Genomic DNA, 72,089 nt, shown 5'->3' with positions numbered 1-72,089 from the left:
TTGAAAATCAAAATCTTGAAACTGTAAGACCAAAAGAACAAAATGATGGAACCATAATATTGAGCTACCAGGTTTGCTACCTACAGGACATATGTTAGCACTCATCCCTGGGGTTGTAATGGTAGGGAGTTTTGATATTTAATTTTTTTATTATAACCTTGAGATTTTTGGTCTTTTTGATAATATGGTCTCATGATTATGACATTCAATACTTTGTATAAATATAACATTTATTTTATTTTATTTTATTTATCCTTTGTTGACCTGGGTTAATCCCACTAGAACAGTGGCCTCTTTTCAGTGGAGACCCAAGGTGGAATTTATGCTACCAAGGAAAATTTGGCAAGGGGGCAAAGGCACTGGGGGAACGTCTACACTTTGGAGATGGTAGATGGTTCCAGAAGACCCCTACAGCAACAAGAAAGAGGCTTAAGGGAAGCAGCAGAATAGAGGAGGAGGAGAAAAAAATTATATAAAATGTGGAGGTGGAAAGTAAGAGTTTGGGGAAAAAAATTGTCTGATGCGGAGCTTCAGAATATAAACAAAGATTCCTGTGTAGTATATGTTATAAATGAGCAGCATTTAGCTGTCTCCATGCAGAAGCTATTCTAATGAAGTGGTACATATAATAGAATTGGCCTCAACAGAGGTTGCAGATGATGTTCTGTTAAAAATAATCAGGCAAGATGATCCAGGAGACAGTTTTACTGTTTCATGAGGTGTGATAGCAGATAACTTTTTCTGAGGATGGTAACATGGAAAAGGAGCCAGATGATGTGGTAGCAGAAAATAAAGCAGTTAAAACTTATGCAGCACTGACAGAAAGCAGAAGAGGGAAGTAGCAACAAATTGATAGGCAGTCTGGTTTTGAAGCAGCAGTAATAAAAACATATGCAGCAGTGATAGCAGACAAAAAAGGAGAGCAGCTAACTGCAAGTAAAACTGTTTTTAAAAAGAAGAGAAGACCAACTGTGAGAATACTAAGAAACATAAAATTGTAATAGACGGGTATTATGTATGGGCCAGTCTGGTAACTGTTTTAGGATGTAAAGGTTAAGAAATTTGGTCTTTTATATATATATATATATATATATATATATATATATATATATTGGGGACATGAGACTTTACATAAGATCATAGAACCATAGGATGTTACTAGGCTATTGGCCTAGAGGCCCTTACAAGCCTAGCCAAGAATTAGCCCATGTTCTGAGAAGTCAGCACCCGATGCCCCTGTCCAGCAGGGACACAGCTGGAATCCCAGGGGTGTCTTTTCTGTTCCCCATTCAGTTACCCAGTATGCACTTAAAAAGAGTTAATGATGTACTCTGCTTGATGTGGAGAGGGAGTCTATTCCACAGAAGTGGGAGTGTCTGGGACACAAATCTGTCCCACCAACAAATCCTATTAATGTCACAGACCAGGTTGAGATCACATGTGTGGGTCACTCAAGTGGATACTTAACTTGTGGATACACAGCAGTTAGATCAAGGCGGGGTCTGAGATTGCTTTGTATGCCAGACAGAGATCACCTTTGAGGATTCTCTATTAGACTGAGGAGAGGGATAGGACTTTTAGCCTATCTGTATAGGATAGATATTTGAGGCCCTGGATTCTCCTGGTAAGGAACCTCTGTGGCATCTCCAGCTGCTGCATGTGCTTTGTGATGTACATGCCAAAAGGAGTGCTATACTCAATAATGGATCTTATAAGGGAAGAATACAGGGATGCTATGACCTCCTTGTCCCCGGATGAGATAACCTTCTTAATAATGTGGGCCATGCAGAAAGCTTTCTATACATTGGAGGCAATATGGTGGTCAAAAGTCTGTTTACTATCAACCTGGGTGCCCAAATCCATCACAAATAAATGCATGCTTAGGACCTTGTTATTAATGTGATAATTTGGTGGGACATCACTCTCCCCAAAGGGGATGATGATGCACTTTTTGGCATTCAGTTTGAGGCCATGTTTCTGGCACCAGTCATTTGTTTGGGTGAGACCCTCTTGGAGGATATCCACATCACTAGGGGAATTAATGACAGCACTCAGCTTATAGTCATCTGCAAACTTGGTCAGCCTTAACATTTGAAACTGACAGACTGATGATAACATTTCTAAAATTGTGCAATAAAAAGAAGGACATTTGTCCATGGAATAATTATTTGTTTTCTGGTAGTAAATTAAATGTTAAAAAATGTTATTTTGCAGTTTAGAACTGATGAGCAGGGAGAAGAAGCTGTTAAAAATGCATGCAATATCTGTATGAAACTGTTGATAATATTGTGAATGCTAGAGATGAGAGAAACTGATAGAATGGCAGGATGGAGGTTATAAGTTGTTTTGAAATGTGAAAACAATACGGTGAAACACTTGCCAAGTGTTATTTTTGTGGCTGGTCATAGAGGGACATTAAGATATGTTGGTATGGATGGGAAGGTTAACTGTTGTGAATGTGAGGTGGTGAGAACATGTTTACCATTTGTTTTTGTGGGGACTTTTCTCATTTAATGAATTATTTTGACAAAGTACAATGTAAAAAATGTGGAAAGAAAGGACATACAGCAAGACAGTGTGTGCCTAAATGCAGAATGTGTAAAAAGGGACACTTTTAAATGGATTTTCAAGAGCAAGCAATAAATAATAAAAAAGAAGGGGAAGGGATGAAAACATACATGAGAAAGGACAACAAGAGGTTGGGGAAAAGGGTGAACTAGGTGAACAAGATAAAAACTGGTGAATAAGAAAAAAATATGGAGGGGAAAATGAAGAGAGTACATGCAGGAAGAGAGGTTGAAATTGGGTCTATATTAGTTCTGTGAAAGATGTATTCATTGAATACATCTTCAGTGAACACCAGGCACTGAAATTCACTAGAGAACCATGGAGTTTTTCCCATGGTTCACTAACACTTGGCCATTACCTAAACTTTGCCTTTTTCCCCTCTGTAGGATGATCTCCGAGTTGGCATATATAGTTGGAGGGGGTGTGAGGGGCAGAGCCTCCCATGTTGGAGGGTGTGACGGCAAAGCTCCCCACTTGGGTGGATTTGATTTAGAGGGTTGTGTGTTCCAAATGTTTGGTGGGCCAAGTGTTTGCGAACCATGGGAAAAATTCCACGGTTCGCTGAAGTGAATTTTGGCAGCTGGTGTTCACTGAATGAATACGTCTTTCGTGGAATTACTATAGACCCTTGAAATTCTATTCAGTGAAATTTCTGATTCTAAGGCTCAAGGATTATTTGTATATAAATCCAGGAAAAATATTAAATTGGGGAAATAATAAAAAATAGGAAAATTTAAATATATTTCCCCAAACTTAAAAAGAAGGGAAAACAACAATTTTAGTGTGCTTTCAGTAAATGTGAAAAGTATTATTAGCACTGTAAAAAGGACAGGGATACTGGAATTGTGTACTTAATGTGAAAATGATGTTATTCTGATGGAGGATATAAGATTCCTAACAAGTTAAAAAAGACTGCAAACAGAAAAACTGTGGGGTGGAAACATGGGACTTAGAAAGTGAAAGCTATTCTGGAGTGACTCTTACATGAAAAAACAGAGAAAATACTAGATTTAACATTGGTAAGGATGGGAAGGTTAACTGTTGTGGATATGAGGTGGAGAGAACATGTTTGCAGAATTATAGCATTATATGGCTCTATAACTAGATAGGAAATAAACAATCTGTTTAATGAAATTTTAATTGTGATTTAACAGGGAAATGTAAAAAAATACCAGAAGTGATAAAATGTGGTAAATTAGCAGTGTGGAACAAAAGTCAATGGATTTATAGAAGGGGCCACGTAGATCTGAACTTTATTATTTTGTATTATCAGAAGGCTTGGGGGTAGCAAGTGGTGATACATTTGTGACAAGTTTTTTTCAGAAAATTTAGCATTATGCATGGAGGTGACTGGAGAAAGGGAGTATATTAAAATATAATAGGGAATAAAAAGAATAAACATGAAATTATGGGATGAAATTGGAGAGTGGGAAGTACTGCAGTTATGGAAGGATCCATGAAGGGTGTCGATCTGATTGGTGGACTGAATTTAAAAGATGCATAAAACCTATTTCTCAGCTGCAGGATAGTATAAGAAAGGAAGAGAAAGTGAAGTATGGGAAATGTATAGAAATGTATTAGAGACGTTAAAGAATAATATGAGAGTATTATAATATGGAAAAAGAAATATATCAAAAATCAAGAAAAATTACGGCATTAGTGTTCAGGCAGGGCATTATTCACAAGGGAGAAGAAGGAGGTATATGCATACTTGAGTAAAATAGTAAAGGACAATATTAGTATAATGAGGGAAATGGAAAATATAGTAGAGGAGGTTAAAAAACACTGTAGCAAATTATGAGTTTTGTAGTACAACATGTGGAAAATATGTATGAGTAAAAAATGAAAATAAGAGGGAATGGAGAGTAAAATAATTACAGAATGAGTGAAGGAAGAATTTGAAAAAGAAATTACAATTAGTGAATTTGATGAAGTACTTATAAAAGTAAATGTTGATTCTCAGTCTCAGATGGCATAGGGTATACATTTTACATGGAAGAATGATTAGAAGAATGAAACAAAAAATTGGCGATCCATTGCAATAAATAACAGAGACTGAAAAAATATTTTATGAGGATAACACAGAAAAGAATGGATGAAGGATGAGTGATATTATGGAAGAAAGTGTATACAGTATAAAAGAGAAGGAATGTCAAGAATTTGTATTGGTTGTGAGAGAAATGGTGGATAGTATAAGTGAAAGGTAGGATGTGAAACTTATGACATGTAATATCAGCAAGCCATTTAATACAGTAGGACATGATACTTTGTGGGATGTTATGGAGAAGTATGGAATAGATAATATAATTAGGAGAATGTGTATGTCAGCATATCAAAATAACACACTGAGAGTTTTAGTGAATGGGTGGCTAAGTAAAGAAATACACAGGAAGTATTGTATAAGACAAGATTGTTGAATAAGTGGAATATTGTTTGCAGTGGTAATGAATGTGATAGTGACTAAAGTGGCTTATTAAATGTAAGATGCTAAATATGTGATGTAAAAGGATGTGGTGATTCTAGTCATTTTGACATATGTAGACAATATAATTATAGTTGCTAAAAACAAAGTATGGATCATAGAAGTGTTGGTTTGTCTGAATGGATGTTTGAAGGAAATGGGAAGGACCTTGAGTAAAGATAGAAATAAAGGTTTGGGTGATGTAGAGAAAACTTGTGGTATGTATTTTGCAATTAATGAAGTGTCTTTGATAGGGATAACATTTGGGAAAATGATGTAGCTATTATACAATGGGATGGTTTGATAAAAGAAATGGAAGAAATATATATTTTGTAGATAGCATATAGATTAACATTCAGGAAAAGGGTTATCTAGTGAATTTATTTTTATTTTTATTTATTTTTATTTTACATTTGTTGACTGGGGTAGTCCAACTTGATACATGTCCATTTTCAGTGGAGGCCCGGGGAGAAAAGCTCCAAGGGTAAGCATATACAGTATTACATAATACCAGCATTACATATTACAAGCTGACTATTTACAGTGATTACACAAGTAAGCAAGTTAAACAAGTTCCACAGGTTAGAGTTAATCCCGAGCGTAAGTCAGGATTAAATTAAATCACACAGTAAGCTGGTTAACAGATTTTTACACATTCTAGGGAGAGTTAGCCAGGGTTGATACATTGACATAGCCAGTGAATTATGTGTTAATGGGAAAAATAGTATATATGTCTAATGTTTATATGATCCCAGACAAATATGAAAAGGAAATTGTACAACTGGTATTTTCTTTCATATGGAGTTCAAGATTAAACCCAGTGAAAAAGATGTGTACTGTATATGAGTGAATATGAAGGGGGATTAGGCTTACAAATTCAGTTGTTTACTCTACTTCTTTAAACTTTACAGAGTATTAAAATGGGTAAAGGAAGAGAATGGGAAATTAATAGCAAGAATGTTTAAATATAAGTGCAAAATGTTTTGTGAGATGATAAGTATAAGAAAAGGGAGAATAAGAATATGTAAATGAACAAATTAAAAATTATGAAGAAAAATGCTAACATGAAAAATAAAAATTGATGATATAAAGCTAGAAGGATGTGGCAAAATAGTGTGATGAAACAACATTATTACATAAATCCATGTAAAAATTTACCAGAAGAAGGTAATAAAGCCACTTAACTAAGGAAAAAGTGGTGTACCATGATAGTGGTGTATCATGATTTCCTATGGATGTATTATCATTAAAGGGAAATATGTCACATAAGCAGAGAGCTGAAATAGCATGGTTATTTCCTGGGGAAAAAAAATACAAAACAACATATGTTTTTAAAATTTGAAAGACTGGTGAAACTAGAAAACGCTGTGTGAAGAAACAATTGTTGTGTGAAGTTGTGAGAAGATTTTTTTTAAATATTAATAACAATATATCTATAAATATGATTATGTATGGATATTATAAGAACAAGAAGAAACAATATGTGAGAAGAGTAGATAAGAATTTATTTTGTGTAATATGGGTTAGATGTAATGAAAGACTGAATGAAATTTTATTTAATGGGAAATAGATTTTGGCAGAAATATTCAAACAAATTGGATTATTCAAACAGATTGGATTATGTTTATGGAAGAAGGAGTGGAGGACAATTATGGAAGAATGAGAATAAGGATATAATAAAAGTAATAAATATTAAAAATTATAAATATGTATTTACATGCCAGTAAATATGTAAATAATGTCTTTTCTGTTGTCTTACATAAAATGTAAAAAAAAAAGAAAAATGTATTTCCTTGGTATTGTTTTATATTTTAAGGAAATAAATCTTTATTGAAAAAGGCATTCCATTCAAAATTTAGATCTGATGCAATGGATGAAAATGTTGTTAAAATGCATATGTTGAATTTATGTGAAAAAGTGAATAGTATAAAACAAAGAGATGAAAGAAATGTATGGAATGGGGTTGTGAAGTGTGGTGATTTTGAAAACTGAAAATGATTCTGGTATTCGTGTATCTAGTATGATTTATGTTAATAATTTGAGGGGAAGTTTGAAGTATGCAGGTCAACCAAAGTGCTAACATAACATGTAATAAATGTGGGGAAAAGGGCCATACCATGAATAAGTGCAAAGCTAAAGATAGGATTTGTAAAAAGGGATGGACATTTTTTGGTTTGATTGTGATGAAAATGTTGAAAATGCAAAGGAAAGGCATAGCTGACCCAACCAGCACCCTGTACCAGTCTCACAAACTAGTGGCCCACCCCCTCATCTCTTTAATTGAAGAACAAAAAAAACTAATCCACACATACACAAGCATGTGCATACACACACACACACACACACACACACACACACACACACACACACACATACACACACACACACACACATACACACAGAAACAGCTCTTAAACTGAAGAGAAAAAAAAAACAAAAGTACTCAGTAAGGTACCTGGGCCTCCTGAAATGCAAGAGTCAATAATGTCCCCATTCTGCTCCCTATCCCTAACCCTTCTTCCATACATTTTAGTTAAAAAAAGAAAACATTTTTTTAAACTGTAGCAAAATGATTGCTACAAATGCATATGCTACCTCATAAGAAGCACTAGAGCACTCAGGTTTTACCTTTATTTATTTATTTTACTTGAAATTGTAGCAAGTTGATTGCTGCAGTGTGGCAAAGCATTTTTTTTTTCATTTTAGACTACACACAGGGCCTTACAGCACTCTGATTTTACAAACAAAAAAAGAAAGATACAGAAGATAAAAAAATGGGAAGAAATACAATCTTCAAATGAAGAGAGGTAGAACAAGAAAAAATTGAAATGCCTTAATGGATAAACATAAGATGGGTTTAAATCAAGTAGGGAATATAGATGTAGTTAATAAATATGCATTATTAAATTGTGAACAAATTGAAGAAGATGGTATTTTGGATGCTAATAAAAATATTTTGACTAGTCAGAGAATGAGATTCAAGAAAAGTACATTTAAAAATAGACCTTCTAAGGAATATTTAGTTTCTCTGAATGTAAATAGCTTTGTGAATAGAGTAATAAAGTTGAGTATTTTGAAATGGACCGTGAGGCTAAAGCCAGATGTAGTATATCTTCAGAATGTCAGATGTATTAATGATTTTCATAGATTGCAAGTGGAAGATATTTGGCATGGTACAATTGAGTACAATTTAAGTCAAGAAATGTGTTCAAGGGTAATATTTTTTATTTAATGACAAGATAAAGGTTTTGATATAACAGTGATAAAATATAGGAGAGTGTTAGATTAGATGTGCAATTGGATAACCACAAGTATAGATTAGTAGGAAGTATTGTGATGGGGATTATCACTATAATTTTAGGAAGGAAAAGAAAAAAGAATAGATGTAAAAACTGGAGAGAGTGTTGAAACATGTAGGTTTAAAGATATGGGCTCAGGTGTATTGAACATATAAAAGAGGATGTTTAAGAAAAGCAATTGATTACCGTATTTTATTTATTTATTTATTTATTTTTGGCAATACATGTGAAAGAAATTGATGGTGGTGTTTTGATTACTGGTTTTTGAGATCATGTTGAAATATGGATAGAAGTTAAGGACAAAAGTCTAGTTGTGATCTTGGACTTGTGAAGTTTAGCATTTATTTGTTACAGAAAAAGACCTTCCTTAGATTGGGCCCATGTATTATTCTAGTCCCAGAAATCCCACACATCCATGTTCTAGATGAACCGTTCTATAAAAGTTGCCTTCCAGAACAGTGTTTGGTATGGCACATACATTCCAAATAATGGATGACGTTAACTCCCTTATCTAAATAGCTACCTGACAACATATTAAGACCATTGTGCTGTCTTAATTATATATGCTTCACCTCAGTGTTTTTAAAGGTCTCTTGTAGCATTGTTAAAATGAGTCAATTTCAGAGCATATTCAGGTCCAGAAGAATGCCTAATTTTCTTTCAATTTGAAATACATCTCCACTCAGATGAGATCCAACTCACCAAGACGTCACAACCTCCAGCTGCACTTTGATAACTGAGCTAGGTGAATCTGGGGTCAGAAATGTTCTGTGCATTTAGTGAAACAGCAGTCATCCAACAATGTAGCCCTTTTACCACTGACATAATCAAGGGGAGTTCTTAATCCCATGGCACCACCATTGCACCCTATAGAATCCTGAGATGCTATTTTTTGCAATAACAAGCCTGACATTTTGCAGCTTAATCTTGCTAGCTGACATGACTCACTGCAGAAAGAGATTAATGTGGCCTGCACCATTTTCTTAATCAGCAGCATAGACTTCAGAGAAAAGTCACATTTTTTTAAGCTAGAAGGTGATCTAATTTCTTTATGGTTGAGAGTTAACCCTAGAACATCTTGAAATGGAATTATCTCTCAGATGAAAGCCAGATTTGTTTACAAGATGATCTCTGATTCAGCTAATCATCCAACTGCATTCTTTGATGTGGTCAGTAGGCTGTGTAGCCCCATGTGCCTTATGATCTAAAAGATTGACTGTGCACCCTAGTATATCTAATGCTCTAGAAGGCTGACAGCATAGCCTAGTCTGCCTAATGTCCTAGAAAGCTGACTGGTTGTGCAGTCCATCCTGCCTAATATCCTTGAAGATTGACTGTGCCACCCTGCCTGCCTCATGTCCTAGAAAATTGACTGTATATCCCAACCTGTCTAATGTCCTAGAAGTCTGACTGCAGCCTAGCCTGCCTATTTTCTAGAAGGTTGACTACAAAGCCCAGGCTGAAGAGCATGATGACATTATAGATTGTTTTGCAGAAATACTGCCAAGATAAAGAGCTGTCCCCCAGCAATCTTTCACTACTGTTTACTGTTTGTTTATACTGGGAGTCAGTTGGAATTTATTTCTTGAGTTTGTCATCTGGGCATTCTTTGAGAATATATATACTTACGGATCATGTGCCAGCTTGTTATCATGAATTCGTACTTCCATCTGTATAGTATTACTCAGGTCAGCAACTACATACTATCTTCAGACATTAATATGATGATTAATGGTTTATTGTTGCCCTTTCTTGAGTACTGCAAAGCTTTATACTGGTATTTTAGATGGTGATCTGGCCTACCTATAATATGTGCAAAATTCCACTGCCAGGATGTTGACTGGTACACTTAGGACTTGCCATATCATGATTACTCTACAAGACTTGTGCTGGTTGCCAGTTGAAGATAGATGTGTATTTATGATCCTCACCATTATCTTCCAATGCCTATATGACCTGGGTGCTATTTCTTTAAAATAGCTGTTAAGGCCCAGTGGATTTGTGAGGAAGCTTAGGTCATCAGGTGCAGAGAAGCTAACTGTTCCAAAGTCTCAGTTAGAAATATATTGCAAGATTTCTTCTTCCTTATCGTGACAGAGACCTTTGGAGACAGCAACCAGGCATTAGCCAGGCATGTGAGATAGAATCTTCCTTTAGGAGTCCCTTGGGTTTCTCCTTTTATGAGCCCAACACAGGTATCTACAATAATTTCAGAATAGTGAATTTCTGAATGACTTAGCTGACTTACATTGGCATACTTCAAATGTATTATGTACTTTAAAATATCTTATTTGCTTTTAATACATAGTAGTAGTTCATATTTTTGCATGCTTAGGTTTAAGCATTTCACCCTAATAAAATTTAAATAAAAATTAAATCTCATTCAGACTGCCCATTAGCTCTTTGTTAGATTGAACTTGACTCAAGCATTAATCTACATATGTAAAGATGTGAATCCTTTAATTCCTGCAATATTCAAAACTAAGCACATGAAAAAGCATATATGATATTGTCATAAGGGTAAATGGCAGTGCAAAAAAAACAAAAACAATTAAAAATAAAAACATTGTCCCCAGCTCAAATATCAAAAATCGTTTTAAAGACCTGGTGATGAGAATATGCCATTAAGTGTTCTGAATATCTAAGCTGGTTATCCAGATAGCCTTGAAAAATAGGAGCAGAATAGTTGGAAGACTCACTGTTGCAATTTTTTTTAACCTTGAGGTACATATTCTCAAGAAAGACCAAGCCAGTCATACCAGGAATTTATGAATGACATTTCAGTTGTCCAGCTCCTTTATAAAGGCATACACTGTGTTATTGCTTAATTTGGAAAGGAAATTTGTTCCAGAAAAAAAGGGCAGGCATTGTGTGACAGACAAATCTATTCCTCCTCACTGTCTGTAGTTTCAGATCTCTAGCCTAGTGTTAGCTGTACACTTTGATTTATTGAGGTATAAGAGTTTTTTGGACTATTGCACTCATTATAGCCCTGTAAGCAAGGCACAGATTACCCCCAAGGAATTTATATGAGCTGAGTATAAGGACAAATCATTCAGTCTTCTTGGTAGATCAGGTCTTTTAAACCTTTGAGATTATTAGTTATAATCCTTAGGGGTATTTTCAATTGCTTGACATGTTTAATAAGGTACATTCCAAAGGGGGTGTTGTACTTGTTGATGGGTCAAATCAGTGTGGAGCAGAAGGAGTGGATGAGTTTTTTTGATGTGGCTGAAATAGATTTAACTATGAGCTGTGTACAGTAAAACGATTTTCTACTGTTGCAACATGATGGACACATGTAAGGGAGCTGTCCACCCAAGAACCCAAGTCTCTCACAACATACCCTTGACAAAGCCAAACTGCTGGGGTAAAGTGTAATAAGATTTTTGGTATCATAGTTAATTAGATTAGTTATGATATGTTACACCGCTTTGCATATAAGACTTGTTAGGCTGATGGGTCTGTAAACCCTGAGGTCTAAGATGTGGCTACCCTTGTGGAGTAACATCATAACAGCTGTGTGCCACTCACATTGGACAATGCCAGTTGCTAGGATCAGGCCAAAGAGGTTGATGATTGAGTCCACCAGTGCTAGCTTAGTGGTATTAATTAAACTACTGGGTATGTCAGGCTCCATGGGTGAAGTATTCTTTATTATGGACACTACCTTCAGTAAATGCTCTACTTTTGGAAATATTAAATCTATCTGAACACAATGCTTGAATAATGTTATTAATTTCTTTCCAAAGAGGGGAGATGACCTCACATCTATATACCATATGTATCGGATCTATATTAAATCAGCGAACACTTAAAAAAGCGAAAGCTGATTTATCGACCCCATGTAAGTGAAAACTTACAATCCTGAACACCTGGAACAGTGGTTTTTTTCCCAGGGAAAAAAATCGCTGTTCCATAAAAAAAAAATAAATAAAAAAATAAAAACTTCAAAACATTACATAAAGTGAGGGGCTTCACTCCCACCCCCCAATGTGAGGGGCTGTGCCCCCCATACACCCCTACTTAAATATACCAACTCCAAGATTGCAGTACAGTGAGGAAAATGGTATAGTAACAGAGGGAAAGAAATCGCTTATATACCGTTTCACTATTTTGCTGTTTCGTGCTTTCAAGTTCGATCAAGACGCATTCGAAGGATTGTATCTTCAATTATATAATAGGAACCTTATGTAGCCAATCAGCTGTTACTTCAGAATCACATCTCCAGCATTTGATTCTACTTGATTTATACATAATTGTAACCTTGTTAGGTGTAACAAATGCTTTTTGCAAGAATTTCCAGGTGAAAACGTTGCAATATAAAGAATATGTAGTTTTTTTCTATTGACTTTAATACTATTTTTATATCTTCATTAATACAATTTCCATTATTAATTTTTCTGGAATAATTCCAAAAAAGCATTGTCTAAGTTTAACAAGTCTAATCTAAGAATTTTATAACTCTATAATAAGTAAGACTTATTTTCCTTTGCTTTATTATTAATATTAATTAGGAGTTCCAAAATTTGGGGGGAAATATTTCTTATCCATGTTAAATATCACTATCTTATCTTTGAGTTTACAAAAGTGTTAACCAATTATTAGAATTCTGATTGTATATAGACATTAAGTTTTCAACAGAATGTATTTCAGTTTTATTTAAAAAATCGATGGCAATAAATTAAGTTGTTTTGTTCTTGCAGATCTACCATTCTACTGAAATTGTGAGTTTCTAAGCATTCATGTCTATATGCTATTGTAAAAATTGAAAAGATTAGGTATTTAATACAACAATTGGAATATGTGAATTTCTGGGAGGAACAATGAATATTGTTTATACAAAAAATTTGATTAGAAGAAAATTTTCAGTTTTAACAATAATCTTTTAATAGCCAGACAAAACTGTTAGGAACTATTTGCTTATGACAATTAGTAATATGTTTGTTATGTATAGATAATAATACATGATGCATTCATTTCCATTTTGATTCATATGATGGATTTATCTAAATGCAATATTTTTTACAATAGTTAAATAGCATACAATTAAATATCAGATAATTATATTCCACCTTTATCCCAACCTTTTGTGTGCCAATTAAAAGAAACCCTTGGTTTATTTGGAAGCCAAAGAAACTTAAGTAGGATGTCATTCATTTTTTCATTAGTTTATTTGGTGTTAATGATTGTATAACAAATAATATTTCAGGGAAAGTTACAAACTTAACATTAAACATTCTTCCATAGTAAAGAGAAATTGATTTCAGCGTGTGAATAGACATAATTTTACCAATAACCTGTTTAAAAGCCGCTTGCATCTTTTCCTTACTAATAGATGTAATATGATTCCAACATATTTAATTTGAGAGCTAATTCAATTGAAATCAGAATATTTTATATAACATTTTTAATTTCTTATTGATTAATAATGTCCTTATTTTATTTTGATTAAATTTGACATTTGAAATAGTTTCAAATTTCCTCATAGAACTAATTATATGATCTAGTGATTTTTCTATATTTACTATTGTAGGTAGAATGGCATCTGCAAAGAGTTGAATCTTTAGTTCCAAATAATCTTCATTTTTTATACCATAAATATGTTTGTTTTATCTAATAAAGTTATCAAAAGGTCCTATTACTGGTGCAAAAAGCAGAGGAAATAATGAGCAACCTTGTTTAATACTGTTTTATAGTTTAAAGGAATTAGAAAGAAAGGAACCTATTTTGATGTAAGCACAAGAATTAATGTAAAACTGAAAATAATGTTATTAACTCACCTGAGAAATGATATTCTTTAAGTGCTTTAAAAAAATAAGACCAATTGATTCAATCCAAAGCTTTGTCTAAATCAGGACTAATGATAGAAGTTATTTTTTATTTTTATTTGCATAGTCTATTAGTGTGTGTATCCGTATTATATTACCTTGTATCTGTCCAATCAAATAAAACCTGTTTGATCATTATTAATTAATTTTGGTATTATTAGATTAATTCTATTTGTTAAAATAGACATGAACATCTTATAGTCAACTTTTAGGATTGAAATGGGTCTATAAGAATAACATTTTATAGGATCTTTGTCTTGCTTTAGAATAGATTAAATGAGAGAATATGTCCATGATTGGGGGACCTCTGAAGTAGTTTTCATTTCCCTGAAAGCTTTTTCTAGTATAAAGGCTTCATTACCTGGCAATAGTTTATATAGCTCAGGTATAAGACCATCTAAGAACCAAAAAATAAGAAAAATGGGAAAACTCTGCTAGTACTTCCCTCTGTGAACCAAAGTTTAATAAATAAAACAGTAGTGTTAAGCGCTTTCATCCCAAATGGGACTTCTTCAGAGCTACGATTTTGTGAATTCAATCAGTTAATATACAATTCAAATATCACATGCTTCTACTAAAGTGGTTAATTGATGATGGTACGTTAATTTAAAATCGTAACATTCACTACAAACCCAATAAATGTTAAATGCAACTACTAAAGAGATAAAAGAGCATCTAAAAACATACAATACAAATTAATTAATATTTTAATTTGAAAAATTAAACATACAAACATTTATGTTTAAGTAATGGAGCAATCAAACAAGCCTCATTCAAACCAGGGGTCACTGTGTTATCCAGTACTAGCTGCATTTTTCCATTTTTTTTGTTATTTTTTTTGTTTCTTAGTTTGTCTTTGTTTTTATCCAGTATTTGTTTGGTATAAGACCATCTAAACCAGGTGTCTTATTAGGGTCTATATTATAATCGCAAAAGTTTAATACTTCGAATGCATAAACATCGAACTGTATGCATCAAACTATTAAACGATCAAACGCCTATAAAAATATTTTAGGACCAAAAAAAAAAAACTAACAAGTGTAGGCAGGGGGGCAAGCTCTCCTGCACCCCTCACACCCCCTGCTACTTAAATATACCAACTCCAAGATCACGCTACAGTGTAGGAAAGGGAAATCTTCCCTTTGCACACCATACTCTGTTAAAGTGTAATCTCGAAGTTGGTATATTTAAACACCCTTTACTTGTTTTTTTTTTACAGGATCTACTAGAATTTCAGTGGTTTAATGTTTCAATCACTAAAGTTCAATATTTAGTGATTTGAAGCATTAAACCTTCGAGATTCTAATATATTATTTTTTAACTTTTTTAATTTGATCTTTTATTTCTTTTAAATTAAAAGGTCTATCAATTTTTATTTAATCGTTCATTTGATAAAATATTTTTTTTTATATTTTCTTTTAAGAAAGTGTCTACTATCTCATCATTTACTAAGCTATTTGAATTTTTATTTGCATTTTCATAAAATATTCTAAAGCACTGAAGAATACCTTTAATATCTGTTTTCTTTCTTTATTTATTTGCAATGTAATTTATTTAATGTGATTTAGTCTATTCATTCTCTTTGATCTAATAGCAAGTTTATGTGAGCTTGATGAGGTCACTGAATATCTTTGAAGTTTTAATTTTTCCAGGTATATTGACACCTTATTGACTTTGTGATTTAGAATTTCAACATATTTTTTTTAGTTCATATTAATAATAGTGTTATTTAGTTTTAGGTCTAACTTTATTTTATCTAGCTTTATTTTATCTATTTTGCTTTGCAACGTATTTAATTCTTTATCCAATTTTTTTCTTTTATTCCTATATCAGCATGTGAACTCAACAGAGGCACTGAGAACTAAGGTCGGGTAGCACTATGCCAGGGAAATCGTATGGCTAGACTTGTAAAGGCCCCAGGGCCATTAGCCTAGTACACACCTATGAAAACACCTATGAACCTATGTAATTCTACCATTTAAGTAAACCTTTAGTGAGTCCCAAATGATGACATATTTTACTTCACTTCACCATTTGTATTTATTTCTATAAAGTTCTTACTCTCATTTGCATGCTATTCTTTAAATCCTTTTATTTTAACAATGTATGCTGGTAGTATTTTATGATGAACTAAGCCATTATTTTTTTTAAAATAGCATTATGATCTGATAATGAACATGCCATTATGGAACTATCTCTTATATTTGAAATTAAATTGCCTGTAACAAAAACTTTGTCGATATGTCTCTGAGTGCCATATCTATAAGAATAGTGGGTGTTCCTTTTTTTTAGATCATGTATGCCCTTTAAGTTCATAAGGTTTACAAAATTTGATAAGTGTTTAGCTGAAGACATGATTGATAAAATTATAAGTCTAATCACAAGCTGAAATAATAAAATTGTCTTTATTATGGAAGAACATTTAATGTTAATAAAGATGGTAACTCTCCCTAAACTATTATTTGTTACGTAATCATTAACATTGTATCCATTAGTTTAAGCATAAATGGGGATTTCTTCCACAGAATGAAAGTGCCTTTTCTTTTAAATCTAAAATCAGAGCCTGCCAAAATGAAATAATTATTTAATGATAATTTATTATTTATTTTTTATTTTATTTTACATTTGTTAACCGGGATAATCCAACTGGACTGGGTCCATTTTCAGTGGAGACCCGGGGAGAAAAGCTCCACAAGAAACAACAGTAAAACAGTGCTATAATAATACAAAAGTATAAAAACATAAACACATTTTCAAGGTAGTAATAAACAATTGAAATGCTGAACAGCAGCTTTGTTGAGAGAAAATATAAAAAACTACAGAGAAGGTTAAGAGAGAAAAATAGAGGAGATGCATGGAATAGAGAGATGAGATTACCTGTCTAGCAGGTTAGCCATATAGAGGTCAAGACCTATATTGTGTATTAGCTTAATAGTAGGTGGAAGAGAAAAGAGAAACAGGGTGAGGTCAGTAATGAGGTGTTAGTCATGTTATACATGGGCAGATCCAGGTTTTCATGAAATGTGATTTGAGTAATTTTTTGAATTGTGTGATATTTGTGGTGGAGGTTATGGAGGGGGGGATATTCCACATTTTAGCTACAGTATGAGAGTATAGAGATTTACCTGCAATATTATTTGCTATGGTGGTACAAAGGAGAGATTTAGTAGTTGAACGGAGGGGACAACTAGTAGAGTAGTGGGTGAGAAGTTGTTTTAGGGATGGTGTTTTTTCTGGGTAGTTCAGGATATTAAAGGCACTGGTTAGCTGTTCATAGGTGAGTAATTGGGGAAATTCAAGCAATTGAATATTTCTTAGTACTTGGCAATGATGGGTTTTGAAGGTAGAATTATTGTCAAATTTAACAATTTTGTTGTAGCATGAAACAATTTTGTCAAGATCAGTTTTTCTAATATGGGTGAATATTGGTGCTGCATTCATAAGTGTGGAAAGAAGGTGAGTTTTGGCCAGAGTGATTCTTGCTTTATCCGTGAGAAAATTCTTGTGTCCATAAAGTGTACCCATTTTTTGTGTACCTTTTGGATAATTTGGGCTATGTGGACATCAAATAAGAGATTTTTGCCCATTTCTAGCCCAAGGAGTTTAGTATGGGTTGAAGGAGTGATTAGAGTGCCATTTTTGGATAAGATAGATAAAGTTAGGAGAGTGGATTTAGATTTATTTGGGGTAAACAAGAGCAATTTAGTTTTGTTCGGGTTAAAAATGAGCTGGATGTCAGTGATCCAGTTTTCAACAGTGGAAAAGGATTCTTGGGCCAACTGATGTAGAATAGTTAGAGATGGGGCTGCGCAGATGAGTGTCAAGTCATCTGTGTACTGTACGAGTGTGGCTTGTTGCGTGGAGGTATGCAGGTTGTTTGTGAAGATAGAGAAAAGAAGTGGGCCCAGTATTGAACCTTGAGACATGCCAATGGAATTGGGAAGTATTAATATCCCTATTGTTTAAATGTGTTTCTTGTAAAAATACTATTTGAGCTTTATGGAACTTCAGTTATTTAAGGAGGTTTCCCTCTTTACTGGATTATTTAAATCAGTATTAATAGATAAACATGTAAAATCAGACATTTGTAAAAGAACATATTACTAAAAAATACCTTTATGTAAAGAACTACTATATAGTCCAGAGATAATAATAGAGAACATTCAGCTATGGACAAAACATTTAAAACAATTACAATACAACCTTAAAACATTCTTCCATGGAATAACATATTCCTTGTTTGTTGATAAAATAAGACAAACTACATCTCAGTCTCCCCATTAGACTAACTACACTCAGCTAATGCTTCTGCTTTGTGCATGTATATTCCCTATCTTGAGATGAATCATTTTAATTAAGACTTTTGATATGTTATTAAGAAAGAGAGAAAAGGTTACTTAGGTCCCATTTCACTTTAAGTAAGCCAGGGTAGTTATCACTGTTCCCATCTTCTTTTATAACCTATTCTTGGTCCTCAGACTACAATAAGAAGGTTATCAGATGTCAGTTTCACATTTGTTATTATAAAGGTCAAGAAGTTGCATATTATTATTTATTTTATTTATGGTGTATAAAATTATTTATACAACAATCTATTAGCTATGTACATGTCTGTTTGTCCCTGTCTCCTTCTGTTCCTGCTTATACTATCTGTGATGACCATGCCCTGGCCCAGCAATCAAGGAGCCTCAATCATCACCACTAACACCAGGGAGGTCGTCTCCTAGGAGAGGAAAGGATAACTAATGCACACAGTAAAGTACAATTTCCCTTAAGTGCACACAGAGATCACAGTCAGTCTGGGGCTGGCTGCTCCCTTGCTCACCAGGTCCCCAATAAGACTTCCCACTGGCACAGCTATAGGGTCCAGGTCACAGCCTAACTGGGCAAGCTAGAACCTCCAGTACCCTCTCTGTCCAACCAGTGCTTCATGTCCCTGCCCAAGTAGTTGACACAACTCACACAAACAATTTGAGATAAGTATTTATACAACTTCACAGACACTCCTGGGAAAGGCTGACACAGATTCTCCAGCTGTGCCCCTTTACACAGACTATACAGTAGTAATTACTGCCACCACCCAGTTAATAATATCAGCTACTAAAAGGCCCATAAAAGGGTGTCCAATTATTACTGTGCAATATTAATATCCAATGGTAATGAGACTATACAGTCTAAGGCTTATTGAAAGGGCTTAGACAGTAAACTCTATAAATATATAATGCACTCTAAAGCATACTTCGTCTCTACACAAACCAGCCACAGGTAGAAGGTTTTAACAATATTTAATAATAAATAATTAAAACACAAGACAAATATACTACAACACAGAGATATCTAAGAGTTCGCAGATCACACAGAAACTTAAAATAATACAGCAGGACAGGTCTGGTTTCAAAGAAAAATACCTAATTAATCTTTACTAGCTTTAACTATTCCTACAAGATATCACAGTGCTAAAAACTTACATGTGAGCATAAGCAGAGTGCTGATAAGTTAGATGTCCAGATCAAAATGCTCCAGGTCTCTTGTGAGAAATAGAATTTAAACATTACTAACAAACATGTTTGCTGGGTCCCTCCCCAAATTACATCATTTTTGACACTTAGGTTTTCCTGGTATTCATATTGCATCATCTTAACACCTGGTCTGAGTTCTCAGGCCACAAACTGCATTATTTAGCAATCTAACACCTGCACAGAAACTTACAACAATAGAAGACATTTCACATGTATATGCTAATGGAAACTAAAGCAATAAAAGCACCTTCCACATCTAAATTCTGGTCATAACCTTTAGCCTTAAAACAATGGGCATGAAATCTTCATCAAGCCACCATTGGGCCAAATTCTAACATAAAAGGATACAACATGCTTCACTGGGCCAGTAAAGTGCAGTGTTGTCACATATTTTGCAGTTCCACATTTCACAGTGTTTTCTTACATTTAAAAACACAAGCCTGTATTTTACATTTATTTATACAGTTGATAGAATTAGATATAAAATTCTATTTGTCTAGGCTGGCAGCCTCTGAAAGGAATGAAAACCATCACCTGCTGCCCTACAGCATACTCTCTAGCTCAGGCATTCTTGTCATACCACACCTTTTTCTATTGTTGGGCTTCTGCCAGGTTCTCCTGGGTCAGGCCCATGAGTTCCCTGAGCCTTGTCCTGAGATTCAGGACATTCACCACAACAGACTCCTTGTGAGACTCACACTCACCTACCCACTAATCTCAAATTAAATCTAGAGGTCCCCTCATCCTGTGCCCATACAGCAACTCAAAGGGTGGATAATCTGTGGATTCCTGGGGAACCTCTTTGTAAGCAAACAACAGATGGGGCAAACATTTGTCCCACTCCCTCTTAAACTGATCTGCAAATGCCCGTAGCATGGACTTGGTTGTAGAATTTAACCTCTCAACAAGACCATTAGTCTGGGGATGGTAGGGGTGGTCTTCATGTGCTTCACCCCGCAGGACTTCCACAGACAAGCCAGCAGGTCTGACATAAAATTGGCACCTCTGTCAGACAGTATTTCCTTTGGGAAACCTACCATGCTGAAAATCTCTAGCAAAGCATTTGCCACCTTCTCTGCCTCAGTGGAGGACAGAGCCACTGCCTCAGGATATCGTGTAGCATAATCTACAATCACTAGGATATACTTTTTCCCTGTGTAACTTGGGGTAGTCAGAGGACCCACAATGTCCATAGCTACCCTCTGAAATTGCTCCTCAATCACAGGCAAAGGCATCAAAGGAGCTCTCACCTTGTCTCCTGCCTTGCCTACCTTTTGGCACTGCTCACAGGTCCTGCAGTAGCCTGTTACATCTCTGGAAATTCCAGGCCAATAGAAGTTTTGCATAATATGCCTCTTTGTACGTTCTATGCCCATATGACCTGCAAAGGGAATATCATGGGCTATGGCTAGAAGCACCAGGTGGTAAGCTCTAGGCACTACCAACTGCTGTACTCTATCCCCTTCTAGCCCTCCCTCAGGGGTCCACTCTCTGTACAGTAACCCTTTGTTCCAGTATACAGATTCCCCCTTCCCTTGAGAATCAGGTGCCGCCCTAGCTACCTGCCTCAGGCCTTGCAATGTAGGGTCTGAAAGCTGAGCCTGTCTCATGTCTCTCCTTGTAACCCTTCCCAGCTCCCCTTCCACAGGAAGTCTGCCATCCTCTGACAGCAGTGCCTCACTGTCAGCCTGGGTACTACTACTCACCTCTACCTTTGCAGTCACTCTGTCCAAGGGACCATCAGTACCCACAAGCAGCTCTGGCTCACCTTCACTGCTACAGAGCAGCTCCCTCCCTGAATTAACCACCTCAGCAGTCCTGGCTGCAAGTGTGCAGTCTGTCTGGGTCTCCCCCAGGCTACCAGACTTACATGCTTGTCTCCAAGCCTGACTGCATGTAACTGCACAAGTGCAGGGTACTGCACTATCAAAATCATTCCCTATCAAGACATCTGCAGGTATATCCTCAAACACACCTACTTGCTGGCTTCCTTTTCCACCCTCCCAGTCAAGGTGAACTCTAGCCAAAGGTATTTGTAATGGGATCCCTTCTAAAGCCCTGACTGGAGTAGACTTCCCAGGCAAGTAGAGTTCCTCTGTAACCAATGCAGGCTTTACAATGGTTATATCAGAGGTTGTGTCTCTCTAACCAATGGCCTCTTTGCCATTCACTACAATAGGATATAACCTCTGGTGGTAGTTTGGTACCTTTGTTGTCCCAAAGACAACCCACTGTTGGCATTTTGTCTTTCCCACTTACTGGCTCTCTCATCTTTGGTTCCCCACCTTGCCTCCATGGACATTTGTATGCCACACGGCCCCACTGGTTGCATTCAAAACATTTAACCCCAGCTCCTGGATGTGTACCTGGACTAGTGGCTTCCCCTGCTACTGGTGGATTCTGTTGGGGCAGTCTGTGCTGCCCACCATGGGTTCCTTTAGTCCCATGAATAGTACTGGGGATCCCTTTCCTGTGCAGGGCTGCCCTGCTTGCTAGGTATGGGTCTCCCTTCTTCCACAACTCCACTGAAGTAGCACATTGTCTATCAGCTAACCAGATCCTCATGTCCTCAGGCAAAGTGCTAAGAGCTTGTTCCCTTACCAAAAAGTCTGCCAGCCCTTCAAAAGTGGTGACCTGACATCCACTCACCCAGCTATGAAAATAAGTGCTCAGTTCAACAAGATATTCACATACATTTTCATCTGCCTTGTATCTATGCTCACAAAACTTTTTCCTATACATTTCAGGTGTTAGCTTAAAACATTCTAACAAATGTCTTTTTATAGCAGTATAATCAAAACAGTCGGTGTCATGCATTTTTGCTAAAGAAGTTACAGCTTTACCATGGAGTAAGGGGGTCAGGATCCGTACCCAGAGCCTTCGGTCAACTTCATACTGTTTACATACCCACTCAAACATATGAATGAAGCTATCAAAATTATCCCCCTCTTTAAACTGTGGAAGAAATTTACTGACCTTTTGTGCTTCTTGGGTCTGGTTACTCTCTTCCCCATTACCTCCATGACTCTGGTGAAGAGTCAGCATTTCCCTCTCATGCTTTCTCTGCCGTTCCTGTTCTTCAGCTTCTAGGCTCCTCATTCCCTCAGCTGCTTCCAGTTCCATACGCCTGGCCTCCGACTCAAGTCTCTTTAGCTCCAGCTGGACTTTTAAGTCCACTGCAGAAAGGTTGAGCTGTCCATTCTCTGAGAATATTGTATCTCCACTGTCAGTCTGATTATCCTCCAGGCTGCTGTTTTCTGATGCAGCTGTAACCAAGGCTGCAATCAGGTCTGCCTTAGTCAGGTTTCCATGCACCAGCCCCCTATCCTGGCACATCTCCGCCATCTGGCTCCTTGTCAGCTTTCCATAATCTTCTGCTGACATGCTGCCTGCTCACCCTGACTGACATTAAGCTAACAAAAGAAATAAACAATTATGATCTGAACTTGGTATACATTGCGTGGCTGTTTTACAGTACAAAACACTTTTAGAGATCACTGTACATAAGCTACAGGAATTCACTCTACCCCACACCACTACAAGCCAATTAATATGTGAAGTAGATCCCACCACTGCCAAACACTTGTGACGACCATGCCCTGGCCCAGCAATCAAGGAGCCTCAATCCTCACCACTAACACCAGGGAGGTTGTCTCCTAGGAGAGGAAAGGATAACTAATACACACAGTAAAGTACAATTTCCCTTAACTGCACACAGAGATCACAGTCAGTATGGGGCTGGCTGCTCCCTTGCTCACCAGGTCCCCAATAAGACTTCCCACTGGCATAGCTATAGGGTCCAGGTCTCAGCCTAACTGGGCAAGCTAGAACCTCCAGTACCCTCTCTGTCCAACCAGTGCTTTGTGTCCCTGCCCAAGTAGCTGACACAACACACACACACACTTTGAGATAAGTATTTATACAACTTCACAGACACTCCTGGGAAAGGCTGAAACAAATTCTCCAGCTGTGGCCCATTACCCAGACTATATGGTAGTAATTACTGCCACCACCCAGTTAATGATATCAGCTACTAAAAGGCCCTTAAAAGGGTGTCCAATTATTACTGTGCAATATTAATATCCAGTGGTAATGTGACTATACAGTCTAAGGCTTATTGGAAGGGCTTAGACAGTAAACTCTATAAATATATAATGTACTCTAAAGCGTACTTCATCTCTACACAAACCAGAAACAGGTAGAAGCTTTTAACAATATTTAATAATAAATAATTAAAGCACAAGACAAATATACTACACCACAGAGATATCTAAGAGTTCACAGATCACACAGAAACTTAAAATAATACAGTAGGACAGGTCTGGTTTCAAAGAAAAATACCTAATTAATCTTTACTAGCTTTAACTATTCCTACAAGATATCACAGTGCTAAAAACTTACATGTGACCTTAAGCAGAGTGCTGATAAGTTAGATGTCCAGATTAAAATGCTCCAGGTCTCTTGTGAGAAATAGAATTTAAACATTGCAAACAAACATGTTTGCTGGATCCCTCCCCAAATTACATCATTTTTGACACTTAGGTTTTCCCAGTATTTATATTGCATCATCTTAACACCTGGTCTGAGTTCTCAGGCCACAAACTGCATTATTTAGCAATCTAACACCTGCAAAGAAACTTACAACAATAGAAGACATTTCACATGTATATGCTAACAGAAACTAAAGCAATAAAAGCACCTTCCACATCTAAATTCTGGCCATAAACTTTAGCTTTAAAACAATGGGCATGAAATCTTCATCCAGACTCCCTCGGGTCAAATTATAACATGAAAGGATACAACATGCTTCACTGGGCCAGTAGAGTGCAATGTTATCACATATTTTGCAGTTCCACATTTCACAGTGTTTTCTTACATTTAAAAACACAACCCTGTGTTTTACTTTTATTTATACAGTTGATAGAATTAGATATCTAATTCTATTTGACTAGGCTGGCAGCCTTTGCCCATATCTCCCCAATCGTCACATTATCATATACCATTTACTATTTACATGAACTCTGTACTTCAGTTATAATCCATATGCACTATGCTGTTTGAAAGAACAGATATACCATCCCTTATATATCAGAAAATCATTATTCTAGTTCCTCCTTTTGTTATACACTTTCATTTATTGCATACAATCCATTGTCTTGTTTACGCAACATATAAGAGGGAAATAATTGAACTAACCTCAAATAGTTTTTAAATAAAATCTATCAAGTATAAATGTATCTGTGATTTTTAAAGCAGATACCACAAAATGTAATCTTTTGTGTCCCACTAGAAATTTCTTATAAACTCCACTGTGGTCAATCTGTTATTATATAACAAGCAATCAATCAGTAATATATAATGAGCAATCAAAACTACAAACCATTTATTATTAGCTTTAAAGCTAATTTTTTATTTTTAATTTATTATATTATATGAATTATGTATATTCCTTATGTTTGATTTAATACAATATGTTTTAATTCCTAGATATGAATGCGTTTAAGGTAATTTATCAGTGTTAATACTTAAATCACACTGCATTTCCCATTTTAACATTCTAGTACATCACTTCCTGTTCAAAGGGTGGGTTGAAAGGTCAGTTTTCACTTTAAGGAAGAAGAATAAGAAGGTAAGAACAACACATAGAACCTTTTAAAGCTTATAAAACCCAGAAAAAGTGCTTGCACCACTAAATAGCTTCTTTCAAAAATAAATTATGTTTAAGGCATGAAACTAGTTTGTTTAGCTTTACTTACATGCATAGAAATGCTCACATCATTTGTAGCATTGCCATTTATCTGTTGTTTTTACAGACTACCCAGAAATTAAACTGAGTGTACAGCAGTCTGGAAAACACTGTACAAACTCTGACATTGCAGTTTGTTAAATCTGCGGATTTACTATTTTTTTTTTTTTTACAAAAGCCACAGTAAATCCGGAGGAAGAAAGGGCATCACAAATGGAAAGAGAGGGCATTCCCACTCCTCTGGCATGACTATGACACCACAAAGTGGGTAGAAAGTGGGTGCAGCATGGGTTGGATTATGGGAGGTATGGGAGGTGTAGCCTAAGTCTGGTTGTAGCCACAATGAGACCCCAAAAGTACCTCACCAAGAGGATCATGGGCTGCAAACAGATGTCCTATGCAGCTCGACTAAAGAAACTCCAGCTCTACTCAGTTGCTTACCGCCTACTCAGAGACGATCTATGCCTGACGTACAAAGCCATGTCAAACCCAGAATTAATGGACATGCTCCACCTCAAAAAATCCAAGTCCCTTAGAGCTACACGCTCCAAGGACCTAAACCTCAGCACAAAAATAAATAGGACATGCTGGAGGGACAGATTCATTTCCCAGAGGCTCCCCTCTCTCTGGAATAGAATCCCAATTTATGTTAGATATAGCCCCTCGGTGACCCTCTTCAAGCGAAATTTGGACGCATGGATGGGAAATCACAAATTCACCCCTGGGATCTCTCCTGTGTCCCTGCTAGACAGAGGCACAGTAAACTAATCTTAAAAGGGTACCTTCTGTGATCTACTTTACAGAGGCACAATAGGCTAATCTAATAGGGAGGCGGAAGCCAAATACACTCTGGCTAGGCTTATAAATGCCCTAGGGCAGATAGCCTAGTATCTACCTATGAACCTATGAACCTATGAAAGGTGGCAACCTTAGGCATTCGCAAGTGAATTTAAACACTTCAGTTAAATATTAACGCTTCAAAGCCATCTAATCAAGAAAAAAAAAACATGAAACTATTTAAGCTTTCAAAGACTTCAAGAAATGCAGATAAAATCTTTTCAGAGACTCCGCATGTACAAATAAACGCATGACAATTCCAAATATTCATTTTTAACTTTAATTTTAAAATAAAGGCTTAGCAAGTTAATTTAACATAACTACTAAATAATGTAACTAAACATAATTAAAGATAAAACAATGACTCCTACATCTCATATGTGGATGTTTGCTCATTTTTTATATGCTATTTTATATAAAGCTTTCTATCAATCTTTAAACAAGACCTAACAATAAAACTTGTGCTGAAAGAATGCCAGTAATGTGTGATAAGAATTCATGTAGTAAAGGTGTTAATGATGTGCTAAGTATTTAGTGACATTCCAATACTTTCTTTTGTTTAGGCAAAACAGCCAGTTATGTGACTTAGAATGCAACTTAGCATACTTTTTTTTTTTTGCTGTCATTTAAAATTCCAAGTACTGTGTTTAGTAACACAGCACAAAGCCATATTAAGAACTTAAAATGTTTGTTTCGTAATGATATGTTTGGTATGACCCCTACAGTGTCATCCTCCTTGGTAAGATCCGACCATAAAGCAAGCACTTTCAGGTCACCATCTCCCCTGACCTCCCCCCCCCCCCAATCAGGGTCAAACAAAAAAGACTTTTCCAAAGCTGACTGCAATCTCCTGAGAGCAGGTATAAGCAGCTTCACAGCCACCATTCCTTCATTTGTAACTAGCACTAATGCCCAAGCCTACACCAAAAAACTATATGAGCACATACATAGCTGCATGGACTCAGCAATACCTGACAGGGCCAAATCATCTTCCTCAAGGAAGAGTAAACCTGTCTGGTGGACAGCAGCAATAAACAAACTCAATAATGAAAAGAAAAAATTGCTGTCCAGGACCAAGAAGGAGCAGGTGCAAAGTCGGAAGCAATCTCTCCTTTGTCTGAACAAGCAAATAAGGTCACTGGTGAAACACTCTAAGGCTAACATCGAGTCCAAATTGACCACATCCACTAAGGGCAATCACAAGGCCTTCTTCACATACATCCACAATCTCAAAGGTAAAACCCAAATCTGCTCTGAACTGGTGGTCAAGAACACCACATACAAAAGCACCATAGATATAGCCAACCTGCTGACAGACAGGTTCAGTGAAAACTTCAACCCCTGTCCCCCCATCAGAAAACCAGGACATCCCCAGCGCCTGCCCCAATCTCCTCATCCCCAGGGAGCAGGTCATTAATGCCCTCTCAAAGGCAAAAAATAAAGTCTCCATGGGACCTGACAACATCCCTTACTGCATCCTACTCAGGCATGAGCTCGCAGCACCATTAGGCACCCTATTAAACCAAAGCCTGAGCACTGGCTTCATCCCAGCCAAATGGAGGACAGCCACTGTCATCCCTCTACACAAATTTTGAGCATCCACTGACCCAGGCACTTATAGGCCCATCAGCCTAACTAGCCTGATCTGCAAGGCCATGGAATGCATTATCATGGACTTTACAAACAAGGACATTGGCAACCTCCAAACATTGACCCTACACAGTTTGATTTTGTCAAAGGGAGATCATGCCTTTTAAACTTGGTCAACTTTTTTTGAAACAGTCACCAAAGCCATGGATGAGGAGAAGACAGTGCACACCACCTACCTTGACCTAGCCAAATCCTTTCACACTATTCCCCACTTGGGCACAATAGATAAACTCTCTCAGCTAGGCATCAATCCATATGTTACCAGATGGGTAGCTAACTGGCTCACTGATAAAACACGCTCAGTCAAAATAAGGGAAGCCACCTCTAGTAGTAGACCTACAATGAGTGACGTACCCCAAGGATCGGTCTTGGGGCCTCTACTGTTTGGCATATACATTTCTGAGGTGCAAGCCAAAACCAGTGGTCTGTGGCTGACCACGTTTGCAGATGACTACAAGCTAGGAGCTGTCTTCAATTACCCTAGTGATGTGAACATCCTCCAAGAGTGCCATACCCAAACTAATGACTGGTGCCAGAAGCATGGCTTCAAACTGAATGGCAAGAAATGCATCATTATCCCCTCTGGGGAAAATGCCATCCCCACTAATTATAGGTTCATAGGTTCATAGGTTCATACTAGGCTATCTGCCCGAGGGCATTTACAAGCCTAGCCCATCGTTTTGTGGCTTATGCCACCCCTTTAGTATGGGGAACTATACGCATTATTTTGCTGTACCTCTGTCGAGCAGTGACACTGAGGTAATCCCTGGGGTATATCTGCGATTTCCCATCCATTGGTCAAGATTTCTCTTGAACAAGGCCAGCGAGGTGCTCTGCCTCACATGTACCGGGATTTTGTTCCACAGCATAGGGAGTCTTTGGGTGATGAATCTATCCCTCCAGCACGTCCTATTAATAGCCATGTCAAGGTTTAAGTCTCCTGCCCTTGTGGCTCTGATGGATCTAGATTTTTTGAGGTGAAGCATATTCATCAAATCTGGGTTTGACATGGCCTTGTATGTTAGGCAAAGGTCACCTCTGAGCAAGCGGTGGCGACTGAATAGAGCTGGAGTTCTTTCAGTCGGGCAGCATAGGACAGATTTTTGAGACCCTTTATCCTTTTGGTGAGGAACTTTTGTGGCCTCTCCAGCTGCTGCAAATGTCGGGTCAGATACATTCCGAATGGGGCATTGTACTCAATCACTGGTCTGATGAGTGATGAGTAAAGGGAGACTATGACCTCCCTTGATCTAGATGAGAATCCCTTCATGATAAGGTGGGCAATGTAGAAGGTCTTCCTAACTACTTTAGCTACATGGGTGTCGAATGACAGACTACTATCAACCTGGGTCCCCAGGTCCCTGATAACTTCTTCTGTGCTCAGTGGATTGCCACCTATTTGGTAGCTAGGGGTAACCTTGTTTTTCCCGAAGGGTATGACTATGCATTTTTGGCATTTAACTTTAGGCCGTGGCTCTGGCACCAGTTATCCATTTCTGTGAGACCCTTCTGAAGGATATCTGTGTCAGATGTGTTTTCTACTATGGCCCAGTTTGCAGTCATCTGCAAACTTTGTCAGCCTTAACCCTCCTGTGTTTGCTTGTACTTCGGAAAAGTAGATGCCAAACAAGAGTGGGCCCAGGACTGAGCCCTGTGGGACACCACTTGTGACAGGCTTTGAGTCTGACATGGCGCCAGCAACTCTGACCCTGTGGGTTCTGTCACTCAGCCAGTTTGCAACCCATCTTGTGATGTATGGGTTAACATTTAAGCTGATGAGTTTTTCAATGATACCCGAGTGGGGTATTGTATCGAAGGCCTTAGCCAGATCGAGGTAGGCTGTATGGACTGCCTTTCCCTCATCAATGGCTTTGGTGACTGTTTGAAAAAGTCAACCAAGTTTAAAAGGCATGATCTGCCTTTGACAAAGCCAAACTGGGTTGGATCCAAAGTCTGCAAATTCCTATGTCTTTATTTATGAGGTCCATTATGATCCTCTCCATGGCTTTGCAGATAAGGCTTGTCAAGCTAATGGGCGGTAATTTCCAGGGTCGGTGGAGGCACCGCCTTTGTGAAGTGGGACCACAGTTGCAGTGCGCCACTCCTGGGTACGTATCCAGAGGTAAGACTTTGATTAAACAGCTGTCCTAGCTGTGGGTTTAATTCCTCATTGAGTTCGTGGAGCACACAGCCAGGGGCACCATCAGGTCCCATGGATGCTGTGTTTTTGCTTTGGAGAGAGCAGTTCTCACTTGGGCGCTGGAGATGTTTGGGGGCTGCAATCGTTTGGTATAGATATCTCTCCTTTTGGGGGGGGGAGAAGTTTGCACTGAACCTGTCAGCCAGTATGTTGGCAATGTCTGTAGGATCAGTAATCTTCACATCATTTTGAACTAGTTCTGAGCATATCTGGGAGTTTCCTCCTAGGTTTCTAACATAGCTAAAGAAGGCCTTATGATTGTCTTTTGAGTCTTTAGCTATTTTTCTCTCGAAATTTGCTTTGGATGATTTTATGAGAGCTCTTAGTTTTTACTTATAGTGATCAAGGGTGTCTTACCTTTTAAGGATTTTGCTCTATCTTGTAGTAGCTTCCTCCTTTTGTTGTAGAGTTTGTTTATGGCTGGGGTCCACCAGACTGGACGCTTGCCTTTGGTACAAAGAGTCTTTGTTTTGCTTGGGATTGCCTTATCCATGCAGTCCTGCAGGTGCTGGTAGAAGGCATTTGTAAGTGATTCAGCGGCTTGAATACTGTTTTCCGCCGCTCGGGGCCTTAAAGGAGACCACACTAGTCTTTAGAAGTGTGAAGTCGGCTTTTGAGAAGTTCTTTACTGTGGTCTTTTTATTTCAGGTGGGGTGGGATGAGGACCTCCAGCGAGATTAGTTTGTGATCTGATCTCACCAGTGAGGGGTATACTTCTGGTGTTGAACATTGTGCTCCCATGTTCGTGATGATGAGATCAAGTATGTTATCTCCTCTTGTGGGGATGGTGACTAGTTGTTCCATGGCATTTGAGTTTATGAATTCCAGGAACTTTTGGGCTAGGGTGTTTGGGCTTGAGTAGTGTTCCCAGTCTATATTAGGGTAATTGAAGTCACCTAGTATGATGGTGTTTGGTGATACATTTATCCCCTCTAGTGTTTTCAGGAAGGCCATGTGAGGTTCCTGAGTTTGTGAGGGTGGCCTGTAACATGCTACAATTTGCAGAGCAGTCTTGCCTATGGTTAATTGCACCTGGATGGTCTCCGATGCATCGTGCGTTGCCACCAGTCTTGAGGTGTGGGTGTCCTTGATGAATATGGATACCCCCCTCCTTTCTTGGTATTGTCCGGATTTTGGGGCCGGAACGCATGATATGAGGTAAAACCTGATAGTGCTGGGGTGCTCTCAGGAGCCTTGAACCAGGTTTCTGTCACAGCACATTATCACATTAATAACAACGTACTAAGCATACTATCAGTCATGTGGACTTGGGCACCCAGGTTGATAGCAAACTGACTTTTGACCACCACATTGCCTTCATTGTATGGAAGGCTTTCTACATGGCCCATCTCATAAGTAAGGGTATTTCATCCAGGAACAATAAGGTCATAACATCCCTGTACTATTCCCTTATCAGATCCATCATCGAGTACAATGCCCTCTTTGGCATGTAGCAGCAGCTGGAGAGACCACCAGGAAAATCCAGGATCTCAAACACCTATCCTGTATAGATAGGCTAAAAGCCCTGTCCCTCTACTCAGTCTCTTACAGACTGCTCAGAGGTGACCTATGTCTGGCATACAAGGCCATCTCAGACCCAGCCTTGATGGAGTTGCTACATATCTGTAAGTCAAACTCCACACATGCAACCCACACACAAGGCCTCAACCTGGTCTGTGACATTAATAGAACTTATTAGCAGGGTAGATTTGTGTCCCAAAGACTCCCCCATCTGTGGAATACAATCCCTCTCCATGACAGGCAGAGTACCTCACCAGCCCTGTTTATGAGGAGCCTGGACAAGTGGATGGCAAACAAAACAAATATTCCCCTGGGATCCCACCTGTGCCCCTGCTGGACAGGGGAAACAGATGGTGACTTTGTGGGAACATGGGTGAAATTCTTGAACAAAACTGTAAAAATAAAAAATTATCACAGCCATGAGTAAAACGAATCACTGATTTAATACAAAGAAAAGACTAAGCGCTTTCACCTTTCTTTACATAGGCTTCTTCTGAGTCATTTTAAACAAACTACTTACTCCACTTAAAACACATTCAAAATATCAAATGTAACCAATCAAAACTTTCCCCTTCTTGTGTCTTTCGGCTTTTCCCGGTTAGGGGTCACCACAGCAGAACTCCGGTCCGCTAATGATTGGCAGAAGATTTTTACGTAATGGCTTACCGGGCCTAACGCACAACCTACAACGAAGGAACGCCCATTCACGCATGTCACTACACAGAAGACGCTCTGAGAATCGAGCGGGCAACGTCTAACTGTGATTAAAAAAAAGCACACCCCTGTCAAATAACAATGGGCAATAAAAATAAGACTTTTTAACCATATTGTGTAAAATTCAGATGCCGATTTTAATAAACTGTTTTGCACAAACTTTCATACCCTGTTTGGTGACCTTAATTATTGTTCCTGTTTTAGAAACCTAAATTTGGTTAGCCCTCTGTTTTAAGATCGGTACCAGTGAAATGCTGTCATTCAAGCCTGGAAGTGTGGTGGCATTCAACCTCAACTGCCATTTTGTCTCTCTTACCTCCACTTCCAAATTAATATCACCTCCCCTTTCATTCTTACGCACCCTGTCAATTACAAAAAAAAAAGATGAATCTCCTAAAGTTTGTACATTTGGTGCTGTGAATGTACAGAGCATTGTGTAAATCTTTCTTTTTGATGGACCTAATATGCTTGCCTATCCTATCTCTCAACCTACGTGTGGTCTTCCCAACATAAAATGCTGGGCAAGATGTACACATGGCAAGATAGACTAACATTCAGGAGTTGCAATTGCATCTCCCAGGACATTTCATAGAAAACTTATAATGCCTAACTGTCACATAAGGTCCATCGTTAATGAACTTGCAGTACCTGCAGACACCACATTTGCTCATAACTGATCTATATCTTGTGTTTAGTCCACTTTTTAAAGGTCCCTCAATAATATTCTTGATGTTTTTACCCCGACTAAACACTATTTGTGGTTTATGATCTAACTTCTCCCTTGTTCTTTATTCAATACATATATTCCAACAATTATTCAAAATTGTACCTATAGCAAAGGATTCATTATTGTATCTTGGTACCATCACGTCTCCACTCTTGTCTCCAACTTTGGTCTGCATTTGACATCCAGACATTTTCAAAATCGGGGTGAAAACTGTGCCCCTCTTGATCTTTATTTCCCATTTAATTTTTACTAAAAGTTTTAAAGGGTAACCCCTTTCAATAAAAAGTCCTATCAAATTGCACAATTCATTGTCAAAAGTGATGTCACTACTTACTAAACAGAATAATCTTACATCTGGCCCTTTATGATACTCTTCCTTTGATGGAAGGGGTGACAACTGTTGAAATGGAGCAGGGTGTTCGAATACGTTTGTTTCCTAAAGATAGTACCGTTAAGTTCCTCCATCTCACTACTTTTTGTTAGGAGTATATCTAAAAATGTTATTTCTTCTGTTTTCCATTTACTTGTAAAGCTAAAGAAAGTTGTGGTGGAATTTAAATATTCCACAAAAACCTCTGCCTCCTTCTCATTCCCTTCCCATAGGATAAGTATATCATCCAAAAATCATGTGATATTTTGAATGTGTTTTAACTGGAGTAAGTAATTTGTTTAAAACTACTCTAAAGAAGCCTATGTAAAGAAAGGTGAAAGCGCTTAGTCATTTCTTTCTATTAAAACAGTGTTTCATTTTACTCGTGGCTGTGATCATTTTTTATTTTTACAGTTTTGTTCATTGTTTTTTGCCTGTTGGCAGTTGAGAAGTTTAATTTAGTTGGCTTGGGATCTGACCGCATAGCAGAGCGAGACCTGTGGTTTGTACACCAATGGAGGCACTTATGGGAGAGTTAGTTTCTTCTGTGCAGAAGTTGACATAATAGGAGTGATGACACCCTGACTAACAGCCAAGCGAAATTATTTACACTTCATTCGCCAATTCAGATTGAGAATGAAGCGAATACTATGGTTACCAAAACTCCACAACAAAAAGGATATGACATCACAGATTGGTTGCAGGTTCCGGAAGTGAAGTGTGTTTTGAAGAAAATGGAGAGGAGAGAAGCGAGTTGCCGAGTCTGAAAAGTCAGATCTGCAATTTCAAAAAACTATGTAGAAAGTATAGGTCCTTACAGGTTGATAATGCATTTCTGAGCAAGTCACTCAGTTTAAAACAAGTAACAAAGGGCCTAAGACTTTGGAATCTACCAGGTGGAATAGAAACTGGGTCTATGGCGTTTAGGGAACTAATCAGTGTACTGGACAGGGTTGGCTTGGAGATATTGGACATAATGACACGGAATAATCAAAGTAAGTTAAATTCACTGGAAAAGGAGATTAAGACATTAAATCAAAATATTATTAACAATTTGCTTTTTGAACAGTACAATCAATTGTATAATAAAGTATTGAGAGACATAGAAGTGTTTGTTAAAAACAATGTTGTGACTAAACAACGTAAACTTAACAGGGACACAACCAGTTACAAAAATAATCAGGCTCACCCTGTAAGTAATAAGGAAAATAAAGAGAGTAATAATAGGGACAAAGAATTAATAAACGGCAAAAGAAATGAGAATAGGGATCATAATATTGGAGAATTCAAGGAAAATACAAAAGGGACTGATAAAGAAGAAGAGAGGGTGTTTTTAGAACCAGACCTGAGGAGATCAGAACTTTTAAGGAACCAGGCCAGCAAAAATTCCTGGAACAGACATAATTATGGTCAATACTACAATTGGCAATGGGGAGGGGGGAGGAGGAGACGCAATTAACCATGTTGAATCAGAACGACTTTGTTTCTGTGGACTATTTGGACAGTGATTTAAACTTTGCTTTTGAAGTTCTAGAAGGGACATTTCAAGACAACATTGTTGAATGTAAAATTACTTATAAATCGGGTTTTACAATTTACAATTTTATCAATATTGAAATACAGGACATTCATTTCCAGTTGCTTAGCAAATGAATCTCCTTTGTTCTGGACTTTAAAGTGGATATTGCTGATGTACTTATTAGTTTGAGAGTGTATGTTTGACAAATAAATTTAAGACTGTATTTTAGTGATCAAAACAACATTAATGTGAAGTCCAACAGTTTAGTTAGAAAAAGTACTTTCTTGCCCCCCAACAATCCTGAAACATCAATGTTTGAAAAAATGTGTGAACAGGAACCTAGGAATGAAATAACAAATTCAAAGGTGACATTTCAGAACCTCATCAAAGAAGAAAGGAAAGTGCTGTTTGATTTAGCCAATGACAAAAATAACAGGATCATGAAACCTGACAAAGGGGGCTGGGTTGGTGATAATGACACAGACAGATTATGTCTCTAAGATGTTTAATACACTTAATGACCCCACCACTTACATCAGAGTTTCCATCAATGAAGCTAACAGATCTTACTCTAGAATAGATTATTTTTTATTGGGTGCTCTGTTTCAGGGATCTATTAATCATTTAGATCTGAAATTTTTCACAGTGAAAAATCCTGTAATCCCTCAAATGTTTGGTATTCCAAAGATACATAAAGATCCCCATGATCCACCCTTTAGACCAATTGTAGCAGCTAGGGGAGAAGAAGCCTATGTAAAGAAAGGTGAAAACACTTAGTCGTTTCTTTGTATTAAAACAGTGTTTCGTTTTACTTGTGGCTGTGATCATTTTTTATTTTTACACTTTTGTTCATTGGTTTTTGCCTGTTGGCAGTTGAGAAGTTTCATTTAGATGGGTGAAATTCTTGGCTAGGCTTATAAGGGCATCTGGTCCAACAGCCTAGTATCATCCTATGAACTTATGAACCTATGATTAAGCTCTATGTGGAATGAATTAGCTTCACTTATATATGTAACTTAAAAGAAGTATATTTGAAACAAGGAATAAAAATGATTTACTTTGTTAAAAGTGGTTGGTATTATCTGGTACTTACCATTCATACACTTCTTTGTGTAACCAATATTACAATGAGAATGAAGTAATTTTTCATTTATCTTTCAGTTTTTTACTGTTTTTATTTTTAATTAACCATCCATTTCTTGTTGAGTTTCTTTTGAGAGATGTAGACAAACTCCAGTCCATTTCATAATTTTTTTCTAGAATTTTACTCCTCTGCATAAACTCTAAAACATCTTGCAAAGTGTTAAAAGTCCTCTGTCCTTCTGTAAGATGAATCATTATTTTTGCTGAAAACAAAATTTGTGCTTGTAATATTGCTTTTTTAAGCCCCGTATAAGAGCTTCATAGGTTCATAGGTTCATGGCAGTCTGTTTTTGTAACCTGACAAAGAAGGAACTCTCACCCACTTCATCTTGCCTTACTCTAGTAAGTGAACCAGGGAATAGTAATTCTTTAGATCTGTAAGGAAAATATAGTGAAATTAGTTAAGTACTGTTTTTCCTTATCTATGTGAATCTATTAGCCTGTGTTATTTTAATATTTTTTGTGATTGAAACTCAGGTGTTTATTGTAAATAGATATTTAGTATTTTCATGCTCTTTCATTATTTATTATTAAATATATTTAAATGTTTCATTATGGCTGATCCTTTAGAGAATATTTTGACCTTTGTGAGTACTTACATCTATTTTGTGACTCTGAGGCAACTCATGAAAGCCTTACTGCATTGGTTAAACACTATCATTGGTATTAATATTAATTTCACTCCATATAATCGGGTACCCTTGTAGAGGCCGTGGTGGTGCAGCAGTTAGCATTGTCTCCTCACAGCAAGAGGTTCTCCAGTTTGATTCTCCGCTGGACTGCCTTTTGTGTGGAGTCTGCATGTCCTCCCCACAGTCAAGTGACATTTAAAGACATGCAGGTAGGTGCATGCGCGAATGGGTGTGCCTTCATTGAAGGTTGGTTGTCAGGCTGGCACCGCGACACCATAAAAATCTACTGCCAATCATAAGTGGACAGGAGTTCTGTTGTGGCAACCCCTAACTGGGAAAAATCCAAAAGATATTACTTTTATAATTGGGTACCCTTGTAAAATCTTAAGAATACCTGGCTTTGGAGTGTCTGGTGGCAGTAACTAACTTATAGTTTGAGCAGAAGAGGGCATAGCTAGTAAATCTGTGGCAGCCTTTCCCAGGTGTATGTGTGTGTGTGTGTGTGTGTGTGTGTGTGTTTGTGTGTGTGTGTGTGTGTGTGTGTGTGTGTGTGTGTGTGTGTGTGTGTGTGTGTGTGTGTGTGTGTGTGTGTGTGTGAAAATCAAATCTCCAAGATTGTGTTTGTCAGCTTCTTAGAGCAGGGACAGAAAGCACTGGTTTCACAGAGAGGGTGCTGGAGGACTTGGCTTGGGCACTCGGCTGAGATCTCAACTCTACAGCTGTGCCAGTGGGGATTCTCATTGTGGCCCTGCAAAAAGAGAGAGAGAAAGTGAGAGAGAGAGAAATCCAGACCCGGAACTGAGTGTGTTCCCTGTGCACTCTTAAGTAAAATTGTGCTTTATGCAGAGAGTTGCATCTGGAAATACTTGGTGTATCCATTTTTGTTCCAAGTGAACATCTCTCTCCAGTATCAATGGTGAGGATCCAGGCTCTTTGATTACTGGCCCAGAGAGAGGGGATGTCACATTCAGTATTATTCTCACTCTCAATCATTCTTCCATGTAAATCAGTCATTGCCTCTTCTATATTTGAAATTTGTGAAGATTGTTCTTTAAGTGTTTCACTCAGCATCTCTACCTGTTTTTTACATTCCTCTTTAATGTTGCCTATTTTGCTTTCCAGCTTATCCATCTTTATAGAAAGTTCATTGATGCTGGTGAGTATAGACTAAACATTTCTCTTTATTGTATTGTCCTGTATACTGGTTTTAGAGCAGGGGTCTCAAACTCAAGGGAGTATGAGGGCCATAAATAACCCCAAGGATTTTTTGGGGGGCTGCAAGTCCAAGTCATCCACAAACTATATATTTTTATATATATTTTTAATTAGCAAAAAAGTTACAAAAAAATTTGGTTTCAAGCAACAGACAAATACTATTCTATTGTATTAGTTTCAAAAATTCTAGTAATTGCACCTAAATCTATGACAGAAAATTTGTTGTCCATGAACATTATTGCCTTTTTTCATTTTGACTGCTTAGCTGACAACATTTTGCAGAGACCAGGATGTCAACATTAGGCTTTATATCACGTGATGCAGCCACTCGCAAGGTAGCTGTTAAGTGTTCATCCATCAACCTTGACCGGAAAATGGATTTGTTGAGCTTCATAGATGAAAAACACTGTTCACAAACGTATGTACTGCCAAACATCACAAGGATTCAAGCAGCCATAGAGAAAAGCTTTGGAAACTTATCTCAACTCATATACTTATAAAAATCTGCAACGCCAGCATCTATGAACTTCTGTTTCAGAACACTATTGCACTGAAGTTCCAACAACTCCATCTGGAATTCTTCAGAGACAGTGTCACCATCTATGGAAAACGGTATTGTAAAGATGGCAAAGAGGGGTTCTAGTGCCTCGAAATCCCGAAACCAATGGTCAAATTCTGTTTGTAATTTTCTGTGTCTGAATAATCTTTCAAGAACTGCTTTTTGAGTATTCCAAGTGACTGTAAGGCAGTGAAATGAGCTAGGTTACCATTCATCAGCTGTTTTGCCCACAGGGAAAGTTTACATCTGAAAGCCTTGACACTGTCATCCATCCGCGTTATCATCTGTTTTGTGCCCTGGAGCTTGAGGTTGAGTTCATTAAGATGTTGTGTAATGTCCATCAGAAAAGCAAGGTTAGATATGAAAAATGGATCAGCTAGCTGTGGAATTTCATTTTCTTTCATTGCCATGAAGATTGCTATTTCCTGTCGAAGTGCAAAGAATCTTTTCAGCACATTTCCCCTACTTAGCCATCTGACTTCGGTGTGATAGAGTAATTCTCCATATTCGGTATCAAGGTTAGACAGAAAGTAATTATACTGGTGGTGATTTAGACCTCTAGTGCGTATAAAGTTAGTCACCTTAACAACAGCATCCATGATTTCCTTCATTTGGAGACTTTTTCCACACAATGCTTCCTGGTGCAAAATGCAATGAATTGCAATGAAGGTGTGAGTGACACCAACACTGTTGAGCTTTGCTTTCAGTAACCCAACAACATCAACTTTTTCAGAACACATTGAGGGTGCACCATCAGTCGCTACCGAAACAAGCTCATCCCATGGCAATTCTGACTTTTCTAGACATTTTTCAAGTTCGCCAAATACATCACGTCCCGTGGCTGTGCCTTTCAAAGGTAACAGGTCTAGTAGTTCTTCCATAGCATTCAAGTTCCTGTCCACACCTCGAATGAAGACAGCGCAGTATGCTGTATCTGTTATGCCAGTGCTCTTGTCAAGGGCAATTGAAAAAGCTTCAAACTGTTTGTCAGCTGCAAGTAGCTGCTGGTGTACATTGCTGGCCAGTTCAGTAATTCTGCTGCCCACTGTATTTGCAGACAAACGTATACCTTCAAACAATTTCTTCTTGTCTGGGCAAAGAATTTCACTTACTTTTATGAAGCAGTTTTTAATGAACTGGCCTTCACTGAATAGACCAGACAACTTCGCAATCATTTCACTGCTAACAAAGCTTGCTCGTACTGAATCTTCACTTATTTTGTTAAGGTTTGTGAAGATGTTTCACTGCTTGGCAAAGGCTGATTTTAGTTGTTTAACTTTCTCTTCCCTCATTTTGCCTGTAATCACATCATATTCATTACCATGCATAGTTTCATAATGTCTCCGTACATCGTATTCCTTTGGAATGGAAACCGATTGATAGCAGATTAGGCATTTGATTTGACTACTCAACTCAGTGAAAAAATATAATTTTTCCCATTTCTCTGGAAAACACACTTTTCATCTACAATCTTTAGTTTCTTGGATGACGACATCACTAATACTCACTTAAAATAGTAGTCTGCAATAAACAAACATACAAAGAAAATTATAGTGGTTTGCAAATTTTCTAGCGCTGAAACAAGCACTTCCTTAGTAACAGATGATGACCACAAATTATAAATAAGTATTCTCTCTCTCACTCTGTTCCATTCCTGCCACAAAATAACCTCCAAATGTTTTCTAATTTTGAATTCGCAGTACAAACTTTAGTTAGGCTCACATACATGCACACATACACACAATGATCTTTGCATAATTAACCCACACTATCCGGAGTTCTCCAAGACAGCTGCGTAAACCACCAAGAACAAAGATATCCAGCAGTTGTTGCAGACTGCAGAGATAACCGGCACCTACTAAGTCAGACATTCCTGGTAATCAAATGTCAATACACAAGTTCATCAGTCACACATTTGGGAATCTTGGGTGGTACCAGGGAATAGGAGTTATGTAGGGTTCTCTGTACCGGCAATCTTCTATGTAAGCAATAGTTTATGACTCAGCATGTCTAAATATGCACAAGCACCGAAATGACACATTTTATTTTGCCCAACGATCACATCAGCAGTTTGCCAAGTATGCACAAGCACCAAAATGAAACATTTCCCCACTGCCCCCTTTTCATTAGTACTGAGTACAACAAAGTCAAATAAACATACGGTATTCTCCAAGGGCAGCATATACAAATGTACACGGCAACCATAACTTTCAACCCTCCATCTCCAAAGTGAGGAAGACTACTTCTTTTAATGTGTGGCAAATGTGCAAAATGATTAATCCCTGAATGCCAGATATAAATCGTAATGGGTTACATTCCAGAGATTTTCTTAACTATAGAAATGAAACCAAGATTGTACACCACCACTTCTATGGCTTTTACCCTCTGAGAATTAAAACGTGTTTGGACCCTGATGCAGTTTTTAATAACTTAGTCTTACAATCAAGAAAAGGGGAACAAAAATCGCCCTATCTTTGTTAAAATACAGAGAATCTGCTTGCAGCACAGGGCGCCAAACCAGACGACTTAACTGTTCAGACTGAGAGATCCGTGTCTGGTGCCCTGTGCTGCAAGCAGGTTCTATATATTTTAACAAAGTTCCGAAGAGAACTACAATTTCTACAGTACCTTATCTCACTACTTTAAATAGATCTGGAGATGTGCTTCTTTCTCATCAGAGAAATACAGTACAGGCTTCTTTAATTTTTTTCCTTAGTCCACAATTCCCACACTCCGCTCCCAATTTCAGGGTCAGTCTGCTGGAAGGAGATGATCCAACACAAAGACACCCAAAAGCCAGTTCCACTCCTTGGAAATATATTTTAATTCACGTAATAGAATTGAACAAATGCACCTAATTTTAGAAGGAGATGCCATTGGAGGAGGAAAAAACACCTGACTGCAACCCTCTAATCGCATCTCCACTCTATTAGGCGCATATGATGATGCAATCTATACAGGACGTACGGAGCAGATGTAAGAGAAAAAAAAAAAAAAAACCTACACACAACTGGAGCCCTACTAAGTGATCGTGAGCCGTGAAAAAAAAAAAAAACCTACACACATCTTGAGCCCTACTAAGTAATCACGGGCTGTGAAAAAAAAAAAAAACTACCACACAACCGGAGCCCTACTAACTGATCGCGGGCCATGGAAAACTACTTTGTGGGCCATGTGTTTGAGACCCCTAGTTTAGAGTGACTCATTCTGAGGGAATTAGGTTCTTGACAGAAAAAAGTGATGAAAAAGTTTTCAAACTTATTTTGTTTTGTAGTAGTTTATTTAGAAGTAGTTTAATTATACAACTATCAAGTTTTGAAATGTATTCGTCAAAATTTTCTGTAAGAATCCTGTCAGGGATGTTTAAATGATGCAGAGCAAAAATACAGTGCAGTTAACTACTCACCATCTTGGACACACCTTCAAGTCAGTAAATGCTCTTTCATGACGATTGGCGGCTTGTTTCTGTCAGGGATAAGTGGGTTTGGAAGAGATGTCTCTGGAGTGGTTGGCTCTAAATTTATTTGCCAGCATGTTAGTAATATTCAGTGGATCAGTGTAGCTGTTACCATTATGAATAAGCTTGTAATAACACTGGTTGTCATTCCTTGTCTTTGTGACCAATCAAAAGTAGAATTTGTAGTTGTTTTTGGCACCTGTGACTCATCTTAGTTCATAGGATGCCTTAATTTCTCTTATGTCCTTTTTTATTTTCTTATCAAGCTGTTTAATATTCTGCTTAATTCAGGATTCATTTGTTCTTTTATATAGGTTTAGGAGTTTTTTTTCCTTTTATTACATAGTTTATTAATGCTTGAGGAACACCACACTGTCTATAACCAACATGTATAAAATTCTATATAAATACAACAGGCTTCATTTATCAACACATTTATACTGTTGGAATGGAATTCTGCTGGAGTTTTGCTTAAAATTATCTATTGTGTTATTAATTTATACTTTACAACAGGCAACGATGTAATAATCATTTATTTGTTTGTTTGTGCATGCATTTATTTATTTATTTATTTATTTGTTTATTCATTCACTTATTTATTTATCTGTTTACTTATTTATTTATGCATGTGTATATAGTTATGTACTTATTATTTGAATTTGTTTATTTATTGAGGTAGTCCAACTAAGCTATTGCCCCTTTTTAGTTTAGACTTGAAGAGAAAGCTCTGATATACAGATACAAAACAGTAATTTTAAAACTTACAGCTTAGCGAATGCGTCAGACAAAAATATATTTACAAATTAATTTAATTTACATTCACTTTTACTTCATAATATTTATTTATTTATTGACATTTGTTGACCGGGAAAGTCCACTGGGTCAGAAACCCATTTTCAGCGGAGGCCCGGGGAGAAAAGCTCCACAATATATTACAAAGTACTGCAAGTATTACAAAGTATTCTAAATTAACATAAATAATCAAGAATACTTTAAGCATCACAACATAACATAGCTTAAATAATCATGGATACATGTATGAAAGCAGAGATATGCAATACCGTACAGTGCAGACTTTACATTACTAATCATTAAGCATCACAATGCACTGGTAAGATGTTACATGTGCAGCATAGCATAGACATGCAACAGTAAAATATATAGTGTGTATTTGTGAAAAAATGTGCTTAATGAACCCAAAGCTGAAACTTTTTAGGACCTCCCATTAGAACCTTTCATAATAAGAATTAGTTAAGGGACAGTTTTAAGGGGGGCTTGTTTGTTTGGTAGGGGCAGGAGGGTTTTTTTAGGTAGTGCAATTTTAGTGCTGATTTAAAGGTTTTTATGCAGTCAATTTGAGTTATTCGGGAGGGTAAGGTATTCCAAAGTTTAGCAATGCTATGGGAGTACAGCCAATGTCCAGCTCTTTTGTTGGGTTTGATTATAGTTAACAGTTGTTTGCGTGAGGATCTTAATGCTCTCGTAGGAGTATATGTTTGTAGGATGAAGCTGAATGCTGGGCAAGAGTTGGGTTTGAAAATTAGTTTGTGGGTTAAAGTTAGTTGGGGATAAAGGAGATGGTGGGAAAAAGATTCTAATTTATTTCTACAGGTTGTTAGTAAAAATGGCACTACCATATAGGAGGGAAGGGAAGTCTCTCAGTGCTCCTTTTATTCTCAGCATATGACATTTGGATAACTTCTTGAAAGTGGTTATTATAATAAAAATAAATATTTGAGGTGCTTGACAGTTTAAATTAATCTTTCCAATGATTTATGAAGATTTTATTTCCTTAACTTGTTCCTGTGTTGCATGTTACAGTAAAAACAATGTAAGGAATATTTTATGCCTACACTGCTCTTTTTAGAAACTTCTTGGCTAAAAGAGAATTCAAGAACTCCAAAATTCCAAAAGACAAACCACGTAAACCAAAAACGTGCTTCAAGAAGCAGTTCACTCAAGACGTTGTTTGATAAAACTATTGTTATTTAATTAATTTAAATTATTTATTTATTATTAAATAACAATAGTTTTATCAAACAACGTCTTGAGTGAACTGCTTCTTGAAGCTTGTTTTTGGTTTACGTAGAAGAGAATTCAAAAATGTCAGATTTTTTGACTGACAGCAATAACGCAGTGAAATATAAAAGTATTTTACAGCATTTAAAGATAAGTTTTAGTAAATTATTTTCCAAAAAGTATGGGCAATATGGCAAATATGAGCCAAAATGTTACACCTGTACTCAACGTATAAAAAGGCAAAGATTCTCAGTACAATGTTTCCCAAAACCTTTCAAGATGTGGAGTTAGTGAGGCCAGAGGTCAACCATAACAACATAGAAATAGACTTGTTTAAAGCTAAAACACTGAATCTTGCAATTTTCATTAATATAAATGCCTCAGTCACACGAGAAAGCAACATTGCATTAAAAATGATGACATGTCTAATAGAAATATGACAATAAATGACTTAAAAGATTAGCAATAAAATAGAGATACTATAGCGTTCCTTCAAATGCATTCACTACAAGTAGTGAATTTAAAATTCTCTGTAACTTTAAAGAGCTCATGTAGCTTTAAAAGGGGTCTATATTATAACATTGAATTTTATAAAGTTCGAATGTTATAATATTGAACCAGTAATGTTGAACACTGAAAACAGTGAAGGTGCAGGACACCGAATTCTTTCCCTGGGAAAGAATTCGGTGGGTCGTTGCTGTGGCTTCGCTGTTTTCAGCGTTTGATATGTTGGAACGTTACCGGTCGGGTTCAGGTAAGTGTGCGATTGTGTGTAGGTTAGGTTTAGGGGCGGGTTAGGTTAGTTAGGGTTAGGGAGCGGGTCAGGTAAGTGTGCGGTTGTGTGGACGTTAGGGTTAGGGCATGGGTAAGGTAAGTGTGCGATTGTGTGGACGTTAGGGGTGGGTTAGGTGAGTTAGGGTTAGGGCGTGGGTCAGGTAAGTGTGCGGTTGTGTGTAGGTTAGGGTTAGGGGGTGGGTTAGGTGAGTTAGGGTTAGGGCGCGGGTGAGGTGAGTGTGCGATAGTGACGGACCTTACGGTTAGGGTTGGGGTAAGGTAAGTGGATAGCTATTAGTGTATGTAAAGTTTAGTTTAGGTTTAGGTGTAGGATTTTAAGTGTATGTTTGTGGATTGCTGTTTTTTGTGTGTGTTTGTGTTGTGTGTATATTTCTCGGAATAGTGAATTTTTTCCCTGGTAAAAAATTTGCTATTCTGATTGTTCGATGTTTTCGGATTTTGGTGTTTAGGGTTTGATATTATAACATTCTATGTTTACGAACTTCGATGTTATAATATAGACCCCTTTAAAAGCTGTATAAAATGAGTGACAAGCTGAGACATATAGCAGCATGGGTGGGAAAGTGGAATAGTGGTTAGCTTTGCTGCCTCACAGACTTTGGTTCCCTAACTCTTGAGTCTGCATGTACTGCCTTTGTATATCTGCCCTCCCCAAAATGTTCTAGTTTCTTCCCTAATCCCCAAGTCATGCTTTAGATGCTCTGAAATTTTACCAAACTGCCTGAAAGTGTGTATACTGTGTGACACTATGAGAGTGTAGATATTCTGCTTTGGGTGGTGTCCTATTTTGAATTAGGTCCTTTGCCTTGCACTCAAAAATTGCTAGGATAAACTCCACCTCAGACTGACCAAAAACTGAATTAAACAGGTAATCATGATATCCCACATATATTTTTAATGTTCCACTATCCTTCAGCTATTGTAGCATTCAATATAATCCCAAATTTCATATAAGAAACTATGATTAAATAGAGAAACTCTGGAAATTTATCAGCATGCAATTTAAGTATTTGTTGCAGACTCTAAAATTTCTTCATGGGTACTAATTATCTTCCAACTTGGTTTACACAGCCATCCCCTTTACAATAGTTTACCACAACTAGAAAGGCCTTCATTGGATGGTTTTATTATTAGGACTTTATAATAGATTTTTATATCATTATCTATTTTTTACTTGTATGTAATATCACTTTTTCAGCGAGTGGGATGGCAGAGATTTATGAATATTGCAGATAATGGTAAGACTGCTTTACAAAACCTGGGAAATACTGCTATACAAGTTCTTCTATTACAAGAAATGAAACAAAGAAAAGAAAAAAAAAATGTTCTGTTTCCAGAATGAGTGTAAATGCATTATCTGTAAAAGGTCCCACAAAAAAGGGTAACAAGTATCTAAGCATTAAAGTGGTCCAGACAGGATTTATTAAATGTTTAGGTGGCTGTAGTTGTGCAGCAGTTAACATTGTTGCCTCACAGCAAGAGGTTCTGGTTCAATTTTTGGCTGGGTGCCTTCTGTGTGGAGTCTGCATGTCCTCCCTGCTATTGGGTAGGTTTCCTCTGGGTACTCTGGTTTCCTCCCACATTCCAAAAACATGCAGTAGGTAGATTGGGCACTCTAAATTGACCATAGGTGTGAGTGTGTATAAGAGTGAGGGGTACGGATGAGCTAGCACGGCAGGGCTAACCATCCAGTGGTGTAAACCTTGGCTCGAGATGATTGTCACTGTTGGACGTGACACCCGACCCCATGTACAAAATGGAAAAAGGGGTTGAGGATGGATGGATGCACAATGGTATTGTTAAACAGCCAACAAAGACACTGAAAATTTGTATGAGTGAATGTTGCTGCTCTTAATATTGTTTGCAACCTTGTCATTGGCTGGCTAATGAAGTACAACAATTTCCTTTTAATTTAACTGGTGACCTTGATTATAAATGAGCCTAAAAACTTACAGATTAATCTCAAATACATGGGAAAGCAGTTAATGAAAAACTCAATTTGTCCCTCATGTAATTCAAGAAAGTAGATTTAAATATTATTTTTAATTCTAGAAGTAAAGATGTACAGTGAGAAACAATTATTCAGTATTTTGCCTTTTGCTTTATTATAGCATTCTTTCTACATTTTTTGTATTTTTTATTCTCCCTACAGAGCAGGCCATCAGCACATCCCAGTGCCTCTATCCATTACCAGGTTTACCTATCCCTGGTTATTCACGACCAGACACTCTCTTTCTCTCTCTGTCTCAAACATCTTGAGGCCAGCATAAACCTGTAAGATGACCCAGGACCATGCATCATGCTGCTGCCATGAACTATTTATCACTTAACATTAAAATTCAGGTTTCCTACAACTCCATCATGTGGTGTGCATAACACTCTGAAAGGGAGAATTCCAGTGAGAAACTGCTCTGCGCTGATCCACTCTTGCACAAGGAGCTCACATCAACAAGCTACCCCACACACCCTACAGAAAGGACTCTGCAACTGAATCCCTAGCCTCCAACAAGTAGCTTCAATTGCTTTATGTGCCTCCCCCCAAGAAAGACACACCTATCCGCCTTACCAGTACCTCAGATCACCGAGTCATTAATTAAACCCAAGTCACATAAGCGGTAGTTACAAATCCCTCTATACCATGGTACTAGAGCTTTCCATAATGTCAATGATTTCACCTTCTTAACATTTCTGTAGTGATAAGATGAATACATTCATGAGTAAGATAGGCCTTTTCAAGGGTGTATCCTGTTTCCCCTCCTGTTTTTGATTTTCATGTGTAGAATAACAGAGCACAGCCAGTCTCTGGAGGGTATCCAGGCTGGAGGCATGGAAGATGCATCTGTTGTTTGTAGATTATGTTTCCCTCTTAGCCTCAAGTGGCTATGATCTCCAACATCCACTGCTGAGTGTGAACTGGATGTAATGAAAACCACAGTCTCCATATGAGAGGACATGAATCTCTCTCCCAGGAATGAATGGTTTGTTGTCTGCAGGTGACAGGGGACCAGTCACGTCATCAAGCAAACAACTTTAAGTATCTGAGGTCTTTCTTCTTCATGAGGGTAGAAGGCAATGGGAAATTGATTAGCAGTTCAGTGCTGCAGACATTGTGTCAGAATGTGATTGTAAAGTGAGAGCTGAAACAAAAGATGAAGCTTTCAGTTTATCAGTCATTCTTTGTCTCCATTCTCATGTAATGAGGTTATAAATTTGGATGGTGACTGAAGGGATGAGATTATACATATAAGTAGCAGAAGTGAGGTTCCTTTGCAAAGTACTGGGCTTACTCTACATACAGCTTGCAAATCCAGTAGGACCTCAGAGTACAGCCTATGCTAAGAGGATTCAGTTGAGGTTACATCAGGACCTCACGAGGATACCCCCTCAGCACCTTCAGGGAAAATGTGCCAGGTATTGCCCACAGAAAGGAGGTCCTTCACTAGATCCAGGCATGTGGGGTGAGTCACCTCTCAGCTTCCCTGGCAATAGCTAAGGAACCCCTCCCCAATAAGCAGAAGACTGTTGCTTAACCTGCTCAGCTTGAGATCATTGTGTTCTTTACCATACAATGTGGTTTGTGGCTTAGGAAATGATGCTGCTGCTGATGATTATGATAAAGATCTTTTCTATGAAAGCAACATGTAGAAGAGTCTTCTAGAGCTGTGTGATGAAGAATGTATTTAGCCATTTTGAATGACATAGAAACTATAATGCTTATAAGAAAAAATGTTTTTTGTAATCTAATCCCTAAAGAAATATAATTTATGTAGCTATAAAATGTATTTAACAAAAGTGCCTTTTCAAAATCTAATCCCTGCAGAAATATACAATGCAGGGCTATAAAAATCTTTAAAAATATATTTACAAGTACTGTGTCAACAAAGAGCTAGCATGATAAAATGATTAAAAATGCAGGAAGCTGAAATTAATGTCAATGATCTGTCTACCACCTATTATAAAGTAAAATTTAAGACTAAGGATTACTTAATATGTACATGCAAGCTGGCTACAATATTATTCGTAGAGGTAGACTAGACAAAAAGGGAGGGGTGTAGTGATCCTATTCCAAAATCATCTCACCATAGAACAACTAGACTGCAATAACCACGAAGTCAAAGATGTAGAATTAATCCTTGCCAAATTAAAAATAAATTCCAACAAACACATAATTATTGCAGGTGGCTATATCCCACCAGGCAATAAAAGAGCTAATGGAAAGCTGCTTAGCTGGATGTCAGTCTTCTTTCCACATTAAACCATACGATTAGGGGACTTTAATATTGACTGGCTTAATTGCTCCAGCCACAATCCCTCTGCCTTTCTAAACCTCCACAGGTTTACCCAAACCATACTCACTCCCACTAGAATTGACAAAGCATCCAAACGCCAGTCAGTCTTGGACTGGATCCTAGTATCCAACCCCTCTCATGCACACCTATCTGACTGTCTTCCAGATAGTCTAAGCGACCATCACCCAACCTACCTAATCAGGAACAAATCCCAAACTATCAACCATCCCATCCTCAAGGTAGTACACAACAAAAAGAACTTTACAGCTACTAAATTCATCCAAGCACTAAAAACTTGTAACTGGGCCCCCCTAAAATAACTATCTCTAGATGAAGCCGTAGAATATTTTAATACAACTTTCCTAAAAATCCTAAACTATCATGCACCCTCCTGTACCATTACAATAAAAACTAACTATGCCCCGTGGCTAAGTAAAGATACTAAAACTATAATGAAAGAATCTCTACCACCTTGTTTATGTAAAGTTTTTGTAAAATACATTAATGCTCTCATGTCTTTGTAATGTATTACAGTATTATACTGTACTGTTTTTCAGTTTTCTTGGCGCTTTTCTCTCCAGGCCTCCACTGAAAATGGATCTGTGTCCAGTCGATTTTTCCGGTAAACAAATGTAAAATAAAATAAAATTTAATAAATGAAAAGAGCATGACAATTTAAAGAATATGCCTTAGGAACCTAGCCATTATTACTTAAAGAACGCTCCAACCTGGGTTCTGGGAGAAAAAAAACATGAAACGTTTGGCTTACAGGGTCAAAATTAGAAGGGAACAGAGAGGTATTAAAAGATTACAAAGGCAGACAGGGCAATATAAAACTACAATCCATGGGAATAATTGAAATGACTTGAGTTCTACATATAAGTAACTCCCTACCCAAGAAAGACAAAATGAATCAGTACCTGGAGGACAGAAAGAGAAACAGTAGCTATATTTATAACCACTGAAGGCATTTAACAAAAGCATTAAAAACAAGTCTGGGATGAAACACTCCATATCCAGGAAGGCCTAGCTTTACTTTTATATTATATTAGAAGTCCAAGATGAAGCATTCCAAGTCCAGGTGGCCCATCTTTTCTTATAAATTTTATTAGAAAGGCAACTAAGCATTTCACTATCTGAATTTTTCTGAAGTAACTACACAAAGGATATGATCTCTTCTCCTAGCTTTCATTTATTTATTATAGTGTTACAAACAAAACTGAAAGATTTGCACTTAATACATTAACGTCTTCTAATGTTAACTTATAAGCTAAAGTACTGGCAAAGACAGCTTTGTAAATACCAGATCTAGTGTTGATTGTCTAATTTAAATATCATCAGATACTTGAAAATTCACATTTACTTTGGTTAACTACAGCCACTGACTTTGAAAAGTAATGGCCTTAGTTACGGTAAACAATAAAAAGACACAAAGTTCTTCATGCCCACATTACAGGTATGAAAAAATTAATCATGCTATTCCACCTGGCTTTACATAGACAAAGTATATACATAACTCTCAACCTCTTGGAGTAGGAAATCTGGACAAAGCAATAAATAAAGAGGGGGCAAAGACTCAAAAATAGGGACAGTTTTTAAATATTGCTTTTACAAACTTAGAAAGTTGACAGAATAACAAGTTTTGCATTAGCATGAATTTTATGAAAGGTAGAAAGTCAGAATCACAAATTACTGTCATTATTTTCTGATTTTACTCCTCAATGATTTATCAGTGATTTGCCAGAAAATCACAATTTTATGAGAAACAGACCAAAAATAAGAGGCAAAAATCTGGACATTCAGAGAAAATCTGTATAGCTGAGAGGTATGATACAGTATCATCATTATTCCACTTTTGGAGAGGTACAAGGTAAGTATGCACAGATTTTCCTTCATTTCAATAAAGTATTGGAACAAAGGTGAGTTAGGTAAGAAAATCACACAGAATTAAAAAACAGGAATATAAACAGGACACTGTGGTGATCAGATTATTTGCAAATGAATACCTTAGTCTTATAACCAAGTATACCCATTCCTTTTATATATATATTGTATTAAAAGAGTTTGCATGGATGTATGGACTTTAATACAGCAAAACTGATGTTCTGCCCATGAATAAAACATTAAAACATTTGAGGTAGAAAAATAATGAGTTTTCTTTCTGAAGGAATTGTCACTAATATATCTTATAATACATATTTATAATAAATATACAAAATAACAGAGTTAACCTTCACAAGCCCGTGGAATGAAATTTTCATTTAATTAAGTACTTGGAATCATCTTATGTTTCCTAGTTAGGAAGAATAACTAAATTCAGCATAATGTTCCTTCCAAAACTTTCTCCACAAAATAAATGGTTAAAAGTAAAGTACAAAAACCAGTAATAAAGTTTGTATGATAACAGAGGGCAGGTAAAATCTCACAACATGAATCTATGGAATGAAGGTAAAACATCTTAAACATGAGCTATTTGTAGGCAATGAAATGTATTAATATAATTAGAAATAAAAAAATAATCTTAAAATTGGCTACAAATGAGACTAGAAATGTTCACTGATATGTAAAGTGAAAATCCTATTATGCTAAAATTTTCAGCTCACTTATAAAACATCATTTAGAATAATAGGATCATATGAACTACAAGCCAAGTAATGTGTGAAACTATTTCCACTTTGTTGATACCTATTTTTATGATGTACCTCCGACTTCCAGGAGGCTGAAGTAGGCTAGACTAGAGATAAATTTGCAGGAGAACATCCACTTGACAATGGCTGTCTTGAAGGATTCAATGGTTTTCTCTCTGTTTAACATATAATGGCAATGAATTCCAGAGTTGTATCAAATAGTGGGTAATAAAGTTATGTCTCCAGCATGTTTTTATAAGCTGGTGAAGATTCAGATTGTTAGATCTAGTGTTTGCAGGACTGGGTCCTTAATGTAACAGAATGAAAGACATTGATCTCCACATAAGACTGTGTAAGAAACTTAGTATAGAAACAGGGCTGCAAACTTGCCTTGCAGATGAATGTCTTTAGACTAGTAATCTTTTTAGTTATGAACTGCTGTAGCCATTATAGTTGTGGAGTGTGACTGAACAGGTACTTATTTGTTTATGTAGCGGACATTCTAATCTATAAGTGCTTTAATTACAGAAGAGTACATAGAAGCGATAACTTCTTTTGACATGGATAAGATAGGTTTAGGTATCAGTTGTGGTAAATAGAAGGATTTTCTGAGTACATATACAAACCAGATGGTGGATAAGGAAAGGAAGCTGATGACCAAAGTGCCAAGATCTCTTACACCTGCATCAGTTTGAAGTGGAGGAAACTCCCAGATATGCTCAGAACTAGTTCAAAATGATGTGAAGATTACTGATCCTACAGACATTGCCAACATACTGGCTGACAGGTTCAGTGCAAACTTCTCCCCTCCCCAAAAGGAGAGATATCTATACCAAATGATTGCAGCCCCCCAAACATCTCCAGCGCCCAAGTGAGAACTGCTCTCTCCAAAGCAAAAAACACAGCATCCATGGGACCTGATGGTGTCCCCGGCTGTGTGCTCCACGAACTCAATGAGGAATGAAACCCACAGCTAGGACAGCTGTTTAATCAAAGTCTTACCTCTGGATACGTACCCAGGGAGTGGCGCACTGCAACTGTGGTCCCACTTCACAAAGGCGGTGCCTCCACCGACCCTGGAAATTACCGGCCCATTAGCTTGACAAGCCTTATCTGCAAAGCCATGGAGAGGATCATAATGGACCTCACAAATAAAGACATAGGGAATTTGCAGACTTTGGATCCAAACCAGTTTGGCTTTGTCAAAGGCAGATCATGCCTTTTAAACTTGGTTGACTTCTTCGAAACAGTCACCAAAGCCATTGACGAGGGAAAGGCAGTCCATACAGCCTACCTCGATCTGGCTAAGGCCTTCGATACAATACCCCACTTGGGTATCATTGAAAAACTCATCAGCTTAAATGTTAACCCATACATCACAAGATGGGTTGCAAACTGGCTGAGTGACAGAACCCACAGGGTCAGAGTTGCTGGCGCCATGTCAGACTCAAAACCTGTCACAAGTGGTGTCCCACAGGGCTCAGTCCTGGGCCCACTCTTGTTTGGCATCTACTCTTCCAAGTACAAGCAAACACAGGAGGGTTATGGCTGACAAAGTTTGCAGATGACTGCAAACTGGGCCATAGTAGAAAACACATCTGACACAGATATCCTTCAGAAGGGTCTCACAGAAACGGATAACTGGTGCCAGAGCCACGGCCTGAAGTTAAATGCCAAAATGCATAGTCATACCCTTTGGGAAAAACAAGGTTACCCCTAGCTACCAAATAGGTGGCAATCCACTGAGCACAGAAGAAGTTATCAGGGACCTGGGGACCCAGGTTGATAGTAGTCTGTCATTCGACACCCATGTAGCTAAAGTAGTTAGGAAGACCTTCTACATTGCCCACCTTATCATGAAGGGATTCTCATCTAGATCAAGGGAGGTCATAGTCTCCCTTTACTCATCACTCATCAGACCAATGATTGAGTACAATGCCCCATTCGGGATGTATCTGACCCGACACTTGCAGCAGCTGGAGAGGCCACAAAAGTTCCTCACCAAAAGGATAAAGGGTCTCAAAAATCTGTCCTATGCTGCCCGATTGAAAGAACTCCAGCTCTATTCAGTCACTTACCGCTTGCTCAGAGGTGACCTTTGCCTAACATACAAGGCCATGTCAAACCCAGATTTGATGAATATGCTTCACCTCAAAAAATCTAGATCCATCAGAGCCACAAGGGCGGGAGACTTAAACCTCGACACGGCTATTAATAGGACGTGCTGGAGGGATAGATTCATCACCCAAAGACTCCCTATGCTGTGGAACAAAATCCCGGTACATGTGAGGCAGAGCACCTCGCTGGCCTTGTTCAAGAGAAATCCTGACCAATGGATGGGAGATCGCAGATATACCCCAGGGATTACCTCAGTGTCACTGCTCGACAGAGGCACAGCAAAATAATGGGTATAGTTCCCCATACTAAAGGGGTGGCGTAAGCCACAAAACGATGGGCTAGGCTTGTAAATGCCCTCGGGCAGATAGCCTAGTATGAACCTATGAACCTATGAACCTATATATTGTAAGTTGGAAACAAGAATTGTTTGTCAGTTTATTCATAAATCTCTCTTGGCCATCTGGAGACATAGAGGGGATCCTAGAGCAGGCAATAAACTGATCATTTGTTTTGTTTATGGTAAGCCAAAGTTCAATGAGTTCGGTTTGCAGGTCTCAGGGAACCTGTCTAGAGGAGATATGGTTGCTGACAAACATGGAAATGTCCCCAGCTTTCTTTAGGTCTAACTGCACGATAAGCACTAAATCTAGGTGCAGGGGGAGATGTTATATTTACAATGAAACCAAGCTGCAGTTATGATTCAATCAAGAATGTTTTCAACCTGCAGGAAACCCTCAAGATCAGACAATTTATTATTTAGACTTATGACATTGAGAACAGCAACCGTGATATTGTTAGAACTGTAATTTTCTTTAATTTTATCTACATTGTTGGCAGGTCCAGTAGCCAGACCCTGCATAAGAAAAGCTCTATGGGGGTGACAGGACTTTAGACAATAGGTGGAAACTATGGAAAAAGATGTGCAGGTTGCCCTTTATAGCAAGCTGCTCTTCATGAACAAGTTAATTTGTTTACCATCTAATCCCAGGCTGACACATACTGGAGTCCCCTGGAATGACATAAACTATTTAACCAATTGCTGAAGCCAATTACCATTTCATTGTTTTTAGGCCTCATTCTGGGTAAATGTAAGATTGCACTCAGGGACAGGGTCTTCTGTGCATTTGGCACATACATGCTGGGATACAACATATCCTTTTGCATGTCCTTCAGCGTAAAATGCACAGGCCACTCACACCCAGGCTGAGGAGCTCTTGTGACCTCTCATTTCTTGGCACCATAGAGACACCTATCAACCTATCCTTTTTATAGCCTTGTGAGAAAAGAGTCAGTATTTACAACAACAAAGTCACCAATTCTTAAGACATTTCCACTTGCACTTATATGTTCAGTGGAGGTAGCCCAGTGGCTCATTTATATATGTGAGGATGGAGGTGCTGTATTTGTAAATTTCTGCTGTGGTGTTATCTTTCTCATTGTAGGAGGCTGGAGAGGTGACATTTTTGACAATCTCAGCATATGTTGGTTTGATATGTTTGTGCAGAGATCTTGGTGGCAATATCTGATTCTCAAATCCCATCATTTTGGTCAGATAGTGGCCTCCATATTGTCTAGACACTTATACAGACTGTATTACACATGCCAACTAATTGTCTATGTTAATTGTCTGTGAGCATTTGGCATTTTCTACACTGCACAAATACATCAAGTAGGTCATAGGTTCATAGGTTGGTACTAGGCTATCAGTCCTAGGGCCTATACAAGCTAGCCATAACAATTCCCTGGCTATTTCTTCCCAAACTATTTACTTCCTGGATGCCTGTCTAGCAGGGCAACTGACATGATCCCCGGGGTGAATTTCCTTTTTCCCATCCAATCGTATGAGGTTGGCAAAAGAAGGGAAGCAAATCTTTTGGTCTACCATTTCTGCCAGGTGAGTCTATGTTTTAGAAAAGGATAAGTGCACTAAATATATAATTAGTTTATTACTATGTGGAAGGATCGTAAGTGTAAAACATCATAACGGCAGTAGCAATAAATAACCTAGAACTGGATAGATAGGGTAAGTGCAACAGCAAAAAGTGGGAGAGAATAACACACTGTACTGATGCTCTGAGTATAACTAAGGGCTATAATATCAGCCCAGTGAAAAACACTCATCCAACAGCACACTGGCCAATAGCAAAAACTCAAGTGATTTTGGTCAGATGGATGAAACCTACAGAAAACCCCACCAGCTACTATACAGCAGTGGTTCAGAACGTAGAGCTATATGTAGTGGATAAAAAAAAAACACAAGCAGCCAGTAGTAAACTGACTTGCAACAACAGCTGTAGTGTATAAGCACTCAGAACAGCTGCAAATTATCTTCTCCCAGAAAAAATGTTCTAATGGTCCTAAACACTAGGCAGAGAAGCTATGCCCAGTAAAAGAAAACAAAAGTCAGCAAAATGTATTTATCTAGACATTAAATTACAAAGCCAAACACAGATTCCGTACACCTCTAGTGTAACAGGGACTGTAGAAGAGTGTAAAATTTGTGGAATTAGGAGAAATTACATACGACAACAGCTCATTAGTCAACTAGGTCACTCCAGCGAAAAATTAATCAATAATGTAAGATAGTTAACCACTTCATCCCTGTTGTCATGGGGATTAAAGTAGAATGTTTAATCCAGTAATTAAGGTCAATTCAGGTACAGCAATGGCTCTTTGTACAGCTATGACACTCCAGCCAAAAGTTTAACCTGCACTGGAAAAAGTTTTGTCATTAACTGCAACTTAAAAGTATAATAAACGAATGACACTTTGTGGAGCTAAACAGTACTATGATTCCATGTTAGATGGGATAAACAATGTTACGACTTAATATCTCAGAAAAAACTGACAGAGAGAGCCAGAGATTGATTAATGAAACAAGCTATGGTAGAACATTCTGATTCTAAAATGTGTAGTTTTTACTTTAGTTACTTCATTAGACCTGTATTTCTTAATTTTTAGCAAACTTGTGTCTTGGTTTTTACTGTATGCTAAGCAGCTGTGCAATTACTTCCTGATTCCATGCAGTCTAGCCCCGCCTTCTGATGATGCAGTAGTAGGGAGAAACAGTTTATAGGTAAGCATGTTTTCTGTAGTCTGCAGTAGATGTTATTAATTAATTAATTTGATTATTTATTTATTTGTCTTTGTTGACTGGGAAAGTCTAGCTGGGCAAAGTCCATTTTCAGTAGAGGCCTGGGAAGCAAAGCTCTATCACAGTACATTTATATTTCTTTTAGGTGTGCTGAGAGAGATTGCTAAAGTGAGGCAGTAATGGAAAAGAGACATGCATAGTACAGTGGAGGTTAGCTCTAGGAATTGTAACAGTAGGAGTTGTTTGTGAACAGTGTCTTACATTACAAGAGGAGTATTTTTGCATGGAGTTTGGCTGACAATGGGCGCTACAAATGTAAGTTTTTGACAGTGCAGTGCTTCTATCACAGCCTATTCATTTATGAATTTATTTTTTTTCTTTCTTTCTTTTGTTAATGGGGTAGATCAAATACACAGAGAGAAATTACAGTAAAAATGACTGCAAAACAAAAGTTTTGTCATATGCAAGTGATACCCACAGATTTGAAGTAAACTATTCAATCTTACATGATAAGCAACAGACAGAGCTATTAAGATTGACTGCATAAAGGAAAAAGTTCCCTGCATAATAAAACACATACTGAATTATTAGTCTGAGAAAACGTGACATCGATGATTAATACAAGAACAGCTGGAATAAAGACAGTAAAACGTCACCTGAGGAGGGAGGAAAGGGATAGCTAAATATGATTACAGCTGGCTTGGCATGGAACAGTAAACATAAGCTGGAAGAACAGTGGATATTCAACAGCACATTCAGTACTATGTGCAGTTGTGTAGGCCAAACAAAGAAATGGATGCCTGGCTGCTGGACAGAGTTCAAGGGAAAGTCACTAGAAGGTTGAACAAGATGGAGGGGAACAAATATGATGAGAATGTTCACTTTATTTACTGGATCTTCAAAGCTTATGATGGCAAACAAAGTGGTGGGTGCCACATGAGATGCAATGGCAAAGATGGTTGTTCTAATCTTAACTGACACAAGAATGTCCATGATGTACAGTTCCTGGTTGAGAATACTATGTGATCCAGGCAACAGAACCAGGACCCAAACAATTTGAGAAACAGTTATCCTTGTTTCAATTGTTTTTAAAACTTGAATAACATGCCAAAATTTAGTTAGCCTTTGCCGAGTCTGAAGAGAGGTGATTGTTAGATGAAGGTGATTTTCAGGTATTTTATTATTTGAATCACTTCAATCACTGTACCTCTAAATGTATACACAATGAAGAGATTCCACGTTGCCAGTGGCCTGTTTCCTAGATGTAAAGTCTTTATGCACAGGTGATATATGTTGAATTGAATATAACAAAGCATTGCAGAAATCAACTCATTCTTTGCAAATCAAAATATGAACTTCTATAAGTACTAGTTTTGATGGCAAGAAAAAAATAAACTTACAAAAAATGCTGTTATGAATCTTATGAGGCAGCTTGAACATCTGAATCAGTCTTGAAGGTTATTTAATACATCCTGCCCTAACATATAAAGATGTTATACCAACATGAGCAGTGTAATTTAAAATGTTCTGTTACTGCTCATTTGAAAACCTTTTTGTTAGGCAATTATGACTGAAACAGGTGGGTGGTTATCACTGCTTTCAGACCATTTAGGAATCACTTCAGGTGGGTTTAAACCACCAACACAGCACTTTCAGAATTCTGAAGTAGTTTTTGAGACAACCATTTCAAACCATAATGCTTGAAAGAAAGAAAGAACAATTCAGGTGAAGGCAGACCTGAGTCACCTTTTCTTCAAATGCTCTCTTAGGTGCAGATAATTAAATTTTCAGTGAAAAGCAGAATTATGATTGCTTGCAAAAACAGCATGAGCAGAACAGAAAGGGAAAAAGAGTTCTTAGCTTTAATTGTAAAATCTACACATGCCAGTCAGACTCTAGCTTTTACATAATAAGTTGTCAAAACAACGCTGTTCATTAGTAAATGGTCAAAAATATTGAGAATCAGCTAAAGCTTCTTAACAGAATAGATTAAGTAAACAAGTGATAATGAAGAAGAAAACCTGCACAATTATTTCCTTGCACCCACTGTGTGCAACATTACTTAAAAGGTATTATTGAAGGTTATACAGTCTCTAACAGTAGCAGACATCAATCCACAAAAACAGCTTTTCTTGGAAAAAAAAAAAACACAAAACAAAACTTTAATACATCAGTTTAACACACACCAATATTAAAAAAAGAGATTTGCACGACTGTTTTCTATGTCGTATGACCTATACACAACACTTAAGTGAAAAGGTATCATTTTGTGTATATGTGTGTGTATATATATATATATATATATATATATATATATATATATATATATATATATAGTTAGTCCAATTTTCATGTCTCTTTCAAAATAATTTCCTCTGGTGATTCTCACCACCATACTATAAAAATTATATGTATAACTATTATATTTTGAACATAATATACAGTATATATACAGAATTATTATAAGTGAACCAGACTCTGTAACCCAGCGACTTCCCTCCCAGCATAGAACTCCAGTTCTATAGCAAATAGAATGGGTTATGGGATCTGCATTTCTGTGCCTGTTGTCAGAGCTGTGTGACAGTGAAATTAAAGAAGTGTAGTGAAAAAACTACCTACACACTTTGGTATTTACAGCCTGCTACTTGTGCAACCATTACAGTGGTCTGTGGTCAGTTAACAAAGTGAAACCTATCTGACTAGATAATAGTATCCAAAGATTAATGCCTACGAAATGGCAAGGAATCTGGATGTTTCTCACCACCCTCTTGAGATAACACAGCTCTTGCATAGGTATACACAAGGGGTATAGTAAATACAGGGGCAGCCAAGACAGGCTCTGATCTTCTCTTTCAAGTTGATCTTTCACTTTGTTCATTTTCTTTACCACCTGAAATGATCCTTGCCATCTTGCTTGGAATTTATTTTCAATGGAGGGAACTAATACAGCATTTTGTCCTCCATTTTAAACTTCCTGAGTCTGATATTCTTATTATATCTACTCTGTTGCATCTCTTATACCCTTTCCATATGTTCCTTCACTATTAACCTAGCAATTTTCACTTATCTTGCAAAATAATTACATATAAAATCACATATTTAAATTGGGTTTTCTCCTTCTCCTTCACCTCTTAAGCCTTCCTTGCCATATACAGCATGCCCTGGGGAGGACTAACATATGGGTAAATCCTCTTGAAGCTTAGGGCCCTTCGTATACCAAAAAGATCCCAATTTTTATCATCCAGTTTGATGGCCTTTAGAGCAAACTCATCAGTTTGACATTAGTGTGCTTATGTTCTCAACTGTTTTACTTTAAAACACTGGCAGATGTAGTGCATTATCGTGGATAAAAATGGAGTTCCTTGGTCATTACGTTTTTCTCTGAAATCTCTACACTAGAGAAAAATAACAGTAACTCTGTGGCTATTGATTTAACATTTGTTTTGCTGGGATACTGCTTCAGGAAACTTACCGGCATAGGCAATTAATTATAAGAATGCATTGGTAGCCATTACTAGATTTTACCAATGGATTTAAAAGATTCATTCCTATCCATTCAAATGGGACTACTATAATAGGCATAGGTATTAACAGACTTCTGAAACCAGGATATGGTGCCATCTTTTGATGTTCTAGCCACGATTCACAGAAGTTCTACCAGGCCAGTAAAATCTAAAAGCAAAAAATTCTAAGTTTTTGTCCACCCCCTTATGTAATCCGAAAATAAGGTTATGTGCTGCTTTCATCAAAAGTGTTTTAAAAGGTTTTAGAACTAACAGTTGGTGTTGAATTTCTTCTTTGTTTTCAGTTACTCCATATAACAAGGCATAATTCTCTCAAAATGGGTATGAGACAGTGCCAGTCTGTGGATCTGTTTCTTCTATGATTCTGGCTGTATTTTCTCAGATCCTGCTTATCTGGGAATACAGGTATAGGTGTTTCTTCTTATAACCATTACTTTATAATTCTGCAGTTCATTCCAGTAGCTTGCATATCATGCCCCAGAAATTCTTCCCTTTCATTTCCTGCACTAAGTTATTTCATTAACTTAACAACTGTAACTTTCTGGTGAGAATCGATAAATGTTATCTGATAACACACAACTTCTTCTATCTCTACCACCCAAAGACAAAATGTATTTCTAGAAGCTTCTATATCTATACGCTTTTCTTTATCAGGATTGGCTATCTCTATCAGCACATAAGGCTTCAGTTGTTGCCTTCATCTACTTTTACTAGAAGTCTACTGAGGACTGTGCATTCATAAGAGGAAGCCAGGCTGCCGATGCGGTTGCCACCCCCCCCCCCTTATTGTACTAGAGGTATTCTCAGTCAACAGGCTATCTATCTCTGCTCCCTACACTTATAATTTCCACAGTGCCTAAGTGCCTTTTGACCTTCTCCATATTTCCCTCCTGCTTTATGCTGATGACATAGTCCTATTCTGCTCTAATCATTCTGTCTTTTTTAGCTCAAACTTCATGCTGATTTTCTTACCCTTTTTCATTGGGTCAGTGATAAACAATTGCTATTAAACTCCTCTAAAACAAAAACATTGATTTTGTGACACTAGGCAAAAGCTCACTTCTATCTCTAGACCTCTAAAAATCCTCAATCATCTTAATAGCACTATTGAGAATACCATTTCTTGCAAGTACCTAGGGGATTGTTTTCACCCCTTCCTAAATTTCTAACTCCACCTGGACTACACACACAAAATATTAACTGTCTCATATCCTGGGCTAATAGGATCTCCCCTTTTCTATCCAGACTATCAAGAAATGCCATAGGTAAAGATATCTTACTGGCTTAGCTAGAATACTGTCTCCCATAAATTACTACAACTTCTTAAAGAAATATATTCACCATTCAGTGCATTTCAAATTCCATTTGCAGATTCATCACTCTCTCCCCAAAAAATGAACACCACTGTAAAACCATTGAAAAAGTTAACTAGCTACTTATGAAGCAACATGTTGACTTTCTACTTGCATGTCAACTATTTAAACTTATTGAGAATGACACCGTCCCCCCACTAGCCTCCAGACTATTCAGAGATGCACCAGCATGCCACCCTAAAGATCTTAACCACTTATGTCCTCTCCTCTAAACCCCCCAAACTAGACTTCACTTCACAACCATGCTTTCTCAGATCCTGGTCTCAAACAGGATTAATCTCTACCTTCTTTTCATAAAGACCATTTTTTCTTACCCCATTTTCCATTCAGAAATAAAAGTACATTTAAAGACTCCAAGAAAATGCAACTGCTATCCCTCTGGTCATGTAATCCAACCCCATCATTTCCTTCTTCCATCTACATACTAAGCTCTGATTCTATTTTTGATTGTAATTTTTTCAGCATGCCTACTGAGATTTCCACTCTCTATATATTACATACATTGTGTTTTTTCAGTCACTTTGTATATGATGTCATTATCTGCTGCCTTTATTCCCTCAAGCCAGCTATAGTATTTACTTTGTATGTAATATATGTATATATTGCATTTTGTCATTCACGCTGTACATAATGTCATGTAACTATTGTGAACTGTTGCGTTTTCCCTGCGTTGAGACTGAAATGGATCCAATGGGATCAGTGCTCTGCCCTGGTTAATAAATTCAAAGTAAATAAAATAAGTAAACTGAGGAGAACTTTGACCAGTTATAACATTATGTGTTAAACTGAATTTATATTTTATCACTGAGTTTTCGGAAATTAGAAATTTGTATGGTCGAGACCATATGATCGAGTTTCTAAAAACTTGAAATTCATATGATCGAGTCAATATGACTGAATTTCCAAAAACTCAGCATTAAAAAAAAAAATCTATATTTACAAGCCCCCCTGCACCCCCAACCCTGCAAATTATATATACCAACTCTGAGATCACAGGACAGTGAGGAAAAGTGTAAATTCCCTCATCCTCACTGTACTGCAATCTACATAGAAATGCTTCAAATGGAAATGTATCCTTTTCCCCACTGTTGTGCAATCTCTGAGTTGATATATATAATTTGCAGGGGGTGTGTGGGAGTGCAAGGGAGCTTGCCCCCTGCAAAAAAGCTGATTTTTTTTTTTAAATTTTGGAAACTCGATCATATTAATTTTTTTTTAATTTTGAGTTTTTGGAAACACGATTATATGGTCTTGACCATATGAATTTTGAGCTCCAGGAAACTCAGTAATATAATATAAATCTGTTAAATTATATACCAAAGCTACAGGATGCAGACATTTACCCTGCAGAGTTTAAATTTCTACATGTATTATATGATACTCTTTCCTCTTTCTTGAATTCATCTTACTTTCACCTTCCTGCTGTCATTTATTTTATATGCACAGATATCTGTGATAAAATATTAATCCAGTTTATGAAGCTCACAGAATCTAATATTCCCTTCAGTTCCTGCCTGTCCACCAATTCCAAATATTTGGTTAACTTAGTAATGGCAAAGAGACTACATGCTGATTCTGCTCTTGTAACAGTTACTTTATTACACTTCATCAGTGCATTTTTATTATCCGAATGTTGGTTAAAAATCATACTTTGATAAGTACAACATTTATATTTTCATGAAGCACAATAGTCTGAAATCGCATTCTTTATAGGCACAGTGTTTACATTCTTATTACAAGCATGTGGGTTAAAAATCATATTTTTGTTAGGTACAGCTTTCATATTTCTAGTTAAACAGAATTTAGTAATATGCCCCACCTGCCCACATCTAAAACATACTATTTCAATTGGTTACAGCTTTTGTGTGCTCACAGACATCTGCACATTCTGTGCTACAGACTTTATTCACTCAGCTATTCATCTTTAATTTAGCACAACCAAGTTATCAGTACTCTTGGGGTCCCCCTGAAAATCCCATTAATGTGAATTACACTGGAATGTCCTTTTGAATTTATCAGCTGATAAAATGTTTATCATTTCACTTCTGTCTCTTTCCATAAGTTTGATTTTTTTTTTAATTGGACATTTGTGCTGTTACCATTTTACTAAATGTCCAGTTATGAAGTTTCATTGTATATGTTACAGAAAACACACCAGGCCTAGCTATCAGTTCTTTCTTAGCTTTGACTATCCACATAGTCAGCACCTTCCTTATCAATATACACTATAAGTGTTAAGTGTATAGATGATTTTTTAATCCAGTCAGACTGAACCAAATTCTCCAGGATGCTATATCTTTCAAAGCAATGAGGTAGGCTTCTTAAACAGTGGGTTAGTCTTTGGGGTGCTCAGTACCATAACTATCATGGCAATCTGATCCTGGAGACCGATTAGGTGTTTATCAGTAACTTCACTCCAAGATTCGTATTGGTCTGCACCAGAATCTCTGTATGAGTTCTCTGTGTTTTACACAAGGTAACACTTCACTCGCAGAATAGTAAAAAAGAGGTTTTCTCTCTCTCATGCACTGTTCAGGTAGGCTAATTAACTCAGATGTTCTTCCATTTGCAGGCTGCAATTTACTCATGGCAAACAAACAATGTAATTTGATATATGAATAAGAAATTAACCACCAGTGTTTTAATTAGAAACAGTTTATTCAGGTTTAGTGCGTCAAAGCAAAGTTCAATTTCAACTTTAAAGGAGTTAAGCACACCTTTGCTGGACATACCTCTGGTTACTTATATCTCAGTCCTGTTGTTTGTTAGCCACTTTTAAAGTCTTAATAAAACACAGCATTACTTAAAGTTCACAGGCTTGGTATTACTGCTCTGGTCATTCTGACCTGCAGTTCCCAAATCCATTCACAGTAAGGTTCCAGGTATTTACTGAGCAAATCCACAACTAGGATCATAGTACTCCTTCATTAAATCTGCAGATAGGCTATTGGTACTTCTTGGATAAATAGGTAAAACTTCCATGAGCTGTCTTGGTACTTTCCAGTCCTTCTTCTGATTAAGGTTCACCAAGAAATCCCTGTCTACAGGAGACAAATAGCTCTGATATTGTGGGATTCCAGTCTTTCTTTTAACAGAATTTCTCCCTCATGTCTTATTAGCCTGGGCTAGTACAGGTTTTCACTATCATACTGTACTGAATATATGCATAAACGTTAAGTTTTTTCTGTAATATACATGCATATCTATATCTATGTATCTATTTATATATATATATATATATATATATATATATATATATATATATACACACACACACACACACACACACACACATATATATATATATATATATAGAGAGAGAGAGAGAGAGAGAGTGAGAGACTGCTAGATGTGCAATATTGACATTCCCAAGGTAAGGGGATATGATATGCACTTTCACCAGAGATTGTGCAATCTCAGAGTTAGTATATATAGAACTAGCAGGGGGTGTGGGGGTGCACAGCTCCCTACATGGGGGTGCAGGAGGCTTGCTCCCATTCAAAAACACTTTCCTTTGTATTGTATGTTCTGAGGACTAGCTTTGGAGCATGCCATGTAGGGTTTCCACATGTCTATGTAAAAAAACACAAAGCAATGAAAACAAACAAAATACAATGTTTTATGCAGGGCACATTTCCAGCCTGCCCTGTGCCACAATCTTGGATACAACAGCTGGTATTAAGAGACTGAAGTCTCTTAAGCCAGCAAACCAAGGGAGAAGAATATTTACTCTATTGAATGTCTGATATTATGAAATACAACCATATAAAGATAAATAAACATATGAGTGTCTCATGAAAGAGTGAACACTCATGAGTGAAACTCTAAAGACCAAACACTTTAGAAAAAACTCTCATATGAGCATTCATGCAAAAAAAAACAAACACTTTTTATTTTTGCTATTTATGCAAGGGGTCAAGCTCTCCTGCATTCAAAAGACAGCTGGCAGCAACTCCATTCAAATGAACATTCACTCACATGAACGTTTGCTTTTTTCCCACCAGTAAAAAGCATTCGCTCATGTAATCATTTGTGTGTGTGTATATATATATATATATATATATATATATATATATATATATATATATATAAAATGGTCCGGATTCACAAAGGCTTGCACGGAGTCTAAGAGTAGAGTAAGACTCCATGCAGCCAACATGTCCACCGAGCGATCCAGGGACAGCCGGCAGGGGCGTGCAAGTGAGCTCCTAAAACGACTCTTACACGGACAGGGCTAAGTTATGCAAATTACCTCATTTGCTGCCGAAAGCTATACAAATGAGGTAAATTTGCGATCCAGAAAACCCTAACCTGTCCGAGTAAGAGTAGTGTTATTTGCAGAAATGTACTCCGTTGACAACTGAGTACCGTTCTGCAAATAGCAAAACAGAGCCGTGACATCTCCAAATAAAGGCTGCATCCAGTTGAGGAAGCATGCCACTGGCCAAATATATGGCCATTGGCAATGTTCCCTGATGCAAAATAAAAAAAAAAAATTTTTTTACCTCGATCTCCGAAGTTTAAGCGTAGCGCAGCGCAAACGTGCTGCACTTTAAAAACCAGAAAACAAAAATTAAAACCCACAAATAGGGATTTTATTGAAAATCTTAATTTTCAATGCAAGTGAATGGCAGGCTGAAGACAACATGGCTACTGAGTAGAGGTTGCTAAGGGGGAAGCTCAGTCTAAGAGATGTAACCAAGCATTAGTAGGTAATCCTATGCAAATGAGGGTAAGGATAGTGAATCCCAAGTTTACACAGCAAATGAGCACAGTCAGTGGAGTGTATGAGTAGGATAAGGAGAGTATCAGAGTAGAAGATAGGTGACATCATGAGGGGGGTATGTATGAAAGAACGTAAGCTCATTGGAGCAGAGTGACATGTGTTTGCTGTCAGTTACTCATCACTGGAAGAGGTGTGTCAACAGGTATCCTAGCTAAAGGCAAGAAATTGAAGGTGTATGCTGTGGATAACACTAAAGTTTCTTGTTGAAGTGCCTGCAATATGTTTGCTCGCGGGTGCACGCCTGTATATCCGAATAAAACTGTGTGCGCGCGTGTGCACCTGTGTACGCACGTTTAAGCTGGAGTAAGTATGGGTAAGGTTGTTGAAATGTGTGTAAGTGCATTTGCACCTGTGTGCGTGCGTTTAAGTAGGAATTAGCAAGTGTTAGGCCGTGTAAGCATGTGTGCATGCGTGTGAGCTGGTGTGCGCGTGTTTGCGCTTGTGTGCGCAGCGCTGCCCCCCTGTGGAAACAGAAAGGGAAAAGGAAGCAAAACAAATAGTAGGAAGTTAACCAGGGAGAACTAGCAGAGCTATCAGGTGAAAACAATTAGAATCAGGCAATTACACAGGCAGTACAGTAACCCAGCCCAGCACTTAAAACTCTGCAAACAACTTTCCACCATGTTTTCCTCAGAGACACTGCAACACTGCAGTAAACTAAGAGAATTGAAAACTTAAAAAGCTTTACTGAGAAAAAGAAATGTTAGGGGCTGCCATTGCTGTTATAAGGCGACATATGCAACATGCTGAGAGTGGTGACAATGCGAATGCTGCTGAGCAACCCACAGTGAGGAGACGGAGAAGAGTGTACAGGCCCAGGGTAACCTACCAGGGGCTACATGAGCTGGAGATAGTGGAGTGCTATAGAGTGGACAGAGACCTCATGCAACAAATTGTTCAGCTGTGCAGGCCACGCCTCACACACAGAACCAACAGAGGGGAACCCATCCCAGTAGAAACCAGGGTATTTGTTGGCCTAAGAATACTAGCAACAGGTACCTTCCAGAGACCAACTAGTGATATGATGGGGATATCACAGGCATCAGCATCCAGGGTACTGCACAAGTTCCTGAATGCCATGTCAGCACATGTCTGTGATCATGTATATTTCCCCAATTCCCATGAGGTATTGCCCAGCAATATGCGTCTTTTCCAACAAATAGTGGAATACCCTGAGGTAATGAGTGCAATAGACTGCATGCACATATGCATCAAAGCACCAGCCGGTGAGCAGGGTAGGGTCTACTTTAACCGCAAGGGCTTCCCCACCATCAACTGCCAGGTTGTGTGTGATGCCCAGGGCATAATATTGAATGTGTGTGCTGGCTGCCTTGGAAGCTACCATGATTCCCATATCTGGCATCTGACACAGCTGTACCAGACATTTGCCAGTGGGGACATCCCTCATGGTCACCTAGTGGGGGATGCTGGATATGCACTGGAGCTGTGGCTGATGACACCCATCAGAAATGCACACACACCTGAACAGGAATGCTATAATGAGGCACACGCACAAACATGAAATGTAATCAAGCGTGTGTTTGGGCTGCTCAAGTCATGGTCCCGGTGCCTGGACACATCTGGTGGAGCCTTGCAGTACTCACCAACTACATGTACCCAAATTGTCATGGTATGTGCTATGCTACATAATATGATCCAGTGAAAACAGCTGCAGCAGAAGCAGCATAGGGCCAGACCAAACAGCCAAGGCCATCACAGGCAGAGCATGACTCGGAGGAGGAACAACCTGAGCCTGCCCCAGTAGGCAGAAGGAGGCGTGCCCAGTATGCTTTGGCCTTGGCAAAGAGGCAACACATAGCACATACACTGGCTCAGTAGGAACCCTAGAAATTATACCTCTCTCTGACTCATACATATAGTAAATGGGGTGCCCAACTTGACACTAACTGTTTTGAAACATGTATAGGGAGTGTACTATGTGCATGCGACATAGGCAGCTCTGCAGCACCACCTGAGGCACGATTGCCATGTTTTAAGCAATATAAAGCAGTGCTAAACTGCTTTTACCACTATTTAGTATATGTAAACAAAATTGCACACACTAACTAGCACAACTTTGGGCAATGTTGAGCAATATTGGGCAATGTTCAGCAATGTTGGTTAATGATGAGCAATGTTGGGCAAATTCGGTCCAAGTTGGGCATAGTGGAGCAAAAGCAGGTAAACATGCTCATATTTGCTTTACTGGTCCTTAAGCAGTCTGGTCTGCCCAGTATGAAAATATAAAGCAGTGACAGGCCTTGAACCCAGGATACTGTACACTATAGTTACAGCACTGAACCACTAAACCATGACAGTATTTCATTTGTCAGCCTGTATGAAGAAATGTTGATAAGTCTATGCAAAGTGTCTCATGGAAACCCTGCAGGCACAGCATAATCCCTGTCAAGTTATGACACAAAGGTGAGCCCTGCAGTAAAAATACAACTTGATTTTCAACACACATATAGTATAAATGTTAATATTGGGCGTGTTCACACATGTCAACAAATGTAGTGGACTTCAGACAGCAACATACTGAAAGGTCACACTGGGCATGCTCACACATGAATAAATGAGGCAAATGTCAGGCAACAAAATACTGAAAGGCCAAACTGGGCATGCTCACACACTTAGGCCATGCCTGAGTACAACAGTGGGCCACACATATCTGGCAGTTGCATATGTTAACCCATGAACCTCTCACTATTCACCAATCCTGCCTTGTGCACACAGTTATATGACAACAGACACATATATAATATATTGGAACCCTGTCATAATCAAATATGTACTACAGATACTTAGGTTGTTCATAGAAAGTGGGAAAGCAAAGAAGATAAAAAACCTGCAATCAGTATCATCAATAAACAATGTGCACTCCAAACATTATCATAGGTTCATAGGTTGATACTAGGCTATCTGCCCTAGGGCATTTATAAGCCTAACCAGAGTGTGTTTGGCTTTCTCCACCCTTTTAGATTAGTAGACTGTGCCTTAGTAGGTCACAGAAGATAGCCCTTTTACAGTTAGTTTATTGTGCCTCTGTCTAGCAGGGACCCAGAAGAGATCCCAGGGGTAAACTTACTATTTCCCATCCACTCGTCAAGATTTCTCTTGAAGAGGGTCAGTGAGGGGCTCTGCCTAACATGGACTGGGATTTTGTTCCAGAGTGAGGGGAGCCTCTGGGATATGAATCTGCCCCTCCAGCATGTTCTAGTTATTTCTGTGCTGAGGTTTAAGTCCCTGAAGTGTGTAGCTCTAAGGGATAAGGATTACCTGAGGTGGAGCATGTCCATTAATTCTGAGTTGGACATGGCTTTATACATCAGGCACAGATCGCCTCTGAGTAGGCGGTAAGCAACTGAGTAGAGCTGGAGTTTCTTTAGCCAAACTGCATAGGGCATCTGTTTGAGTCCCTTGATCCTCTTGGTGAGGTACTTTTGGGGTCTTTCCAGTTGCTGCAGGTGTCGGGTAAGGTACATCCCAAATGGGGCATTGTATTCAATTATGGGCCTGATGAGTGATGAGTAGAGGGGCACAATGACCTCTCTTGATCTAGATGTGAAACCTTTTGGGATAAGGTGGGCTATATAGAAGGTCTTTCTAACCACTTTGGCAACGTGATTGTCAAAGGAGAGATTACTATCTACTTGGGTCCCCAAATCCCTAATTACTTCTTCCGTACTTAATGGATTACCACCTATGCAGTAATTTGTGGGCACTTTGTTTTTTCCAAAGGGGATGACTATGCATTTTATGGCATTTAGCTTTATGCTATGGCTCTGGCACCAGTTATCCATCTCTGTGAGACCCTTTTGGAGGATGCTTGTGTCAGCCGGAGAGCCGATTATGGCCCCCAGTTTGCAGTCATCTGCGAACATGGTCAGCCATAGTCCTCCCATGTTAGCCTGTACCTCAGAGAAATATATACCGAACAAGAGAAGTCCCAGGACTGAGCCTTGTGGGATGCCACTTGTAACTGTTGTAGAGTCTGACATGGCACCTGCAATTCCGACCATGTGTGTGCTATCCCTGAGCCAGTTTGCAACCCATCTTGTGACATATGGGTTGATATCTAAGCTAGTGAGTTTATTTATGATGCCTGAGTGGGGTATTGTGTCAAAGGCTTTTGCGAGGTCCAGGTAGGCTGTGTGGACTACCTTCCCTTCATCTATGGCCCTGGTAACTGTTTCAAAGAAGTCGACCAGGTTCAAGAGGCAAGATCTGCCCTTAACAAAGCCGAATTGGGTAGGATCCAGTGTCTGGAGATTCCCGATGTCTTTGTTTATGAGTTCCATGATGATATGCTCCATAGCTTTACAGACCAGGCTAGTCAGGCTTATAGGGCGATAGTTTCCAGGGTTCGTTGTGGCACCATCTTTGTGGAGCGGGACCATTGTTGCTGTATGCCATTCCTTGGTACATATCTTGCAGTAAGGCTGAGATTGAACAGTGACTTTATGTGAGGGTTAAGTTCTTCTTGAAGCTTGTGTAAGACGCAGCCCAGGACACTGTCCGGTCCCATTGATGCTGTGTTTTTTGCTTTGGAGAGGGCAGCTCTCACCTGTTCATCTGTGATGTCAGGGAGGCTACACTCTGTTGGGATGGACATTTGTTCTTTTGGGGGGGGTGGGGGGGAGAAATTTGCACTGAACCTGTCTGCCAGGATGTTGGCAATGTCTGTGGGTTCAGTGTATTTTTTGTCATTTCGCACTAACTCAGAGCATATTTGGGAGTTGTCACCCATGTTTCTGACATAACTAAAGAAGGCCTTGTCATTGTCTTTAGTGTCTTGTGCAATTTTACTTTTGAAGCTGGCTTTAGATGACTTTATGAGGGATCGTAGCTTCTTGCTAGTAATGATCAGAGATGCCTTCCCTTTTTGGGATTCTGCTCTATCATGTAGTAGCTTCCTCCTTTTGCTGTATAGCTTATTTATGGCCGGGGTCCTCCAGACAGGTCTCCTGCCTTTGGAGGAGTGAGTCTTGGTTTTATTTGGGATAGCACAATCCATGCATTCCTGTAGGTGTCCATAGAATGCGTTTGTAAAGGATTCTGCGATTTGAGCCGTATTTTCCACTGGCCCGGGGGCTTTGAAGGATACCACCTTGGTTTTGAGAAGTTCTTCACTGAGGTTACCTTGGCTGGGGGTGGGGATGGGATATGGATGTCCAGTGAGATAAATTTATGGTCTGACCTTACCAATGAGGGGTATGCCTCTGGTGTGGAACATAGAGTCCCCACTTTGGTGATGACCAGGTCCAATATGTTTTCCCCTCTTGTGGGGGTGGTGACTAGTTGTTCCATAGCATTTGAGTTTATAAAATCTAGGAACCATTGGGTGAGGGTGTTGGAGCTTGAGTAGTATTCCCAGTCAATGTTTGGGTAGTTGAAGTCACCCAATATAATGGTGTTTGGAGAGACCTTCATATTCTCCAGTGTTCTCAGGAAAGCTGAGTGGGATTCCTGAGTTTGGGAGGGTGGTCTGTAGCA

This window comes from Protopterus annectens, chromosome 12.part0 (assembly GCF_019279795.1).
Source record: "Protopterus annectens isolate FY-2018-M chromosome 12.part0, PAN1.0, whole genome shotgun sequence".
NCBI lineage: Eukaryota > Metazoa > Chordata > Ceratodontiformes > Protopteridae > Protopterus > Protopterus annectens.
Note: the sequence above shows the minus strand (reverse complement) of the source record.